This window comes from Podarcis pityusensis, assembly GCF_964106645.2.
Source record: "Podarcis pityusensis genome assembly, chromosome: 7".
Classification (NCBI taxonomy): domain Eukaryota; kingdom Metazoa; phylum Chordata; class Lepidosauria; order Squamata; family Lacertidae; genus Podarcis; species Podarcis pityusensis.
In genome coordinates, this window is record NC_138031.1 from 66,538,907 (window position 1) to 66,610,995 (window position 72,089).

Consider the following 72,089-nt stretch of genomic DNA (forward strand, 5'->3'; position numbering starts at 1 on the left):
TGCAATGAGAAGTACAGTGGTACCTCAGGTTACATACGCTTCAGGTTACATACGCTTCAGGTTACAGACTCCCAGGGCTAACCCAGAAATAGTACCTCGGGTTGAGAACAGAAATCGTGCTCCGGCGGCACGGCAGCAGCAGGAAGCCTCATTAGCTAAAGTGGTGCTTCAGGTTAAGAACAGTTTCAGGTTATGAACGGACCTCCGGAATGAATTAAGTACTTAACCCGAGGTACCACTGTACGTACCTTATATTCTCACCATTGTAGATATAACAGCAGCAATTATGAGTTAAGGATAGAAGTGAGCATGTAGAAAGGAGCTGGTTTTCTTTGCATAAATCTAATAAACATTATTACTTATCAAATTGGCATTTCAGCTTACAGTACCTCCTAATAAAGAAATAATGGAGGCATAAAAAGCATTGTAAATGCTGAAGTTTTCACAGGTTATTGAATTTTACAAGGTGGAATCCCTGGGCTATTATGCATCCACTTAGTAAACAATAAATGGAGTGATTTGGCACAAAGTATTGACCAGAAATCTCAGCAGCTAGTTACTCTCAAAGCTCAAATGTTTATAGGACATTTTCACTATGCCTTTTACAATCCAGAATTCTTTATTTGGTTTGTGTATACATTTTGCGCTTTTCACTAAAAGCCAGCTTTTGTAAAGCGGTGACCAGATATACTTTCTGTATATGGGGGAGAGGCTTAGCTTTCAGTTGTTCCTGACTGTCAATGCATCTATACACACATACATGTGAACATTACACACCTGTGTTCCCACTAGTATCACTTTAGAGATAAACATCTGGAGATGATTGTGCCTCACTAGGGATGTCAGAAGGCATCATTTCCTGTTCTGCCTTGATTGCATCGCATGCAGCACTGCTTCCTTTCTGCTGCAGTTCGCCTCCTGCCCCAAAACTGCATTATTCGTCCCAAGGTTCACTGTGGCAAGATTATGTAATTTATGTAACTAATTAATTACACAGATTACACAAATTACGTAAATCACATTGTTTCCATTAAATTTCAATGCAGAAGAAATTCAGTACAAAGTGGGGGGAAGCAATCAATTATGTATTCTTTGTGGTCTGAAAGCAACAATAACAGTATACACCAAATTCAAACACTGGCCGGCAGGAAAATGCGCCCACCTAAGTGGCCGGCCAGAGGAATTCCCCAGCTGCCAGTCAACTGCCTAGGGTTGCTCCCCCAGGATTGGGGCCTACCACACCAGGCCACAACCACCACCCACCTCAGGACTGGGTGAGCAGCCATTAGTTGCCTCTTCTTTCAGAAAGGGTATCCAACTGGCTTTGATCATGATGTAGTGACCAAAGGGTAAGCAAACCTTCAGGGGGTCTGAATCCACCTTGGGTTCTTAGGAACCTTCGAAGATTTAGCAGAAGAAGAAGAAGCAGAAGAAGCAGAAGAAGCAGACCTTTTGGAAGAACACGGCTTCCTGCAAAGATCCCAAATACAGTGCTGCTTCGGATTACAGATGCTTCAGGTTACAGACTCCGCTAACCCAGAAATAGTAGAATCATAGAATCATAGAGTTGGAAGAGACCACAAGGGCCATCGAGTCCAACCCCCTGCCAAGCAGGAAACACCATCAGAGCACTCCTGACATACGGTTGTCAAGCCTCTGCTTAAAGACCTCCAAAGAAGGAGACTCCACCACACTCCTTGGCAGCAAATTCCACTGTCGAACAGCTCTTACTGTCAGGAAGTTCTTCCTAATGTTCAGGTGGAATCTTCTTTCTTGTAGTTTGGATCCATTGCTCCGTGTCCGCTTCTCTGGAGCAGCAGAAAACAACCTTTCTCCCTCCTCTATGTGACATCCTTTTATATATTTGAACATGGCTATCATATCACCCCTTAACCTCTTCTTCTCCAGGCTAAACATGCCCAGCTCCCTTAGCCGTTCCTCATAAGGCATCGTTTCCAGGCCTTTGACCATTTTGGTTGCCCTCCTCTGGACACGTTCCAGTTTGTCAGTGTCCTTCTTGAACTGTGGTGCCCAGAACTGGACACAGTACTCCAGGTGAGGTCTAACCAGAGCAGAATACAGTGGCACTATTACTTCCCTTGATCTAGATGCTATACTCCTATTGATGCAGCCCAGAATTGCATTGGCTTTTTTAGCTGCCGCGTCACACTGTTGGCTCATGTCAAGTTTGTGGTCAACCAAGACTCCTAGATCCTTTTCACATGTACTGCTCTCAAGCCAGGTGTCACCCATCTTGTATTTGTGCCTCTCATTTTTTTTTGCCCAAGTGCAATACTTTACATTTCTCCCTCTTAAAATTCATCTTGTTTGTTTTGGCCCAGTTCTCTAATCTGTCAAGGTCGTTTTGAAGTGTGATCTTGTCCTCTGGGGTGTTAGCCACCCCTCCCAGTTTGGTGTCATCTTCAAATTTGATCAGGATGCCCTTGAGTCCATCATCCAAGTCGTTGATAAAGATGTTGAATAAGACCGGGCCCAAGACAGAACCCTGTGGCACCCCACTAGTCACTCTTCTCCAGGATGAAGAGGAACCATTGATGAGCACCCTTTGGGTTCGGTCAGTCAGCCAGTTACAAATCCACTGTACCTCGGGTTAAGAACTTTGCTTCAGGATGAGAACAGAAATCACGCAGCGGCGGTGCGGCAGCAGCGGGAGGCCCCATTAACTAAAGTGGTGCTTCAGGTTAAGAACAGTTTCAGGTTAAGAATGGACCTCCAGAACGAATTAAGTTTGTAACCAGAGGTACCACTGTAAACAGAAGGAAGCAACAAACACAGCTGGGAGGCAAGGACAGGTAAGTTTGAAGGTTTTGGTGAAGTTTGAGAGAGATCTATTACCTCAAGCATTCACAGGGATGGGCCAATGGTCTACCTCAGGGACGTCCAACTCCCAAGAGACTGCCATCTACTGCTGGGGGGAAAGGGCAGTGATCTACCCTTTGGGGAGGGGTTTCAGGTCAAAACTGTTGAGCTTTCTTTAGGGAGGAAAGTTCTATTTTTGGGGAGTTCTGGCAAAAGTAAAGGGGGAATCTGCCTCATAGTAAAAACTCTGCTTTCTGTTTTTCTGTTCCAGCGATCAAGCGAAAATGGAGGACCCAGATGCTCTTAGGCAAAAGCAAAGGAAAAGGAGCCCGCGATCAGCAACGATCGACCGGAACCTCCCAGGGATCGACCAGTCAATTCCAATCAACCTGTTGGACGTCCCTGGTCTAATTCAATGTAGTTTGGTATTGACACACACTGACAGCAGCTCTCCAGAGATTCCAGGAATTGAATCTGGGGACTTTTGCATTCTCTGCTACTGAGCTGTAGCCCTTCCTGAGGATTAATGTCATTCATGAACTTGAAATCAATAGCACACTCCCTATTGCTTATTAACCGAAACATGGTGTGTGTGTTTTTTTTGCTTTTCAAATGCTTTCTATTATTTTCCCTATTAGCTTTGGACAAATAGAAGTAGAAATAAACTTAACAGTTGGGAAGCTCTTATCAGCTGGTTGAGCTCCCTAATGGAAAGCCTTGTATATTTAAATGTAAAAAAGAATCTGGTGTTTAATCATTTGACATTATGAGATAAGTTTATTACTATACATCTGTTCTGTGCTGGGCTGGATTATGTGTGTGTGTGTGTGTGTGTGTGTGTGTGTGTGTGAAGCCATAAAAAGTTTTCTAAGGTTAAATGTCAGAATTGTTAGGCTGTTTATCACCAATGAAACGAATACTTTTTGAACTCTTAATATTTCACATGAAATGCATCATTCGTATGATTAATGTCAGTGATATAAATAGTCACTGCAAAGTTTGTATCTCAAATTTATTCCATGTAAACATTTCCAAGCAGATAGTAAAAATCCCACAAGCAACTCATTAATTGGACCTAATTTGGAAATGTGCGTAGGGGTGGGAGTTTTCCTTTCGTAGCTCAGAGTTTCTACCTACAAAAAATCAAAAAACAAACGAACCAGTTTTATAACCTGTTCATTAATATCAAGTCTGGGCTTAATATTAATATTAAGCGTGCTGTTTCTTTAAGTCAGGGAGAGAAATTTTGGGGATGAGGTTGTCTCTTACCTTACTAGGTCACACTAGGAGGTCTGGCTGATGAGAAGCTCCGGAAACCTCATGCCACTTCCTGCCAACCACCCTTCCCAGAATGCCTTGGGAGCAATGCAATGTGATTTATTGCTCCCAGGGCATTTCTAGCCAGTGAGATGCTGTGGAGAGAGCCTTACACCACTGAGGCTTTTCTAAAAGTTAAACAACAACAACAACAACAACAACAACAACAGAGGGGGAACCCCCTGGAAACCTCATAAGCAGGGTAAATTTACCCCAACAACCTTTTGGGAGGGTTTTGTTTCTCACTCACTCAAGGAACAGCAGAAAAAGAAATTTTCAACACAGCTCTAGTTAACATTAAGGCTTTTCTTGGAAAACTGAAGTAATAACACAGTCCCATTTCCCGTCATGGAGTGAACCATGGCTCCTGCCCTCACAAGTGACAGTACTCATCAGTAGCAATTTGAACCCTGATTGCTCTTGCTACTCCATCACACTTAAGGTAGCTGCCTGCATTTAATTTATAAAGTACAGCATGTATGTCCATTTTATTGAATGTTCATTCATTGCACACATGTATACCATTCATTTTTTGTTTTTGAAATAAAGTTGAATCTGCTCCAAGAGGGGGAAGTAACCTTATGATGTCAGGGACACCAGTCAATCAGTACTATGCAGCAAAGAGATAGAACTGAGCCCTAGTCCTACCTTGAACGTGTAGAGGAAGCAGGCAATGATCCTGCTCCCTTCTCAGCATATCCTCTAAATGCATGAAGGTGAGAACAGGGTTCCCTTTGCCTCCTGACCTCAATCCCAAAGAGCCAGTTGTAGCTTTGAACAGATGTGGCAAGGGTGCTTCTACAGAGACCTAAATGCTCTGCTTATGTAGAAGCTGCATAGCTTGCTATACCTGAACATGCACAAAATGACAGGGAAATCTTTCTAAAGTTCCCAGTACTGTATTTGATTTAAGTCTAGCCCCATCACAGAAGCCCTGTGAAATCTTATCTCAAATATTTTTCTAAGAAGTCTCGCCTACTGGTCCAACAACATTGAATCATTTTAGACAAGGGTGAGGCTCAAGGTTTTGAAACTATCAGGTGGGGTCGTAGAACACTATTATGAGTGCAAGGGCACATTGAATGTTGGTGTTTTTTAATTTTTTTTTAAAGATATCAAATCATTAATACAACATGTGATTAATGATCTCCGTAGATGGCTTCTACCACGTGCTGAGGGGTGCTACTTATGGGGATCTTGACTCAGTGGCGTAGCGTGGGTTGTCAGCACCCGGGGCAAGGCAAGTAATTTGCACCCCCTAACCCGTGGATTTGCGCCCCCTAACCCTAACCCCCAGAAGTTGCGCCCGATGCGGCCGGGCCCCTCTGCACCCCCCACGCTACGCCACTGTCTTGACTGGCTGCCTATTAGCCACTGAACGAGTTTAAGGTTGTTCTTACATATGATGCATGGAAGCAAACTCTGAAAATTAAACAACTGTGAACCAGGTGACTTGAAAGACCATCTAAACCTCCACTTCCTGTGAAGGGCATAAATATCAGTAAATGGAACTCAGCTGGTTTTGCCATGGCCTGATGATTATCCGCTTGGAGTAACACAGACGTGGAATTTTTCACTGGTGGCACCAGTCTTGTGGAATGCCCTCCCTGCTGAAATATGAGAGATCCATTCTGTATTGGCATTCCGCCGGCTCTTCTTGAAAACACAACAGTTTAGGCAAGCATTCTCCAAACGTGCCCTTCTTGATTCAGCTGCCTTGATTGTTATGCCAGGAGCTGTAGTTTGCTCCTCCCAGAGCTACAATCCCCATCATCCTTAAAATACAACTTCCGGGATTATTGCGGGGTGGGGAGCCATGACTGTCAAGGCGGTATACATGTGCTTTAAATGGTTGGTGTGGATGTGACTACAGAACACCAGAAGAACCTAACTAGATCACATCAAAAGTTCATCCAATTCACCATTCTCTTCCCAACATCCTAGGCAGTCAGGCAATCTCTGAGAAAGCTGCAAGCAAGACGGATAGGCAAGCAACCTCTCTCAGTGTTGCCCCACCCCAGCAACTAAAATCTGAATCCTCTTTGTCCAGAAGTGTCATGTGTACATTCGGCACATACAAGGCTCTGAATCAGGGCAACTGTCTATCAGTGTTTAAAATGTCTGTAGGTATTATCTCTATGTATCAAAGGTTTGTGATGATCAAGATATGGGCATGTAAGGGCGTGCCAAAGGACGGCATAGCTCCTGTCTCTGTTTGCATTCCAGTTAAGCAACTATCTCCTATTTAATCAGTTTCTTCAGTTTAGAGAGTGCTCACAATGTTCCCTTAAGAGTTACATAATGTTGAAAGAAAACGATGCAAAGCTGAGCAGATGCTGGGATATAAATAGCAGAAAAATACTATTCAGGTGCCCAGCCAAGATGCCTCGAGGGACAGATTTTATGGGCCTCGCCACTTGCAAAATATAGATCCCTACCTTTTATAACCAAATGCATATAATTTAAAGAAACCAGATCAGCCTGCTCACAAGGCACTTGAGGGAAGACCAGCTGGCACAAGTTTAAGCCAGTCACTGTCCTCTTTTTATTTCATTTCCATTTCCCCCTGCTCTTTCAGGTGGGAGATCCAGTTCAAGAAGACTGCAAAATCTGCAGTGTTACAAACTCTGGGGGTTTGGATTTGTGTTATCTGCTGCTTTTGTCAGAGGCATCAATTGGGGTTTTTCTCTTTCTGTCAAACACTTGCTGTCAAACTCTGTGGGAACTCAGCAAGCAGCAACTGCAGGAAGGAGCATCTTGAAGAATCTAGATAAATGTTGCTGGGGTTCTGAAATTTCTCTGATGAAAACAGGGATGCTCTGAGGAAAAGCGGGACATTCCAGAATCAAATCAGAAAATGGCTTTTGTAAATCCAGGACTGTTCCTAGGAAATAGGGACACTTGGAGGGCGTGGAATGGTCTCCCAAGTGAGGCCTACCTGGTGCCAACACTGATACCTGTTCAGTGGCAGCTTAAACCTTTCCTCAACCTGATGGAATTTGAAAAGTTTTTAAACTTGATCTTAAGTCACCTAGAGAATACCCTGCCTTTGGTGACTAACAATGAATGAATGAATTATAAAGTGTTCTGAGAAAAAGGACAAAAACTGGAAGGTTCTTTCACAGGAGAAGTCTTCTGAGAACTTGGAGGGCAGGCTCAACACAGCAGTAATGACTAGTATCTCACAATTACAGCTGAGGTGCTGGTGGGACATAGCTGCTCAGAAACTGAGCTACAAATCAGAATATTCCCTGTTCAAATCTTGCATCTGCCATGAAATCACTAGGTAATCTTGGCCAAGCAATTTTGAATGCCCCAAACCACTTTTTGAATGCCAAAAACTTCCTGCAAAAGCAACAAAAGGAAAGAGTTCAGCACAAAAGTGTATTTCCTCAAAATCTTGTCCAGATTAAACAACATACCAAATGGATGAATGCCCCAAGAATGACTTCACATACATAATCCACACAAAAACAGTGGCGTTGTATCTACTCTGATTCACTGGAAACACACAAGCAGTTTAAGTGATTAAACTGGATTGTGCAAGTGGATTATTCAAGTCTGTCGCTGATAGTTTGCATAACTTTGTAAATTTACAGGTAGTAAAGGTAAAGGGACCCCTGACCATTAGGTCCAGTCGTGGCTGACTCCAGGGTTGCGGCGCTCATCTTGCTTTATTGGCCGAGGGAGCTGGAGTACAGCTTCTGGGTCATGTGGCCAGCAGGACTAAGCCGCTTCTGGCGAACCAGAGCAGCACACGGAAACGCCATTTACCTTCCCACCAGAGTGGTACCTATTTATCTACTTGCACTTTGACGTGCTTTCAAACTGCTAGGTTGGCAGGAGTATTTACAGGTAGTACTCTGATACAGTACACAACTATATGACACCAGGAGACAATTTGCTCACACATGCATGCATGCGCACACACAAATCTTTTCCGTATTAGTACATGATGTGTCACAGTTTAGCCATTACGCAGCCAGAAGTCCATACTACACACAATTAAGGATGTGATTCAATTATCATAGCTATTCGACTCTCCTTTGGATCCTGTTCCCTCCAATTCAAAAGTCTTGGCTTTGTGGCTACTTTGTGGAAAACAAAGTGAGGAACTCCCTCACTCTCAGCCCTCATCCATGCTGTGGAGGTCCCCCAGCAGTGCCAAAGAGGCTATTAGCATGTTGTCTCTGAGTGCTATCTTCTTTTCCTCCTGAGCTGCTTGCAGCACCTGACAGTGGCCCTGCTGGGTTTCTTGTTTCTCTGCCAATCCCTTTGAGTCTATGTGGCTCCTCCCTACACACCTATCCATTCAGGGCTAAATGTTTTTGGGTTCGCTGGCTGTTCATGAGATCCTCCTTGCACAGGGAAAATTGGGTCATGCAATATTGGTAAAGTTCAGTTTTGAGTTTGCTTTTGGACAGCTTTTCACCATTCCTACCCACGATCCAATGGTCTGGCAGAGAATTATGTACAAATAGCAAAACAGATATTGACCAAGGCCAAGGCAGATGCACCAAATCCGTACATTGTGTTACTGAAGCACTGCAACACACCCATGGAGTAAGGATAATCTCCTGCTCAAATGCTAATGAACAGTAGCCTCAAATCCAGGATACCTGCAGAAGACTCCTTCCTGAAGCCAAGAGTAACAAAAGTAGGTAACACAAAGCTGGACCGACAGATATTCACTATGATTAATGACCCAAAGCACTAAGACCACTTCTCAGAAATTCAGATATATTGATGCAAAGCCAAGATGGGTGTTCTGAACCGCTGGCCTACCTGGCGGCAAGTCAGTATGTCAAGTCCCAAGTTCAACAGCAGCCAGGAAACATGGTCTGGGGTCAATCCACAAGTCCAGAGTCCAAACCTGAAGAGGACCTGGAACATCCACACCAAGGTCCATCAACATGGGCAGTTGAGCAGACACAACTCAGTTCTGCTTCCCTTTTATGCTTTGCATGCTGATTGCAACATCTGGGCACATATGAACAACTCTCAACTCAGGGTATAGAAGAAAACCCAACCCCCAAAATGGGGAGATGATGCCACATGGTAGGAGCAGTTATTTAACCCTGTTCTTACCTCCCCACTGGTCACATCTGGATATATTTTCATATAATGTTTCTTGGGGGAGTGTAATTATGCATTATCTTTTTTAAAAAAATAATAATTTATTAGTAGTTTTCAGAATTGTAAGAAGAAAAAACATTAAAAAACAACACTATAATAGACAAAAAGAAAAGAAAAAACACAAAAACAATACAATACAACAAAAAAATAAAAAGAAAAAAGAAAACAACACAAATCCCAAATTACATATCTAAAACTTCCATTTGCTTGTTTCCTTGACTTCCTCACACCTCCCTTTTTGTATTCTAGTTTAATTAGTTATTTCAGCAAATTCTTTCCATCTTTCTCAATTTTTGTTAAAAAAAATTATCCTAACCTAATTTAATCTAATAATTAACTCAACAAATCCTTTCCATCTTTCCCCATATTCTATTATTCACATTACCTTAATTAATTTAACCTTATCTTACCCTAAAACACATTAAAGCTTGAATCTTAGTTATCAAATATACATTACTCCTGATATCATTTCTGCTAAAGTCATATAGTTTCATTCCAACATTTTCCCTAATATTCATTAATTTTTAGCCAATTCCCCAAATAGAAAATTTTCTTTATAAATTTTCTTCCAATCTTCATCCAACGTCCCTTCTTCCTGGTCTCGGATCGTGTCAGTCCTTACTGTCCATTCCATCTAGTCCATCAACCTGGAAGCCTTATGTCCGAGGCCCTTAAGTCTCTTCCATGTCCCTTCTGCAATTCTTCTTCTTCTTGTTTATACTTGCCCTTTTCCTTGTCTTTTGTTGGTCTCTTTCTTAGTTTCTTTCCTTTCTCATTGAGGGGTAGGCCTCTGGGGGATTCCAAACCAAAATTGTCTCCATCTCCCTTCATCAAACCCACCCATTCCCCACAGTCCCACTCCCCACAATCCTCAATATAGTCCAAAAAGTATTTAAAAGCATATTCCAAGGTCTCTCCAACGTTGGGAACCTCCTCAACTCCAGACTCCCCCTGGCCCACACCAACTTCAATCTTCAATGACAGCGGCTCATACTCCTGTAGGGCCTCGGGACTCTCCATTTGTATTATTTGGGGTGCAACCGCATCCTCCTCCATTATCTTCTGCACTTGCCCAGTCAGTACAGATTCATGAGTTGGTCCCTGGATAATTTCTGTATCAATATTCCCTGTTTGCCCAGAATTATTAACTGCAACAGTCAAATCCATTTTCTCATTCATCAAGTCCATCTTCTCATGCATCTGTTCCAGCAGGGCACTTGTCTTGCATAAGGCAAGCACCCAGTCTTCTTTCCAACTCATCTTTAGTCAAGGTCAGAAAAGCCTGTTCCCACGGTCTTAATCTCACATCTGTTGAGCCCTCAAATGTACTGCAGCAACAATTTGACAAGCTCCCTCTAGAGGAGGCAATTTCTATTTGTATCCATTTTTTTTTTAGGCAAGTCCAACAAAGGAAAATTACTTTCGTTTTTCAGATATTTTTCAGATATTTTGTTTCTTTAGGATGCAAAAGGCAACATTGGAATCAGCTTGTTTCTCTTCTTTAGCTATCTGTCAAAATATTCCATTCACAGTCAATGAACCTCTCCAACAATTTCTGTCTCTGACACCCCGTTCCCAGGTTAGAGACGGTGGAAACTTATCCTTCTTCACTCCCTCTCCTGCTAGGGTTGAACAAAGTTCCCCCCCTTTTCTCCTGCTTCCAAGGGGGTTTCAGTAATTCTAAATGAAGGAAATTTAGACTTTTTTGACAGCTTTCCAGGCTTTAGCTTGCAAAGTTTTTGCTTTAGACTATATACAAAAAGCAGAAGGCAGACTTCCTGTTTTGAGCCTTCCCGCTTCGTTACCAAATTAAGAAATTTCTTGATCCAATTTTCCGTTTCTACTCACGGGTACTTGTTTTAAATCCAATTGTCCACAGGAAAAAGTCAGCGCTCTCCAGCAATGGCTGTGCGGCTTCACTCCGTGAAAGTAGCAGTCAGTTCGCAGCACCGCGCTTCTCACCCCACTTCGCTCCGGAGCCCCTAAATGGGATTCCCTGCGAGTAGGGGGGCGCTCCTGGTGCCCTGCCGAACCCCATGTTCCCAGGCTTCCTCCGCCTGGGATTTCTAGCGGGTCCCCACCTTCGCTGCGGCGGGAAGACCCAGTTTCCACGGAGCCCGTTCCTCCAGACGGAGGAACTCCGCCATTCACCGATGGCGCTGACCCGGAAGTTCCGTAATTATGCATTATCAACTCAACATCTGGCATGCGAACCATTTAAGAGAAATGGCAAGCTGAATCTGAGGTATGGCCAGGCTGACTCTGGCTGGAGGACTTAGACTACTCTGGGCAGCCTCCCGGACCTCATTGAGAAGTAAAGTTTGATTTACCACCAACTCAGGTTGTGGTCAAGTTCATACATAAACAGCAGAAGGCAACACACACTGTCCTTGCAACCCCCAATGCATTGAAGTGGGTTTGCTAGGAGCTGTGGTCTATAGGAATGTAGCTTACAAAAAGCATACATCAAATTCCACCATGACCCACCGTGACCTCTGCTAATGGCTTTTGCTGGCACCCTCATCACTTTTTGCTAAGAGTTGTTATGAGGCAAGCCTCCGCCCTCTTCTGAGTGGCAGAGTCAATTGATCTCCAAAAGGTCATGATCAAGCATTCTGAAAAAGAATGAATTTGTATTCTGTGTACATTTCCATGAAGGCCACGCTGCTAAGACTATATATGTAAACACAAGAACATTGGTACCCTTTTCCATTCACAGTGCTCATTTAAACTGGTGTTAATGGAGGGGGCAGACTGTTACTCAATAAAAGGGAAAGAAGTCTAGAAGAACACAAATATGGACATGAGAACACAAAAGCATATGGATGGTGTATCAATTAGGTCAAGGCAATGAGAGAAAACCCATTAGATTGTCCAATGGGAGTTAAGCAGAAGCAAAGGCAGCAGAAACAAAGTCCACGCTAGGTCTAAGGCTACCATCACTGAAACACTCTGTATATGTTACAACAATATGTTGTTGTTATTAATGCACACAGATTAGAGATGCCGGCCCGAGGATTTTAGAATGCAAATTTCCACAGCAGGGGGGAGATGGGGAGGAAGAAGAGGAAGATGAACAGAGGGGCCATTATATTGCATATAAGGTAAATATGGAAAATTCTGAATTGACCTTGGGGCACTTAACACTGTGCAACCGTTGTGCCAGTGTGCCTCTAGAACAGCTTTTATAGAAAAAGGTGGAAAGTACAGAGAATGTTTTCAATGGAAGGAATGCTGTCAACTTTTTCTTTTCTTTTTTACTCGTTTCTGCTGCAGTGTTTTGTAACAGCCCAATGGATGAATTGATTTCAGTAGACTGAATGGGTTTTTAAAAATAAAATAAAATCCAGGTTTAGATTGTAAACCACTCTGAGTTTACCGTACAAAGCAAAGTGAGATACAAGCTACTCAATAAGCAAACAAGCAAAACTCTTTATGGCGAGGAGATATGGACCTTCCAATATCTGCAGATTATGCCAATTAAACCAAGGCCACATTTTCTGGGGAAGTGGCAGCTCCTCAGGGGAAAATGAATAGGAATGAATAGGCTGCATTCCTCAATCACTTGCCAGTAAGTCCCATTGAACTGAATTGGATGTTTTTCTGTGTATACATGTACTGTTAATAATTTTACCAAGCAAGAGTTGCAGATTAATCAAATATTGACCAAATGTTGTGGGGGTCGGGGGGAGGAATGCTTAAAGAAATTAGAGTCATCTTCTCCATTTCCTGGAAAGCTTTCCTCCCAATAAAAGATAGCACCAGTCACCATTTTTCACACCGATATTAGCCATGCTACAGTCTCCCTGGTAACTTTCTTGAGTTAAATATTTGGCTCCCACCCTCAAGCATGTTGAAGCAGAAAAGGCATGAGTCAGTGACTGCACCACAGTGCCCAGGGCCAACTTTTATGGAGTAACATTAGCTTAGTCAAGGAGAGAGAGAAAGAGAGATGATTAAGGGGAAACTGGGTTTTATTGGACTAGGATTTGTCTTCTTTTAGTTTCAGTCAAAAATATAATTACTACAATTTATGCAGCACTATGTTGTAAGCTACACTAACAGACTAGGGGGAAAGCTCCATATTTGCATGTTAGTGTTATGCATTTTCAAGCTGCAGCAAATATTATTTAAGGGGCAAGGGATGTAGTGCCCTCCAGATTCAGTGGACTACAGTTTCCAATGTCCCTTACCATTGTTCATGCTGGCTACAGCATCCTGGCATTTGGTGGCCTACAACTTCTGGAAGGCATCATGTCTGCCTCCCTTGATATTTGCATATATTTGCATCAAAAGTAGTGTATTCATTACAGCCAAATTGCCTGACAAAACAAGACTTCCATGAAACATCTCCATTGTTTTGACATTATGTGCCAGTCTCTTGTTTCCATGGCTGCTTCCTCTTAGTCTTTGTCCTCACGGTGTTCTAGCTCAGGGTTTCCCAAACTTAAATCTCCAGCTGTTTTTGGACTACAACTTCTATCATCCCTAGATAGCAGGGCCTGAGGTCAGGGATCATGGGAATTGTAGTCCAAAAAACAACAACAACTGGAGAACCAAGTTTGGGTCATTTGCCCACATGACCATTTAATTTGATTGGCTGCAGTAACCCATTTGATTTTTATAATGGGCGCCTGCAGCGTCATTACATCAGATTACATCAGATGTGGCATTGTGATGCCATTGTCCCAAAGGATAACAATGGTTTGCCCTAGAGGAAATATGGCAACATGGCAGTGAGGGCAAATGAGACTGAAAGTGGTGAAGAGAAATAAGATAAGGGTCTGCAAGAAGGACAATTCCCAAAATGTGAAAGAGGAAGGTAATTTCAGCTCAACCCCAATACCTTCTCATGCAAACAAATACAAAGGGAACCAAATAATATGTCAGTAGTTACCATTCCCAGTAGTGTTGTATGGAAGTGAGAGCTGGACCATAACAAAGGCTGATCGCCAAAGAATTGATGCTTTTAAATTATGGTGCTGGAGGAGACTCTTGAGAGTCCCATGGACTGCAAGAAGATCAAACCTATCCATTCTGAAGGAAATCAGCCCTGAGTGCTCACTGGAAGGACAGATCCTGAAGCTGAGGCTCCAATACTTTGGCCACCTCATGGGAAGAGAAGACTCCCTGGAAAAGACCCTGATGTTGGGAAAGATGGAGGGCACAAGGAGAAGAGGAAGACAGAGGGCGAGATGGTTGGATAGTGTTCTCGAAGCTACCAGCATGAGTCTGACCAAACTGCGGGAGCCAGTGGAAGACAGGAGTGCCTGGCGTGCTCTGGTCCATGGGGTCACGAAGAGTTGGACACGACTAAACGACTAAACAACAACAACACCATTCGGCTTGGGGCAACTAGACACATTCTTCCTCAATGTGAGAGAGACTATTTGCTTTTCCTGCTCAGTTCCTGTTTTTCTGAGCTCAGCTTCTCTCCCCTTGAACATGCCCCTTAGACATGCCCACATTTTGTTGGATGCCAGGATTTGACGGTCTTAAACCACTGTCAACAACAAAGGTGCACACTTCCCCCAATATTCCTTTTCAGCTGAGGAGGTGCATTGTAAAATGTGAAGAAGCATGAATGTCAGAGGAAGCTGTGTTTCAGTTTGTGTAATGTCTCAGGAAGTGGGAATGAGGTGGGTTCCCGTTAAATTGCAAAACAAACAGAATTTCTCCCCCATCCCTGCCTAGAACCAAGAGGAAGATTCTGGCTGTTGAGAATCCTCGCTCCAGCCCCTTTTCTGGCCAGTATCTCCAGTGGTGCAGGAGGAAAATGACCAGTTTAAGCCCATCACTCCTGACACCAAGCATCTTGCACAAAGGTACAAGAGCTATGAGCAAGATCTCACTTTATGTTTACACCCAAGTGTTAAAATAAATAACTATGAAGCTGGCTGCCCTGCATCTGAAACTCTGCAGCATTTTAGGACAGAAGAACTAGCTGTTGTGGTTTTGGAGGATACCCCTGGAACACAGCAGTTCTAAGCAAGAAAGGTTAATCCCAATTACTAGATGGGGGGGTGAAGAGCAACCTTCATGGTAGCCCCAGGGTCATGCTGTCAAAAGACACATATGTGCAAAGTTGGGAATTTCCGCAGTTGCTTTGACTGCCATTGATGTCCATGTAAAACACCAGGGACAGGTCTATAATGAAATATGGTTGAATTTTGTTGTTGTTTAGTCGTTTAGTCGTGTCCGACTCTTCGTGACCCCATGGACCAGAGCACGCCAGGCATTTCTGTCTTCCACTGCCTCCCACAGTTTGGTCAGACTCATGCTGGTAGCTTCGAGAACACTATCCAACCATCTCGTCCTCTGTCGTCCCCTTCTCCTTGTGCCCTCCATCTTTCCCAACATCAGGGTCTTTTCCAGGGAGTCTTCTCTTCTCATGAGGTGGCCAAAGTATTGGAGCTTCAGCTTCACGATCTGTCCTTCCAGTGAGCACTCAGGGCTGATTTCCTTCAGAATGGATAGGTTTGTTCTTCTTGCAGTCCATGGGACTCTCAAGAATCTCCTTCAGCACCATAATTCAAAAGCATCAATTCTTCGGCGATCAGCCTTTGTTATGGTCCAGCTCTCACTTCCATACATCACTACTGGGAAAACCATAGCTTTTACTATACGGACCTTTGTTGGCAAGGTGATGTCTCTACTTTTTAAGATGCTGCCTAGGTTTGTCATTGCTTTTCTCCCAAGAAGCAGGCATCTTTTAATTTCGTGGCTGCTGTCACCATCTGCAGTGATCATGGAACCCAAGAAAGTAAAATCTCTCACTGCCTCCATTTCTTCCCCTTCTATTTGCCAGGAGGTGATGGGACCAGTGGCCATAATCTTCATTTTTTTGATGTTGAGCTTCAGACCATATTTTGTGCTCTCCTCTTTCACCCTCAATAAAAGGTTCTTTAATTCCTCCTCACTTTCTGCCATCAAGGTTGTGTCATCTGCATGTCTGAGGCTGTTGATATTTCTTCTGGCAATCTTAATTCCGGCTAGGGATTCATCCAGCCCAGCCTTTCGCATGATGAATTCTGCATATAAGTTAAATAAGCAGGGAGACAATATACAGCCTTGTCGTACTCCTTTCCCAGTTTTGAACCAATCAGTTGTTCCATATCCAGTTCTAACTGTAGCTTCTTGCCCCACGTAGAGATTTCTCAGGAGACAGATGAGGTGATCAGGCACTCCCATTTCTTTAAGAACTTGCCATAGTTTGCTGTGGTCGACACAGTCAAAGGCTTTTGCATAGTCAATGAAGCAGAAGCAGATGTCTTTCTGGAAGTCTCTAGCTTTCTCCATAATCCAGCGCATGTTTGTAATTTGGTCTCTGGTTCCTCTGCCTCTTCTAAATCCAGCTTGCACTTCTGGTTGAATATTGCACCACAAAGGGGATATATTTCAAATGGCAATTCTACCCATTCAAAGTAGTTTATGTTTGACTTAACAGATGTCTCTATAATCTACCCTTAGTTTACCTTACAATAGCCAAGATCAGGAGGTTGTTTTGCAAGCAATGTTGTGATTCACCTGCCAAACAATTCAATCCCTGCTACAACTGGGCGAACTGGTTATGTAAAATCTAAGAACCTGTATGCTCTGAATAGGGAGGATTTAAAGTGATGAAGCCTCTACTCTGCCTATTCATTTCCCCGTCAATCATTGACATATGTCACGGTGCCATTTTCTGTCACTAGACAGAAAAATATTAAGCAGGAAAGTGGCCGCAGCTGCTCTGGGAATCAAGGGCAGGCAAGTAAATTTAGAGACTCTATGAGAAATAATTTACAAAGTGTTTTTAAAACTGCCAAGTTAAAAATGCTTCATTTTACATGAATAAACTCTAAATTCACCGTCTTTGACGCTACTGGACACAATCCAATTTGAGTAAAACAGCTTAAGAGGAAGATTGCTACATTTTGAGACCATGATAATTTTATCCATGCAGAAGGTTCAAATATAAGATTCCCCTGCTAGCGTTTGGAAGCAGAGAATCCCATGTAGTTTTTCTGTCAGTGTTTGTAAAAAAAAGAGAAAAGGTTCTGACCTCCCTTTGTTGCCTCTCCTGGTCCTCGGACCCTTGTCGGCATAAAAGAGTCCATGAGAAGAGTATCCTTGCAGAGTACTTTCTGCTTTTATTCTTAAAAGTCTTTCTGCAAAAGCGACTGACCAACTGTACACACATCAACACTACCAGCTTTCATTCATTCATTAATTAACCAACCAACCAACCCACCACCAAACTAACATTTCTCACTCTATATATACAACCCGGTGTAGGCCGCTGACGCATGCTGACCCAGCTTTTTTAAGCATTAAAGAAACAGCGGCCATTTTAGCCGTGGCATTTTCAAATGTACCTATTAAGCAGACATTGTAGTTTACATGAGGATTGTTCACATAAGCTAGCCCTCCACACATATACAGCATGAGGGAGGGGGCAGCAGGACCGTGCCCTATGACCCCACTGCCCCCACACCTGGAAAGTCAGCTGACTGGGGGCCCTGCACAGATGGGTTTCCAACTGGGTGGAAACCCACATGTATTCAGTCAAACCTGTGTAGGCTACCCTGGCCAACGTTACACAGAGCACACAGTCACAGAAGGGCAAACACATCAGTGCCAGGCATAGTCTCGCTGTCCACCCCACCCTCTTCATCTGGGGTATATTCCTAGAAGGAGCTCTTGTGAACAACTCTACAGCAATCAAACGAGGGCTTTGGAAAGAGCAAGGGCTCTAATATTAACATCAAGTTTGTTCCTGTTCCTACAAGACATGTCTACCAGCTCCATCTGGTACACAGGCTGAGACCCTACCTGCCCGCAGACTGTCTCACCAGAGTGGTACACACTCTAGTTATCTCTCGCTTGGACTACTGCAATGGGCTACCTTTGAAGGTGACCCAGAAACTACAACCAATCCAGAACACGGCAGCTAGATGTGACTGGGAGCGGTCGCCGAGACCACATAACACCGGTCTTGAAAGACCTACATTGGCTCCCAGTACGTTTCCAAGCACAATTCAAAGTGTTGGTGTTGACCTTTAAAGCCCTAAACAGCCTCGGCCCAGTATACCTGAAGGAGCGTCTTCATTCCCATCATTCTGCCCGGAGGGTGAGGTCCAGCGCCGAGGGCCTTCTGGCAGTTCCCTCACTGCGAGAAGCAAAGCTACAGGGAACCAGGCAGAAGGCCTTCTTGGTAGTGGTGCCCACCCTGTGGAACGCCCTCCCATCAGATGTCAAGGAAATAAACAACTATCTGACTTTTAGGCAGCCCTGTTCAGGGAAGTTTTTAATGTGTGACATTTTAATGTATTTTGAATCTTTGTTGGAAGCTGCCCAGAGTGGCTGGGGAAACCCAGCCAGATGGGCGGGGTACAAATTATTTATTATTATTATTATTATTATTATTATTATTATTACCATTATCATCTGCTAAATGCTGACAGTGTATGTTCAGAATCTCCAAAGTGGAGATTTCTGTCTCGCTTTGGAGGGTAGGACTCGAACCAATGGTTTCAAGTTTCAAGAAAGGAGATTATGACTGAACATCAGGAAGAACTTTCTGACAGTCAGAGCTGTTCGCCAATGGAACAGGCTCCCTTGGAAGGTGGTGGACTCTTGTTCCCTGGAGGTTTTTAAATAGAAGTTCGATGGCCATCTGTCATGGATGTTTTAGCTGAGATTCCTGCATTGCAGGGCGGGTTGGACTAGCATCCAACTCTACAATTCTAGGATTCTGTGGTTTCATCTTCCAGACCAGAAGAGAATTTTTGCAGGATATGTCACCCAATTTGGAATGCAGCTCAAAATTAATATTCTGAACCAAATAATGACAACTGTGTACACACCTTTCAAAGAATGCAAAGAATGTCACAGCTCATCCTAGGGACACACTTTGGTAATATGACACTCTTAGGACAAAATTTGGTACCTCCTTAAAAATATTTATTATTTTCACAATAATTCCTTTTGGTACAGTTGCTTTTTAAAATGGATCTTCTCAGTAGGTAACCATACCCACGTACCTTCGGGACTGCCTCTCCTGGTATGCCCGGCGGAGGACCTTAAGGTTCACAAATGACAACACTTTGGAGGTCCCAAGTCGCAAGGTGGTTAGATTGGTCTCAAGTAGGGCCAGGCCTTTTTAGTACTCGCCCAGACTTGGTGGAACGCTCTGTCACAAGAGACTAGGGCCCTGCGGGATTTGACATCTTTCCGCAGGGCCTGCAAGACAGAGCTGTTCTGCCTGGCCTTTGGTTTGGACTCAGTCTGACCCTTATGTTTTCCCTCCCCTTACGGTTTTGATCCATGGGCTACTTTTAAAATGAGGCTGCATTTTAAATTGCATTTTAACCTGTATTTTAATCCCCCCCCCCATTATGTTTTTATTGTAATTTTACTGGTGTTAGCCGCCCTGAGCCTGGCTCTGGCCGGGGAAGGTGGGGTATGAATAAAAATTATTATTATTGTACAAATATAGGCTATTATTATTATTATTATTCACCCCCTCAGCTCAGCACCCTGTGCCATACCACCCTAAATCCGGCACTGTTTATCCTGAACTCTACACTCCTAAAACTTTGATTTCATCGTAATAGATGCTTAATCTACTTGGAATGTCTCAAACAGATGAAGGCCTGCAATTTCCTCTCCACAACTCCTATAGGTTCCTTGCAATCCCTCTGACAATATTTGTTCTGTCAAGAGTAATGCGCCCTCCATTGACAAAAGCGAATCTATTGGAATGGGGACAATAACCACCCTCTGTTCCAAAGGGTCTTTCTTTTCTATTCAGTTAAGGGTGTTTCAGAGCTTTTGGGAAACATGGCTTTAGTATTGTGACACAAAGAATATCGGTGTATGAAATTAATGAAATTCAATGTGCTCTTCTTGCCAAGGACTGTTATGTGGAATGGGTGTTCGTTCAATGCACTCCTCAGGGGGCCAAGGCCCAGGCTGGCATTTTCTAGCACGCTGCTGTCTAATGAGTACCAAATGAAAAGGAGCAAAAGGGCTGCATTCGAAGTGCAACATTGCTATTAAGTATACTAAAAGCTATTTTGCTGTGCATTGTGGGTCTGAAAGTCACTTCCTACCTTGACCATTAAAAGGAATTAAATGTATTTGGGGTCAAGCAACAGGCTGACTGTTGACAATCTTGGACTGCCTGCCCATTCAAAGCCTTCTTAATAAAGATATTCTCCCCGCCCTGCCCCAATTGTGCCAGTTTAGTTCAATTCCGATCACAACAAAGCAATAGTAAGGAACGAAGGAAAGCAAAAGCAAACGCTCTTGATGGATCTCTATCAAGGATGTTCCATCAGGCAATGGAATGGTAACATCAAGGTTGTATCTGTGATCTTTATCGCCCCCATATCCAATTCTTTCTCCATTAATGAAGCAATCGCCATCTCTTTCTTAATTCATGGGTGCAGCCATCTTTGCTATTGCATCGCAGGCTTCCCACACACAGTGATAATAGAAAGTGACAGTCTCTATACAGCAGGTATTTGCAGGTTGTAATTTTATGCTGGGAATGGAAAAAGTGGTGGACATTTTAGGAGAACAGAGAGCAAGACAGGAGCCATTTGCTGGAAAAAAGATTTCAGATAGCAATGCAGATAGCTACCCCTGAATTAAAATGTTAAGATGTCTACTCTTACCTGTGTAGATCTGAGAGCCTTTAAGGAAAGGCCATAGTTCAGTGGTAGAACACATAAATACTTTGTATGCAGAAAAAGGCTCTGGTCCCCAGCATCTCTACAGAGCAAGAGCCCTGTTGATCTCGTGGTTTGCATGGTCCAAGGGCTTACAAGACTGTTATGTACTGAGTTGAATAGGATCCAAAATGCAGCAGTCTGATTGGTCCTAGAACAATAGGATTCAGAATGCAGCAGTCTGATTGGTCCACAGGAGCCACCCAATCCAGCTCCAGGTGGAAGTGAATCCACAACCTGATTGGCCTACAGGAGAATTCCGGAATTAGCCAATCATGTGACGCTCATTGTGTAAATAATGTATATAAGGCAGACACTTTGGGGGGGACTTGCATTCCTCACTACTATGAGCTGAATAAAGAGCATGAAATCCACACTTGACTCCAAGTATATTTCAAAGACACCAGCTCTGAACAGGGGAACAGCCTGGTGGTACTCAGGAAACCACCAACATATTCAGGGATATTTGTCCCCATCCTTGCCATCTCTGATTCTGCCCTAAAGTGGCAAATAGAGTGTGATGGAAACTGCTTTGGAGATTCACCCTCAGAAGAGTGGAAGACTCTGCTCAGAGAAGCAGACCCAATAGGCAGCAAAGCAGGAGCACAGCAACAACAAGAAGAAATTTTTGAAGAATGGAAAAACAACGACTGGTGAAGAAATGGAAAATCAAGTACTGCATCATCTGTGCCAACTTGGCAACATTCTCCATGTGCAGAGGTCAGTCTTATGACAATGCTGCCAACATGTCAGGGCACTGTTGAGGAAATCAGAAGAAGCTTTTAGAATGGAACAAATACGCCATATTTAATAATAATAATAATAATAATTTTTATTTATACCCCGCCCTCCCCAGCCAAGGCCGGGCTCAGGGCGGCTAACAAGCAATAATAAAAACAAGTTGAATGAATACAACTTAAAAACAAGATTAAAACAAGATTATTTACACCATGTACGGCTTACTCTCTCAGTCTTGTTGGCCACAGTGCTCTTGATTGTTGTCCGGTGGCAATAAGGTGCTTTTTCTTTAACAGTTTGATTACTGTATACATTTTCCTCTGCTTCAACACACCAAAGGGTGGTTCTTACAACATAGTTGGGCACTGATTGTGTGTTGACATCTCTTTCTAATACTCTGTGGGAGGCAAATGAAGCTGGAGGAGGAGAAGGAGGAGAAGGAGAAGAAGAAGAAGAGGACAGACATTAAAGAGAGAGCTATGAGTGGAAGGGGCTGCCTTTCTCATCCTCTGGACCCCCTAGGAAACGCAACAAACCTGCTCTACCTGGAACTGGGTGTAAAGAGTGCAGATGAATGGGACACAGCAGTGGGCAGCCTGGAGAAGGAGCCTGCCCCTCAAAACCAAGTCTAGAGTGAGATAATAGAGTGATGATCTCTGTTTCCATTTTGAGACTTTTGTGCATGAGCTGAGAGTTTGTTGGACCCTGGGTGAGAACCTGGAGGCTGAGAGGGAGGGTGCCTCAGAAGGGAAATGCTTTGATATTGATTTATATATATATATATTAGTAATGTATGAATGTGTAACATTTTTATATTTTAGTAACTTTGTATAAATGTAACATGTTTCTTTGTAACTATGTATTTTTTCCAATGTTTTAAGTTGTCTGTTGTTGCTTCAGTTTTTAGTACACTGTTTAGAGATTTTTTAAAAATATATTAAGTGGTATAGAATTTTTTTTAATCCACACTCATTAAACGTGACCATAATATACAACAATACAAACAACCAAATAAAAGACTTCCTTTATCCTGTATCTGGCCTCCTTATTTACTTCTTATAAACTGAGGGTGGATTTGTGTATTGGGGGGATGGGGGTTTGTGTTATGTTTTAAATAAAATTCCAATAAAATTAAAATTAAAAAAGAAAGATTTTTTTAATTTTTATTTATTTATTTTTATTATTTATTTTTATTTATTTATTTAATTTGTTTGTTTGTTTGTTTGTTTGTTTTATTAATTTATTTAATCAGTTAAATAATGAATATCTTGTGGCAGCAAGTGCAATTCTTGAGTCCTACTCAGAGATTGTGGATGCATTAGAAACTACAGTGGTACCTCGGGTTAAGTACTTAATTCGTTCCGGAGGTCTCTTCTTAACCTGAAACTGTTCTTAACCTGAAGCACCACTTTAGCTAATGGGGCCTTCTGCTGCTGATGCGCTGCCGGAGCATGATTTCTGTTCTCATCCTGAAGCAAAGTTCTTAACCCAAGGTAATATTTCTGGGTTAGCGGAGTCTGTAACCTCAAGCGTATGTAACCCGAGGTACCACTGTATAGTGGAAGACCAATCACAGAAGGGAGGAACTATGTGAGAGGCAGAAAACACTACAGACAAGATGCAAGAACCAAAGTCTGTATTCATGTTGACCATGTGGAATGAAATTTTACACTTTTGCTGCACAAGTCAAGTTTTGTCAGGCTTCAGGGAATTGGCTTCCTCCCCCCCCCCCCCGGCAGTAGATAAGCAGAACAAAGGAAAAGGCGTAATCTTACAAGTTAGAAACTGTGAGAGAACAAATAACCCATCTCCTAGAATGGTGGTTCCCCCAATTAAGGATGCACCTTTTTCCATGTGAGGTAGACGCTCTGCCCTGATCTCTGGCCTTTCCATCATTACACACAACAGACTTTACACATATACTTGTCTTTATTCATAGTCTCAAGGTTCTAGACAGCCATCCCAGCCCTAAAGGTAAAGGTAAAGAGACTCCTGACCATTAGGTCCAGTTGTGATCGACTCTGGGGTTGCGGAGCTCATCTCACTTTATTGGCCAAGGGAGCTGGCGTACAGCTTCCGGGTCATGTGGCTAGCATGACTAAGCCGCTTCTGGCAAACCAGAGCAGCGCATGGAAACACCGTTTACCTTCCCACTGGAGCGGTACCTATTTATCTACTTGCACTTTGACATGCTTTCGAACTGCTAGGTGGGCAGGAGAAGGGACCAAGCAACGGGAGCTCATCTCGTCACGAGGATTCGAACTGCCGACCTTCTGATCGGCAAGTCCTAGGCTCTGTGGTTTAACCCACAGCGCCACCCACGTCCCTTACTAGGGATGAAACCTGGGCCTTCTGTGTCTAAAGTAGATGCTCGCAGTTACGCTGTGGTCTTTCTAAGAATTTCTGGTCACCCATTTCCGAGCTTGGTCATTTTGAACAACGTTTGACCCGCTCTTCTCAGAGGTCAAGTCCTGTGGCAAGCACCAAGAGCAGCCAGGAAACCTGCCAAGGGGCAGAGGCACGGATTAGAAGAGAAAATCAACTTTCCTGGTCGACCTGATTGACATGATTAATTGCCACCCACGTAAGTAGGTGTTGCTGCTGTTTATTTTAACGGCTCTGCCAGCAACAAGCATCTGGGATTCCTAAATGTTGCTCCATCGCCCCAGTCAGCCTGGAATCCAGCCCTGATTTTATCTCGTGTGTCACCACCAAAATCAAAAACAAAAAATAATCTTGTGTGTGAGAGAAGATAAAGCAATCCTAAAGGGTTTTATTGCAAGATAGGGTTCTGCCTTGTCTTGCAAGGAAATTGGTTTTGTGGCTGAATCGGAGGTTTGGCACTGCTCTCCTGGAAACATCTCCGACTCTCAAACCTCTTTTGCTTTCAGAGAGTTTTCACATGGAGCTTTTTATTTGGGGGGAAAAACACTCACCTTTTTCAGATCTCTCTTGATTGTGTCGTGTTCTAGATGCTATTAAAATTCTCGCAGCCGTTGTCACATACATGAAGATGTTTTTCAGCTTTTTTGGCAGATCTTTCCCTACAATCCCTAATAAAAATGCTTCAGGTTTTTTAACAAATGTTAAATGGAACATTTTCTTCAATTCGTTGTATATCATTTCCCAAACTTTTTTAATTACCTTACAATCCCACCACATATGATAAAATGTCCCCTCCTTTCCCTTACACTTCCAACATATATTTGAACTAGTTTTGTACATTTTCCCTAACTACACTGGTGTTGTGTATCATCTGTACATCATCTTCATGTAATTCTACTTCAATAGGGAACAATCTGTAAATTTTAAGTCAGTTTTCCATAATTTTTCCCAGCCTTCCATCATAATGTTGTGACTTACGTCTTGTGCAATTCTTGTTGGTGTGGGAATGAGAGATAACTTTTGCTGTTCACCATACAGTGAAATCCCAGTGGGCATGCAATATCCATCACAAAAGCCTGTGTCCACTCACTTTTTGTAAGCTGCAAAAATTCTGCTGGTGGACACCCATGTGTGCTGACAGCATCATTTTGGGGGGGGGGGGAGGGAAAGCACAAACTGCAACAAGGGTTCGACCCACACCTATGTGCTACTGTCCCATTCCATTCATAAAATGTAATGAATCACAGAAAGAAAAAGGTGTCTGCTTTAATTCGGAAATTATATTTTCTGTATTTCTGAACCTCCAGCATGCTCCACACTAGGGCTTTTCTACCATCGGGGATGGGGTCTCAGTTCCCACCCCCCTCATGGTAATAGGGTTGCAGCTTCGACCACTAGGTTTGTTAGGCCCAGGTCAAATGTACTCCTCCCCACCTTGACAATACCATCCTATGATGAACTTGCTCAAGCTGCAACACTGAGGCAAAGCTTAGCTTTGTTGTTCCTTTTAAAGCACACTTTAAGAAGCGCATTAAAAAAAAACCTTTGGCTCTCCGTCTGCTAACACTACAATGTTGTCTAGTTTCTTTTCTAGGAAAGGTTTGATTAACCTTGCTCCTTACTGCCTGCGCTATTCTTCCAGGAGCAATTGAGAGGGAAAGCGTTGTCTCCTACTAAGTTGCTCAGTTTCTGCCCCTTGTGTACCAAAAATAGTAACTTGTTTGACTTGCTCACACAAAGGAAAACTTCCTTGCATCCTGCTGTCAGCTTTCAAAGGCAGTTTAATTTCCCCCATGTCTCAAAGGACAGCTCTCCAAGTTCATGTGTCAAGTGATGGGGGTTACTTAGAGTTGGACTGACCTCTTCAAGGACCCCCAAGAAGCATAATGGGAGTCTTTGCCACTGGATGTCCGACTACCTGCTTCTTGTGGACTCAGGTTAGGATTCTGTAGTGAAAACCGAGGTAACCACTCTGTGGAATGAGCAGGAGGAGCCTAAGAATACAGGAGGGCTTGCTTTCTGTCTGCAGAAGTAAGTGAAGTACAGTGGCACCTCAGGTTACAGACACTTCAGATTACAGATTCCACTAACCCAGACATAGTACCTCGGGTTAAGAACTTTGCTTCAGGATGAGAACAGAAATCGTGCAGCAGAGGCACAGCAGCAGCAGGAGGCCCCATTAGCTAAAGTGGTGCTTCAGGTTAAGAACAGTTTCAGGTTAAGAATGGACCTCCAGAACGAATTAAGTTCTTAACCCGAGGTACCACTGTAACATATTGTTACAGGAGGGGGAACCCTCCCCCCAAAAACCCTAGAAATTAATAAATGGTAGGATTTTGATTATCTGGGATGTGAAAGGAGAAATACAAGCTACAGAGGAATTCCTGGACCAGCCTCTGCAAAAGGACCTAGCAAAACTAGGGCTATTAAGGAACAATAGAGGACCACAGAGGGACATTGGCAATGTAAGAGAACGGTGCTTCCCCCTTACCCTGAGGTGTGAACAGAGACTAGTTGCCAGGGTAGCTGGATGTCAAGTAACAAGAAAATAGAATTTTTTGGGCAAGGGGTTCTGGGAAGAAGAAGCAGGAAGAAGGCTGGAATCCATCTTGGGCAGGCTGGCTGAAGGCTGGCTGCACTGCTGTGGGGTACAAATCCCTCTTGAAATGACCATGCCGTAAGACCTGGACTCCTTCCATGCAGGTTGAAGGTGTAAATAGGTGAGTAAACCATATTTCTTAAAGCTACAACAGTCTCTGCCATGCCTCAGTTCTCCAAAGGAACACAGACCCTGGGTGAGTGCCTGGAACTCTTGCCACCTCTCGGCCAGGGTGGGGGGGAGGCACCCAACTTTTGTAGCAATATATTCCCATCTAAACAGCCACCTCCCCTGTTATACCATTAAATCCAGGGTCTAAAATTGCCCAGCTGCACCACTGTTTAATTCCAATTGCTTAGATTAGGAAAAGGGCTCAGTTTATTTTCTCAAGGAGAGCGCAACCCAAATGTTCACCTTCCCCCCTAATCCCGAAAGTTAATGATACTAACAATCAGATTCAACAGCACTAGCAAATTAACAATATGTCCTGATGACCTTCAATCACAGGTTTCAAGTCTAAAGATTAAATGACTCAGATTTTAATCCAAACCGTGTCTTACGAAACCATGTTCAGCACTGATAGGCATCTTAGAAATACCCTTTGCAGAGTTCTTGCATCTTTCAGCAACAGAGGCTTGGCCTCTTTATGGGAGAAGTTACAGCAGCTCAGTGGCAGGGTTAGGTTAAAAATCAGGAACTCTCAGGTTTATTCCTCCAGTATCCATTTTAAAAATAAAATAAAATAAATGAGTCAGGTAGCAAGGGACGGGGAAGACCTCTGTCCAAGGCTATGGAGAGTGAATCCCAGTCAGAGCAGGCAATATTGTGCATTGGCAATGGAGGTGATGATAGGCAGTGACTTGAAGCTTGCTGAGATTGAATGCTGAAGGAAGCGGAGCTTGAAGTCAGCACCAATCAGCTGATGGAATGCCAGGCAATTGACAGGTGGGTGGGGTCCTAGGTATAGAAATAGTCCACCATCAGCAGGGGAACCTGGGATCCAGCCCACCAGCCAGATCCACTATCTCACACCATGTGGCTTTATTGGCCCCGCCTCCATAAGCCACAGGCCACAGGCCACTCCACTATGTCCAGGAACCGCCACTGCTGCACGGGGGTAGTTCTGCTCATGAAATAGATCTTCCCTTTCCTCTCCTCACCCCCCTATCCGTCTGTGCACCCTGAAAATCTGAAAGGTCCCCCAATCCTCTGGAGCAGATTTTGAGACATGAGTGTACGTCAGTTCTGTTTGTGCAATGGTAGGTACACCATGCAATCCACAGTTTATCAAGTTTCTTCAGAGTAGGCCAATAGCTCAAAATATTCACACAGAACCTAGGACTTCATTGTCATCTGCCGTCTTAACGCCTCTAAACCACTTTATGCCACTGGAATCTCAACTCGCTGTCATATCCAGATGTGTTATTTTGGCTTGCTTTCCTTTTTGATTAGCATTGTACGAAGTAATCCATTGAGCCAAGTCAGCAGTTGGCAGCTGGTCTATTGGCTAAACATGTGAAGTGATATAGTTATGAGACACGGCATATACCTAACTTCCGTTGCATAAGACGTAATAATTTGTTCCTCCGCCTATATGTGATTAAGAATATTAAGTACTTAGTAGACATACACTTGCTATTGTATTCTGGATAATAAAATCTGCCTCTAGTGCAAAGCAGAAAAACCAGTCTATCCAGAATCAGGTAGCTGAGTTTTCAACCAGCGCCTAAAAAACGTAAGGTGATTTTGGATGCCTTAGCCACTGAGCTGCATAGAAAAAGAGGTATTGCACTAGAGTAGCATTGCTTTGCTCTCGACAGTTGCAACAATTCTGCATCCCCTTTGGACTTTCACTGGCTTTGGCTCAGCCAGCTGAGCCCAGTGGGACAAGTTACACTGTCTTATCTTCAACTGTGCTGGGGCTGGGGATTTAACACCGTCTGTGTGGGGACTCAGCTGGCTGAGCTGAAGATCAGCTACATCCTAAAATACTCATCCCAATGGCTCTTGAGTGAAGATCCAGTTTCAGGAGAGCTTGCCCTATCTGTAATTGCTTTCACTCTGTCTTGTAGATCATCAGAGTATCATCACCGTGCATCTTTTTCATCATCTTGGTGGCAGGGCCGGATTTAGTTTTGATGAGGCCCTAAGCTACTGAAGGTAATGGGGCCCTTTATATGTCTAGCTGTCTTTTGTCAACAACAAATTGTCACTGGTTTTTGTGTTGAGTATATGCTATATGGTAATTTATGGATCTAATTGGTATCTAAAGCCATTTGCACATAACAAAATATGTATTTTATCAAAGTAATTGTTGAACTGAAATACAATTAAGAATAAGTGATATTTGAGGGAGCAGGCTAGCAGGTGGGGCCCATTACTTACAGCATAGGAGCCTACACAACACAAAACACATGCTTTATGTAGGTTTTATTTTATTTGTTTTATACCTTATATTTTGGAAATGTACACCCAGGGGTTTTTTTCCTTTAATTTTTTTTTTGGGGCCCTCCCAAGAGAGTGAGGCCCTAAATTATAGCTTGTACCTAAATCCGGCACTCAAGGAAAATGACAGTCTCTGTCCCCAAAGCACTTATAATCCAATGCAGTGCAAGAGAAGGCAAAGGAAGGAAGGAAGGAAGGAAGGAAGGAAGGAAGGAAGGAAGGAAGGAAGGAAGGAAGGAAGGAAATGCAAGATGCTATGTGCACTTGTATTAGTGGATGAGGCTGGAGGGTTAAGCCGAAGGCTTCTCAACATGCCTCACTGTCACTGTAACTCTATGTAAACAGCAGTCCCATTTATCCACACACGTTGGGTGTTCCCCACTGGCCATTTAGATAAAACGAGCTTATGTTTCCAAAAACACAATCATAATTGTCAGTTCAAATAGCTAGATGACAAGCTTAACGCAACAATTAAGCATGAAGACTTAGAAAGACTTTGCTGTAGCGTTTGAGCAAGTCAACAGCATGCCTGCCGATTGCACAAAATAACTCAGCCCTAGAACTTGCCCACTGGGTAAAAGTGGCCTCTAGCCACATGGTTCAATGATGGCAAATACAGAATGCTTCTAGACAGCTGACAACTCTCTCTCTCTCTCCCACTTGTTTTCACTATTGTGAATCATGCCCAATTACATGAAAGCCAAATTCAGTACTGAGTGCCAAATTAGTCACTTGATTAGAAAATGTGATGTTGTAGAAGAGTGTTTGCTCTGTCTGGATCTACTGGGAACAACAAATAGGAAAGCAGACTGTGAAATGGTGCAAAATTACTGATTATACTTGGGTAGCCCCATCTTACAGGGATACGGGTGGCGCTGTGGTCTAAACCACTGAGCCTCTTGGGCTTGCTGATCAGAAGGTCAGCGGTTTGAATCCCTGCGATGGAATGAGCTCCCGTTCCTCTGTCCCAGCTCCTGGCAACCTAGCAGTTCGAAAGCATGCCAGTGAAAGTAGATAAATAGGTACTGCTGTGGAAGGAAGGTAAATGGCATTTCCATTTGCTCTGGCTTCCATCACGGTGTCCCGTTGCACCAGAAGCGGTTTAGTCATGCTGGCCACATGACTGGAAAGCTGTCTGTGGACAAACACCGGCTCCCTCAGCCTGAAAGCGAGATGGGCGCCACAACCCCATAGTCACCTTTGACTGGACTTAACTGTCCAGGGGTCCTTTACCTTACCTTCTTACCTTAGCCCAACTTCAGGATGGCAGTGTGGCAGAGTGACTCCAGGCTACCATAAATAAATCTGCTATTCCCACTACTTTATGAGTTAATCTTAGGAATAATAATTAATAATAATAATAATAATAATAATAATAATAATAATAATAATAATTTATTTATACCCCACCCATCTGGCTGGGTTTCCCCAGCCACTCAGGGTGGCTCCCAACAGAATATTAAAAACACGATAGAACAACAAACATGAAAAACTTACCAAAACAGGGCTGCCTTCAGATGTCTTCTAAAAGTGAGATAGTTGTTTATTTCCTTGACATCTGATGGGAGGGCATTCCACAGGGCGGGCACCACTACCAAGAAGGCCCTCTGCCTGGTTCCCTGTAATCTCACTTCTCGCAGTGAGGGAACCGCCAGAAGGTCCTTGGCACTAGATCTCAGTGTCCAGGCTGAATGATGGGGGTGGAGATGCTCCTTCAGGTATACAGGACAGAGGCCATTTAGGGCTTTAAAGGTCAGCACCAACACTTTGAATTGTGCTCGGAAATGTGCTGGTAGCCAATGTAGGTCTTTCAAGACTGGTGTTATGTGGTCTTGGCGGCCACTCCCAGTCACCAGTCCAGCTGCTGCATTCTGGATTAGTTGTAGTTTCTGGGTCACCTTCAAAGGTAGCCCCACGTAGAGCGCATTGCAGTTGTCCAAGCAGGAGATAACTAGAGCATGTACCACTCTGGAGAGACAGTCTGCGGGCAGGTAGGGTCTCAGCCTGCATACCAGATGGAGCTGGTAGAGAGCTGCCCTGGACACAGAATTGACCTGCACCTCCATGGACTCCCAGACTGCACACCTGGTCTTTCAGGGGCACAGTTACCCCATTCAGGACCAGGGAGTCCCCCACACCTGCCTGCCCCCTGTCCCCCCAAAACTACTTCTGTCTTGTCAGGATTCAACCTCAATCTGTTAACCGCCATCCATCCTCCAGCAATGAAGGCTAAGGGAGTTCATTCCTGCCAACCCTTCATGACTCAAGGAGGTAGGTGAAGAACAGCCCACAAACATCACAGCAAACCACGGCAATGCAGCTGGCTCCAGACAGCATTAGCCCCTGCCTTACCTCCTGACTCAGCTTGTGGTATCAAAAGAGGGATTCAGGGCCAAACTAGAAGGGGTAGGAACTTAGATTAGGTCAGTGGTGTGTTAATCCCGCACCCACTCAGCAAACAGGAAGCGTTTCACAGCCACTGAGAATCCTCAGTTCTAATTGGCCAATTTAGCACTCCCCATCTTAACAGCTTTCTCCCTAAATATTTTTTAGACTTCTGCAAACCTTGGAGTTTTCCCCAAGCCTGGCGATACCACCCTCTTGTGTATGGATGCAGACTTTTGGTTACCCAAACAACAGCAACACACGATACGATACAATAATCTTTGTTGTCATTGTCTCATACAGAACAATGAAACTGAAAAAATCTACATCAGACATTCAAAAACCAACAAGCCTGCTATCGCAGCTATCCCAGGCTGGTTAGGCCCCTAAAAACTCTGATACCCCATAATTAAATACAATATACTCCCATAGAGACTACCTTACACTGCGTTTAAAACGAAAATAGCATTTGGATAGAAACTGTTTCTCAGTCCTAGTCTTTATAACCCTGCACCTTCTTCCAGAAGGCAGAAGCTGAAAGAGATCATTTCTGGGGGGCGCACTGTCCTGCACTATCTCTGCAGCTTTCTTATGACACAGCGCGGACATCGGGAAAAGGGAAAATGATACCCACTAAAAAACAATGTAGCAAATACTATGGCCCATTTAGATGGATGCCTTCATGTGCAAACAATTCATATGGTGTCACTCAGGCATTTGTGGAAAAACAAATGCGTTTTCCAGAGCCCTTGTGCACAAGTTGTTCCACTGCCAAAAGAATGAGAAAGAGCTGGTTTCCCCACCTCTTCTCCACCTTCTTTGCACATTGCAATGATCTTCAACCATCCTGCCCATCAAGGTGAACCCAAATTTTACATAGTTATTATCCTTGTTTCAGCGGCTGCTGGCTAGCGTCCAAGTTGCCCCTGCAATCACTCATTCTGTAAAACTATGCCAGAAATACAGAGAAGAAGCCATAAAACTCCAGGTTCTTTGACTCCTCGCTGTCCATTGTCTGCAGAACAGGCTTGGGGTGAGGCAGGGGGAACCTTGCATTCTTTTACCTTTAAAAAAAAAAAAAGGTTGTGTACTGGGAGCTGTCTACAGATCATCTTTGAAAATTATTGGCAGTTTTTGTACCGCCATTCTCAAATGGCTGAAAAACAAAATAAACCTTTGACCTTTTCTGACAAACCTGCCTTTGGAGGAGGCAGTTGTTTATTTAGAGAAGCTTACCAGATAATGGAAAGCAAGGGGAGAGAGAGAAAGAGAGAGAGAGAGAGAGAGAGAGAGAGGAGCACTGGCAAATTGACTAGGTTGCTTTGAGCAGGCTAACCAAAAATAGAAAAATTGGAGGGTTGTTTAAAAAGAAAGAAAAAAGTGTGTGCTATTTTACAACACAGCACCCATTTATTTCCCACTGACCCTTCTTTTGCTATGGTACATTTTCTGAAGACGAGGTTAGGTAAAGGGGGGGGGGAGAGATTCTGTTTGCGCAAGGTTTATGTAAACTTCCTGTAGAAGCGAAGAGGCTCCCGTATTGGAGGTTATAAGAAAACACCTGCCCATCAATACGACATCACCTGGACAAAGGCTTCCTTGCACCTTTCACAGTAAGAAAGGCCTACCCATTACTTCTGATTATCAGCCACACCTGAATGAACCAACACAGCTCTGGTCAACAAAAGGTGACTCCGCCACTCCGCCACCCCAAAGCAAGAACCACAACATGGGTCACATTCCTATCTGCTCTGACTTCCTGAAGTAGCTTCAATAGAACATCCAACATGTTTTATTGGTGGGAAGAGGTTTCCCCTCCACCACCTTTTCAGTCCAACAATCATTTTGCAAGACAGGATGTTGTTTGCCATTCAGGTAACCTTTTCGGAATAAAGAGCAACAACTCAGGGCAGACTTTGCCCTCCCAAGCAGCCAACACAGGTGGCGTGGCCCAATTCAAACAACCATAATAAAATATAAAGTGATGAACCAATAAAAAAAGTATTGAACCAAAAGACACAGCGGGATGGGGTGGGGACTGACTGTTTTTTTGTCCTGAGGGCTATATTTAGGGTTGCCAAGCCTCTGAGGGCTGCATGTCCATAACTGTCAACTTTTCCCATTTCTTGCAAGGAATCCTATTCGGAATAAGGGAATTTCCCCTAAAAAAAAAAGGGAAACGTTGACAGCTATGTGCATGTCTGCAGTGGTTGTGGCCAAACTCAGACCCTCCAAGTGTCCTTATTTTCCAGGGACAGTCCCAGATTTACAAAAGCTCTCCCGGTTTCTGATTTGATCCCAGAATGTCCCACCTTTCCTTAGGGTGTCTCTATTTTCATTAGAGAAATGTTGGAGGGTGTGGAGTTATATATTTATTCAGTGAACCGCCCTGAGACCCCCGAGTATAGGGCGGTATATAAATAGTAAAAATAAGAAGACGACGGGGATGTGGAGTGGAAAGTAAAATTGAGAACAACTAGCAACTAAGACTCTAGAAGGAAGGGACACACACAAAACTCAAACTACTTCATTTGTGTTTAAAGAGGAAGTCATGCCAGCAAATCTACATTGATAGGGGTTCCCACCCATTAGATTACTCTCATTCTAAAAGAATTCCAGAATATTTATTCAGCAGCAAGCAAAATGCACCAATTTCAAGATAACACGTGGCAAGATAATGGCAGGTCACGGAATCAAGTGGGAGAGAATGAGTTTTTATACATGCGTCTGTGCATGGGAAATTCTAGTTAAATAATCCAGGGTGGAGATGGGGGAGGGGGGGCGAGCTGATAAGGAAGCTGGAGAAGTCACATGGCAGTTTCACTGAGAAAGAAAATAAGGGGAAATTGGGTAAAGTGGCCACTCACACCTTGCCAAAAGAGAATAATAAAAAGAAGTCAAAGGAAAACATGGATTTGCACGTACTAATCTATATACAGTGGTACCTCTAGTTAGGAACTTAATTCATTCCAGAGGTCCGTTCTTAACCTGAAACTGTTCTTAACTAGAGGCGTGCTTTCGCTAATGGGGCCTCTTGCTGCCGCTGCGCCGCCAGCACACGATTTCCATTTTCATCCTGGGGCAAAGTTCTCAACTTGAGGGAACTCTCCCAGGTTAGCGGAGTTTGTAACCTGAAGTGTTTGTAAGCTGAGGTGTTTGTGACTCGAAGTCCCACTGTATAAGAAATGGTGCAGATTCCTATCTTACTTCTTTGTCCCTTCGGAGCTCCGTTGTGTCTCTTAAGTGGAAAGCCACTTCGCGAAACTCTCCTCGCACCCTTTCAAAGTAAGGTGTTTTTTTTCAAGTTCTTTGCGACTGCACATACATGCCTTGTGTGAATATTTTTCTGAGTCATAATACCAACTGCGTTGGGACATTCAGTGCATATTATACCTTCATTATATGCAGAGTTGTGTTTGTTTTGATTAGATTCTATTCTCTGTATTCCTTCATTGTTGGGTGCTAAATGCTGAAGGGCAACTTTAAGGTCACTGCTCTCTCTTGTTCTTTATCTTCAATGAACTAGGCAGGTCTTCAACTGGGGGACTCCAGAGAGAGGACTGTCTTTTGAAAAGTAGGATACATGACCACCCTAAAATTGGGGCATGCATGATAGTATTTTCCCAATCCGATTACATAGACCAGAGGTTTTCAACCTTTCTGAGCCCACAGCCTCCTTGACCAATTGTTTTCTTTCTGCGGCTCTCCTGTGGGGCTCAGGAGCCCAGTTATGTCACCCCTTGCTTGCATAGCTGGCAGCCTATCACCCTTTTGCGAACACCTTCCCTCGTGGAGTATTTTTTCAGCCTCTTCTCCTTGAGAGAGCCAGCATGGTGTAGTGGTTAAGAGCAGTGGACTCGTAATCTGGTAAACTGAGTTTGCTTCCCCGCTCCTCCACATGCAGCTGCTGGTTGACCTTGGGCTAGTCATACTTCTCTGAAGTCTCTCAGCCCCACTCACCTCACAGAGTGTTTGTTGTGGGGGAGGAAGGGAAAGGAGAATGTGAGCCGCTTTGAGACTCCTTTGGGTAGTGATAAAGCGGGATATCAAATCCAAACTCTTCTTCTTCTTGGGAATCCTCCGCTGCTGCTGCTGCCCTTGGTCTCTGAACTACCCACCCCCTGCCCCAAAGAGAGGTGCCTCCTCACACTGCCCCACAGGGGCCTGGGACTTGTCTGTCTACTTCCAACAGCAAGGGTTGGCGGACTGGCTGGCTGGGCTCCCTGGCCCCCTTGCTTGCTTACTCCGAGGCCGCCTCAGCTCCTGGCAACCAGCACCCCCTGGCCAGCCCCAGAGGCACCAATTCACCAGGGGAGCTTGTAGCCAGGGCTGCTACAACAACAGCCATGCAAGCCTTGGGGAGGCAGAAATGTGAGAAGGCATCAGAGGAGGGAGGGAAGGAAAGAAGGACAGAGGTCAGTATTGCCCATAGCACCCCTGACATCATTCAAGGCACCCCAGGATGCCACGACACACAGGTTGAAAACCACTGCCCTAATCCTTTGAAAACTGAAAAATAGATTTTGGTGTTTTCCCTGCAGTGTGTTGTATAGCTAATTAATTTAGGGGTTATGGGTGGGCTATTGTTATGAGTTTGAGGATGCCAAACCCCTCTAATTAATCCCTGGATCCAGCAAGTGTTAGAATTTAATCAAGGCTTGGGGTGTTAAATTGGGTGTCAGACCCCCTTTAGTCCCTGCATCCTACAAGTGTTGAAATCAAATCAAGCCAAGGTAGCTTTTATGGGTCAAAGTTGAGGATTTTTTTCTTCCTGCTTCCATCTGAATTACTTATTATCCCGGCTCATGTGTAATGGCAGCAACAAGAAATGTTAAGGTCTGCATCGTATATACATTTGCAGCATAAAGGTTCATGAAAACAGTTTGAACGCTTTCCCACCTCCCTCTTTAAGGTCCACATTATTACTAGATAAATATACATTGTTCATTCCAGGACATTCTTTTTTCCACTCTACTCTACCTATTCACCAGGTTAATGCATTAACTTAACTGCTGCTTATTGATGATCCCCACCCCCAAGGTAAAGTAATGGGGCCTGTATGACCATATCCTTGACTCTAATTGAAAGCCTCAGTTAAAAAAAATAAAAATAAAAGGCACTTATATATGTTGCAGTCCTAGTTTCATAGCAGTAAAATAAATAAACCAACAATTTCATCTCAAAAAGCGGAATATCATTGAAAAACATTGGATGCAGCACAAACCTTTTCTGCAAAAGAAAACAAAGCAAAACAAAAAAAAGCCCTCCGATATCTAAAGTGGGATTTAGTGAAAGGGAGGTAGATAAAGACTTTTTGTTCAAAAATGAAGTTTCTAATTTTAAATGGGTGAGAAAACTACAGTTCCTTTATTTTATTTTATTTTGGTTCGGGCAAATTCAATAGGATGGCAGTCAACAGAAAGCTGCAGTGGCAGAAAAATCTCTGCACTCTCTGGTGAAGCATCTTTCCTCACGGAGGACTGGGATTACTCTTTGCAAAACCCCTGATAGAAAACTTCAAAACTCTACATGCATCTTTCCTACCAAGGGAAAGGTCCCTGTAGGCCTTCTTACGTCTCAGACTCCCGTAGGAGAAGATGCTCTGCTGGGAACTGGGAGTCCCCATCGCTGCCTCTGCCTACCCTATTCGCATCTTATAGTAAGTTGTGGTTTGTTTTTTTCCTTGGGGCAGGGAATTGCCTTTCCTTAATTGGGGCACTGCTGAATTCTCTGCTCTGAGACTCTGCTTTCACTTTTTGTAATACAGTGGTACCTCAGGTTAAGTACTTAATTCGTTCCAGAGGTCCGTACTTAACCTGAAACTGTTCTTAACCTGAAGCACCACTTTAGCTAATGGGGCCTCCTGCTGCTGCTGCGCCGCCGGAGCACGAATTCTGTTCTCATCCTGAAGCAAAGTTCTTAACCTGAAGCACTATTTCTGGGTTAGCGGAGTCTGTAACATGAAGCGTATGTAACCTGAAGCGTATGTAACCTGAGGTACCACTGTACAGTCTTACCTTGGGTTACAGACGCTTCAGGTTGCGTTTTTTCAGGTTATGGACTGCTGAAACCTGGAGGTACCGGAACGGGTTACTTCCAGGTTTCAGCAGTCACGCATGTACAGAAATGCTGAATTGCTCTTTGTGCATGCACAGAAGCGCTGAATTGCAATCCGCGTGTGCACAGAGGTGCAGATGCAGGTTGTGAATGCTGCGGGTTGCGAACGTGCATCCCACACGGATCACATTTGCAACCCGAGTGTCCACTGTATCGTACAGGTGGTATCCTGTTTGCAACAAAATGCAGCCATGTGGAATGCTCCTGTTCACTTCTCCAAGGCTACGTTATTTCATTTCCCCTTCCAGTTGGTCAGCATTCCACGGCCACTGAGCATGCTCAGTCCTCATTAAAGAAAAAGAAAAATCTGCAAGACTTTTAATCTCTAACTTGTGCATGGGTGGTGCCCTTTTGACTGTATAAGCAATAGCACTCCCGTCTGAACACTGAAAACAAAGGGAATAAAATCATTCGTGCTTGTAGTGAAAACTAAGAAGGAGAGTCTGCTAATGAATGAGTGAACCAAAAGCTGTCTATAAGGAGTTCCCAGCAGCCAAGGTCTTTTCAACGCCTTTCTGCCTGTTTGCCAAAGTCCTTTCCTCCTGCTTCTATGCATGCACTTTTCCCATCCCATGTTTGATTTTCCTTGCTCCACTAGATTCCTTGTCAAAATTCCAAAAGCCTGCAAAATCTGAAATGCTTCGAAGAACAAGCAGTCCTTGTGAAAGTTTGCTTCAATCAAGATAATCTGTACAGTTGCAACTTTTGCAACATCGTAAGTTACCTCATCACAGGGATGGTGTTAAGTACATGAAGAGAAGGTGCCTGAGCTTTGCTTTCATTCCTCAAAATCGGATTATGGCCTTATCTTTGTAGAGTTCAGAACTAGTTTTTCCTGGCACATATTAACATGGCGGTTGCAATCAGCTAGATTTGCAATCGCTCCTGCAATCGTTCTGGCACTAATCTTACTCTTAACTTCCATAGTCTTTTAAAAACTAATTTTCTGGTAAGGAGCAACCATTGAGAAAAATATGAAAAAACCACTATGTTTATATTATATTTCTAACTGATAAAATATAACTGTTACATAAAGAGGGGTGGAATGATGTGGTCCTGTGCATGCCTTCTCAGAAGTAAACCCCATTGGATTTAATGGAACTTACTCCCAGGTAAGTGGGAATTGGATTGCACCCTAAGGCCCTGTGGGTGCAATTCCATACTCACTTTCCAGTGAATGAACCTTACTGAAATCAATGGGACTTGTGGATGCACTGCATTGTAAATCAAAAAAAGATCATATGTCCTTCTATATACAACCCAATAACAAAAGCAAAGAAAAATCCATGAAAACTTTCCTGCCGTTTCAGATTAAAGAAGAAAAAGTACACTCAAGCAATGTAACAAATATGGATCAAAGTGATGCCTACGTGGCCATAACACCTTAATAAATATGTATCAGAGAATATGTATTGCTTCAGTATTATTTTTGTTACAGGACTCCCTGAAGATATAGTCACAGCACAATTCTGTGCATGCACAATCAGAAGTAAAGTCTACTGTGTTCAGGGGTGTCATGTTTTTTTATCGTCTTCCAAAGCAACTCCTCTATTCCGAACTTAAAAATGGAAAGCTGGTGGTCAACAAAAGAGGTTTAAAGACTGTCTCAAAGGCAATTTTTAAAAAATGTAGTAAAAACACCAACAATTGGGAAACACTTGCCTGAGAGCACTCCAATTGGAGAACAGCCTTCACCAAAGGTGTCATGGGCTTTGAAGACACTCAAACTCAGGACACAATTCTCTTTCTTCGGATAAGTGAGTCATTCCTCATATACTAAGCTGGAGTCTGTAGGATGCTGTAAATTATTTTATGATTACTTGCTTAATAGGGCAAGTTGACACACACAATTTTTTGGGTCATATGCTTGCTCTTTTATATAATCATACATTTGCATTGTGGGCATATTTTATGTAACGTGGATAAATCTTACAATGCGTAATTTCCTCCTAAGATACATGAACAGATGAAAAGGGTACAAATGATATTTTATGATCTGCAAGTTGGTGGCTGTGGTGGGGGTAGTGGTGGGACAAAAACTAGACATGGAAGAGTCCTATTTCTGTTCAGAAAATATTGAGAAGAAGTGGATTTTTCAGCCCAAAGTCCTGCTGGTTTTTTTATCCTGGAACCTGTCCCAAATTGACCAAAATCACATAGGATCTGGTGGAGCCCAACAATTTGCAAGACACCTGCCCCCCCCGATAATGTTGACATGTCTTGCATAGAGAAAGGTGTGTCACCTTTTTGCACACACAGCACAACCTGTCTCATTGGATTGGGCTCCAGTGCTGATGAAACTCACTTGAATGCTGCATGGGCAACAAGTTTCTGCATATGTGCAATATGGCCTACAACAAAGGAGAGTGATTTATTGACATTGCAGTTTGTGCTGAGCATGTATCAGCCTGGCACAGTGGCAGGATTCTGCTAGGCTCACACAGAAGGCACCTCTGCTTGCATAATGCAGTCCATATTTTAATAATAAAAAATAAAAATACAAAAGCAAAATCCCAGATCACTCACTTCCCCCCTCCAGGATGGATCAATGTAGTTAAGTTTGCCAAAATCCAATCTGTGATTTTGGTAGTTGCCATTCTTCAGGGTTATCAGTAAAGTATATTATAAAAGGATGCCATCTCTCAACAAAATCAACTACATCATTTGTATTATTCAATGTGTGCAATCTCTTTGTTAGTTTTTCTGATACAGCAATTGACCATACATTTTGTTTCCAACAAGAGATACACAGATGTTCCAATCCATTCCAATTCTGTGTCACTAGTAGGCATGCTGCTACTAAAAAAAAAGTAAATGTTTCTTTATTTTCTGGTCAGATTGCCCTTCTTTAAAAATAGTTAACAATCCCAAACTTAGGGTACATTCCTAAGTTTGAATGTCTAAATGGTATACTAAATGTCATCATCAATGCATGATTCTGAAGTTGGAAATGGACTAAATAGTATGGCATATGTTAAAATACTATTACCAGAGTCAGTTGCTGAGGAAATACTTAACCAGTTTCAACACTGCTATATGCCCTGGGTGAGCCTTACCAATTACGGCCAAACCTCGATTCCCAAGTGGCTCCATTTTCAACCGTTTTGGCTCCCAAATGCTGAAAACCCGGAAGTAAATGCTCCAGTTTTTGAACGTTTTTCGGAAGTTGAACATCTGACATGGCTTCCTCTTGAGTGCAGGAAGTTCTGGCAACCAATCGGAAGCCACTGCCTTGGTTGTCAAGCATAATCCGTTCCAGAAGCCTGTTCGGCTTCCGAAACATTCGACAACTGAGATTTGCCTGTACTTTTAAAGTATTGTTGCATGCCACCCCAATCTCTGAGCGGTGCGAGATTCCAGGAGTTCCAGGCGCTAACCGGGGGTCTGTGTTTCCTTTTTGAAATGAGGCACAGTGGAGTTTTGGGTGTCTTTATGATATGTGGTTTGTTTACACATATATACAACCTGAGCCTATGTATGATGGAGGGGCTCAGAACACTGACATTCCAAGAGGGTCTTGCCTCTCCCATAGCTGCAGCCTTGGATTCAAACAGACACCAGACTCCCTGCAGCTTGCTGAAATTTACAGGCTGCAATCTCTCCCCCCCCCCCCGCCCCAGAGTTTCAGCCAACTCTGAAACTCTACTTTTAAACTCTGCTTTGTTTTCCAAGCTAAACGCTGACTTTCCTCATATCTCCTTCCCTTCCCTTTGTCTTTCTTAATGACTTGTCTCCTAAGCAGTTTTCTGACATGGGATGCTGGCCTGGCTTATATTTTAATACTGGCTAAATCCAGTGTCTGGCATCCAGTTTTAACACTCCAAGCACTGATTAAATTCTAACATTTTTGGAGCACATAGAGAAGAAATGCCATGGCGCATCTGCAGCAGCACAGCAGTACATCTTCATCAGCCCCAGAAGCAACACAACATGTCTCTCCCATATCAGTCTCTACAGTCAGACCAGGTGTTGCAACTTTCCAACAGTTTGATGTTACCCTCAAAAGTGCTCTCCTTCGCTGTCTCCAGAGACAGATGTCAACCAACTGAATCCAGGGATTTTAGGGTAACTAGCACCCATGAACTCATTATGCTTTATTTTGCAATAAAATTGGTTTATTACCCAGAAAGAAGGATGCTAATTTAGGGTTACCAGATGTCCCCAGTTCCCAGGGACAGTTCCCTGATTTGCAAATCTGTCCCCGGACAAATTCCATCCCTGGAATGTCCCCAGATTTGCAAATCTGTCCCCAGGAAACGTGGCAGCGGCAGCCTCAGCAGCCCGGAGCCAGTCTGGTAGCACAGTTGGCTCTGGCTGGCTTGAAGAGCTGCTCGCTGCCGCCACCACTGCCGAAGGTGAACTGGGGACATCATACATAGGCTCAGGTTGTATAAATGTGTAAATAAACCACATATCATAAAGACACCCAAACCTCCGCTGTGCCTCATTTCAAAAAGGAAACACAGACCCTGGGTAAGTGCCTGGAACTCCTGGAATCTTGCACCGCTCAGAGAGTGGGGTGGCATGCAACAATATTTCAAAGGTATAGGCAAACCTGGTACAGATCGCCTGCCCCCTTTCCCCTTTGTTTTGATAGATGGGGGGAGGCTCAGGAGTTGCGGGCGGGTGGCCGTTGCCCAGGAGGGGTGCAAGGCACATGGTTACTCTGCCAGGCAAGGTGCAAAGCCCTTCTTTTGCACCCTGTGAAACATAAATGTGCAGTTTTTTTAAAAAAACTGGGCAATGGCGCCAGCCAGGACTCCCAAGCCCCCGATCTGTCAAAACAAAGGGAGAAGGGGGCAGGAGATCGGGAAAGGCTTGGGAGTCATGGGCAGGCGGCATGCCGTTGCCCAGTTTTTTAAAAACTGACATTTATGTTTCACAGGGTGCAAAATAAAGGCTTTGCACCTTTATACAATATGCATGTGTGCTTGGGCCCAGGGTCTTTTGCCTCACCATCCCCACTACTGACTCCCTGTTGCTACTGAGCTTCCAAAAAAAAAAAAGGGTCCCCGCATTCATTGAAAAAAATCTGGTAACCATATGCTAATTGCAGCACAATTTGAGACCGTTGGATTAAAATTTACCAACCTCCTTTACAATACACTGTAAAAGAGTTGCTAAATTGTAACTCACTGTTGTGTTGTAATTATTGCAATACTTTATGACTAATAAAATCTGGCAATTTTGTATATTACTGTATGGAGTGTCTTTAAGGAGCTCCCAGTGTTTCCCATCGAATTAAATCAAGTCATAGGAGGAAACTGTATTAGGTATTTATTTGGCTAGACAGTCATGTGGAAATTTTCCTCTATTATACTGGAGGTTATGCTCTTAAAAATAATTCGGTGGCTGATCTGTTACAACACACAAAGACAAACCCAAGCAAGGCTTTCTTGTAAACATTTGTGTCAAACCACTCACCTTTTCTGTATATTTTTTTCTGTTTGAAATGCTTGTCTTCAGTAGTATGATAACACAGCCAGATCAGATGGACTATAGGATGAGGTGATGTTGTACTCCCAAGATGCCTGACTAGATGGGATAACCAGTATGAATAATCCAGGAAGGAGGAAGAAACACAGGCAGGAAAGAATTCATACAGAATGTGACACCAGGGCGGAAAATGGTAGAAAAACAAAAACAAAACAAAAGGATAGAAATAGCTAAACATCCCTGTATTAAGGGCTTTCAGGGAAAATGCTCACTGTCACAGAATCACCTCAAAGCAGAAATTTGTGAATATTCTCAGCAGCACTAATGTAGATTTTTATTGCTACAACAACTCTGTAAAATAGGTCATTGTTCTTGCACAATTGGGATTCTTGGATTATGCCGGACAAGAGTGTAAACAGAGGCTAAACATGGAGCTTGGCACACTTCCCATTCGCACCTTGCAAACTGTCCGTGCCGATGCAAAAAGTCCTCCTCTGCCTCTTTCTCTTGCTGGTAGCAGAGCGAACACAGCGGTGAGAAGCAACTGCAAACAGTGTGGGTAATAATTCAGAGCAGACACAAGGCAGTCCTTATCTTCTCTTGCCTTTAATCATGTAGAATAACACCATAAATTCAGACCTGGCGAGAACTGACACATTCTCCCTCTCGCATAGCGTCCCAGAGTCAGACTGAAACACTTAGCGTCAAACCACTCCCTTAAGTGTTTCTAACCACGCCTCAGGAAAGAGACGTCACCAGAACTCTTTAACTCTGTGAGTTCTGAAACCAATAACACCCCCTCTCGTTACGAATCCTGAGGGAAACTGTGAACCCCTATTTACAGACCTTTTTGAGTTCAACTCACCTCCCATTGCCTTTTGCCTCCCACTGGCATCTATCCCAGGCAATTGTTGAATCCCTTCCACACTCCCAGAATCACACTGTGCGAAACCAACCCACGCACTGGTGACCTGAAACCTCTCCGGTGGAACCCCCTTTGTGGTCCGAGTTGACCGCCGGAGCACAACCTCGGGCGCTCCTCCTGACCCACTGGGGTCAGCAAGTGTGTCTCCAGCAAGCTCAGAAGACTCCCCCTCTGACTTGCTGCGTCTTCAGGCCTCCTGCACTTGGCTAACAGGAGATGAAGGCTCACTCTTGGGTTCTCTCTTAACCTGTGGAGAAACCCACCCCTGTGCTTGACCATCATCAGCAACCTGGTCTTCAGCAACAGGCTCCGCCTCTGCCTCTCCTTCCTCCCTTTCTTCCTCCCTTTCCTCCCCCTCAGAATCGGACAAGCATTCTGAGAGAAAATCAGAACCAACCCTAGGCTGTGACCAACCACCCTGCTCAAAGAACTCAGCATGCTTGCTGACCAGCAGCTTGGTCTGATCACCCTCTGGGTATGCAAACTTCCACCCATTTGTTGCAGGATCATACCCACAGAAGATCATGTCCTGGTACCTAGGACCACCCTCCTTCCGTTGCGCTGTTGGTATCGGCACTGAAGCCCTGGAACCAAACGAACGGAAGAAATGCACCTGTGGCTTCCTCTTGTGCAACAGAAAAAACGGTGTGTCACCTACATCGTGATTGTAGGACCTGTTAAAAACAAAGCTGGCAAATTTCCAAGCCTCACTCCAAAAGCCCTGAGGCAGCCCAGAGTCACACAGTAAAACCCTGACAGCTTCAGCCAGTGCTTCACTCCTGTGCTCTGCCACGCCTCTCTCTTGAGGAGACTTTGCACCCGTCACCTGGTGACGAATTCCCTTTTCCTTGAAGAACTCCTTCAGAGCAGACCCAGTGAATTGTGACCCACGGTCGCTCCTGAACCCTTGCACCTTGGTGGAGAACCTTAGTTCCACCTCCGCAACCCAATCCTGGATGAGTTGCGCCACCTCCCTCTGCGATCTGAGAGAGAAACACCATAAATTCTGAGAAAAATCATCTGCCATTGTCAGCAGATACCTGGCCCCACCCAGACTCTCACACTTCATTGGCCCTGTAAGGTCTGTGTGAACCAACTCAAAAGGTTTTGTGGTTACCCTCTTTACCCCGGGAAACCTGCACCTTTGAACCTTGCTGCATGCCCTGCACACTAGGGATCCCTCACATGGCGTGATTTTACAACCTTTGGTGCAGCCTGGCAACCTCTTAACATCTTCCGAACAAGCATGAGACATTCTCTTGTGCCATATATGAACACATGAATCATGGCTGGGAACACTAGCACACTGCGCCTGTGCTTTCCCTGCATTCCCACCACCCTCCAGAGGTGTTTCCAGAACAAAGAGATTGTTCTTGCTTTCCACGTTGACAAGTTGTCTCCCCCCTCTGAAAATGGAACAGGTATCATTTTCAAAACAAATTTTGTACCCCTGCTTCGCAAGAGCAGGTATCGATAACAAGCAACACTTCATCCCTGGTACAATGAAGCACTCCAGCTCCGCCTGCAAAACAGAAACATATACATTTGCAGCATTAGAAACTTTCTTTTTTGTCCCGTCAGCTAATGTAAGTCATTCCAGCTGAAACAGCCCTGCAATTCCGCAGCCTCCCAGCAGATGGCGTTATCAGGTGATGACTCGCTCCTGAGTCCAACACCCACTTCACAGCTGTGTCCCTGCTGGCATTGCTCTGTAGCGTTGCCATGCCAACAAACGTCTGGCTGCACCTGTCCTTGGCAGCGTCCGTAACCGCAACATCCTGTGTTGCTCTGAAGACTGGACTTATCTCAGAGTTCCCAGACAACTCTGCAGCCATTATCTCCCTCTGCAGCAGATGGCTGGCCTTGAAGCCTTTAGCTCTGTCCTGTTTCCCAGGCTTCGACTCACGACGCAAACAACTCTTGGCAGCCTTTGGAAAAAGAGGCTTCTCTGAGCTTTTACTGCTCACCGCCCCCCCCCCACTGCTCACAGGGCTCCCAGGACACTTTCCTGCACCCCCAGTGATGGGTAAAGGGCCCCCAGCAGCTTGCCTCTCTCCAAGCTCCTCACGCAGACATGTTGCATCACCCACGCAGCTTTTAGACTCTGCTAAACCAGCAGCAACAGCAGCAGTGGCAATAGTCCCTTCGCCCCCCTCAGGGGTCCCACAGCCTTTCCCAGCTGTGCACCGGCTTTCACGAAGGTGATCCGTGCTCTCTTGCCTTTCCTGTCCTGATGCAGCCATCTCCCGGCCCTTGCTTCCGCCCCCAGCTTTACACGCTTCCTGGAGAGCTACCCAAGCGACCTCAGGCTTCCTTGCATCCAGAACAATAGGCCTCAAATCAGCACTCACGTTCTCAGCCAAAAACGCCAGAACACGCTCCTCAGCTTCACGTTGGCTTGCAACCGCCCCAGCTGACGTAGACATCGGCGTGACTGTTTCCCAGAGCTTAGCTCCGACTAGGGACAACTCTGCTAAATAACTCCACTCCAACCACGTTTTAATGGTTAACTTCGCACATGGCAGCTTAAGCTCAAAGCCATGTTCCTGGGACTGAGCCATCTCCTCCTCCGGGGGCTAAGCTTACTCACGTCTCGGCAGTAGCTTCCTCCGCCTCCCGGCTCCGGCAGATCGGCTTCTCCTCCCAGCGAGCTCGTTCCAGCTTCAGAGACACAGCTCCAGAGCTCCAGCTGGCCCCAGCAACCGTCCTGCTGGCTTCCCCCACACGTGGGACGTTCCTGCAATGCTTCAAAGCGTTGGCAAGCATCCATAACCTCTTGGATTATGCCGGACAAGAGTGTAAACAGAGGCTAAACATGGAGCCTGGCACACTTCCCATTCGCACCTTGCAAACTGTCCGTGCCGATGCAAAAAGTCCTCCTCTGCCTCTTTCTCTTGCCGGTAGCAGAGCGAACACAGCGGTGAGAAGCAACTGCAAACAGTGTGGGTAATAATTCAGAGCAGACACAAGGCATTCCTTATCTTCTCTTGCCTTTAATCATGTAGAATAACACCATAAATTCAGACCTGGCGAGAACTGACACATTCTCCCTCTCGCATAGCGTCCCAGAGGCAGACTGAAACACTTAGCGTCAAACCACTCCCTTAAGTGTTTCTAACCACGCCTCAGGAAAGAGACGTCACCAGAACTCTTTAACTCTGTGAGTTCTGAAACCAATAACAGGGATGATCTGCAGGAGACCGTTTAATAAGCTGAGGTGAGCTTTGATCAGGAAATTTCACAGTCTCACTATGGGATCATACCAACACTCAACTTAAGTTTGCAAATTTAGGCAAGTCAAAGAGGCTTATTCATGTGATCAGCACTATTGCTGGTCCTATGCTGCCCCTGGTAGCATCTAGATCTTCTTCCCATATGAGTGATGCTGCCTAAATTTAAAATTGGCTGATTTGTAAGTTGAACCTGTTAGGTTGAAAATGCCCCGATGTGCACTGAACCCAGTTTTCTGTCTGATGAACTTTAATATTTTAATAATTCAGGCCAAGTTTGATTATGAGTTAATTTCTAGCTTCTGCGTGTGGGCAATGTGCATGACTAAACATCCAAATTCTGCTATCTTTGTGCATGCTCAGATGTTGACCCAAGAATGATTTTCCTCTAACCCCTTTGTTAGCTGTCAGGAGTCCAGGTTCCTGGCTTGATAACACAGTAAGCGTAGGGAATTTAAAAGGAGGATTTATTGCAAAAACAAACAGCGCCAGATGGCTCTAACAAAGCCACCAACATTATCATTCAAGATGACCCTTCTGAAGGCTTCTTCCGGTTCCTACAGAAGATATTGAACCATCGCCCCTTACGTCTCTTGTTTTGCTTCCTGTCCAGCAGCCCTCCCATTCGACAACTCTTCAGGTTTATTGGATCAGCTCCAACCTCTTCCTGTTCCGAAAGACTGTCTCTGTGTCTGTCCACACCTGTTTGAGCTTCCTGAGAGCATTGGCTGTATTCCAGCCCACTCTCAGTTGTTCCCTTGGCAACAGGCCGTCCAAGGTCAGAAGGAGTCTGCTCTGGCCTCTGCTCAGCCTGCCTCAAATCTAAACCTCCCTGTTCCTTCCTGTATTCTGCAGCTGGCTGTAAAGTTCCACTTGGAGCTGGTTCATTCCTGACGTTAGTCTTGAGGAAACCAATCAATTTTAAAATTTGAAAACCTTCAAGTTTTGAAATCCTTCAAGATGACCCCTGTAATCCCTTCCAACTCTATGATTTAGTTTCTTCACATTTGAAGAAATAGTCAAACTGTAGGCACAGGACATGTGAAAACAGCTAAAGGAAGGAATGGAGTAGCACATGACATTATGATGCATCACATCATTATGCCACACTAGGCACAACATGTTCCAAAGATGCACTTTGTTGATGCACAAACATGGTATATGCTCTATAATTTGATGAGGTAATTGGTGAGCTAGCCTATCAGTAGTGATTGGACCAGATTCCAACCAGTATGTTGCCCCATCCTACCTATGTGGAGAGAAAATATGGACATTACCATGAACAGCATGAAGACAACAACAGAGGCAGAGGCAAACAAATGTTGCAAAGAAAAATACATCTTCAGTAACCCCCCATTTCCTAACACGGTAACAAACTGGAATCAAAATAGCCGGGGGGTGGGGGAGAGAATGTCTCATAAAAGGCAGCCTTGTTGACTGAGACCATTTTTCGGTTAAAACTTTAGTTGTTCAATCTCCCAAAAATTAACGGCAGAAGTCTTTTTTAAAAGAATAAAAGAAAAGGGGGTTTGGGCTAGTGGCAGGAAATATGCTGGCAGGAAAGGCCAGCTTCTCCTGCTGACTTCAGTGATGCTGATCTAATATTGCATTTTTATGTTGTGAACCTCCCTGAGATCTGCGGGTGAAGGAGGGTACGCAAATTGAATAAATAATTAAAATAATCATGTGCTTTTTGCCTTGTAAACTAAGGGGGGGAAATAGGCTGGGGGAAAATGGGTGGGAAAGCAGCTTTGGTTTTTCTTTAATTACCAGGCCAGTGAGGAAGGCCAATGAAATCAAGGGGATTCTTAAAGCATTCTACACTTGGTGCAGAATGTTGCAGTGAGATTTCTTTATGGTTTGTCCCACCTCACACATATTACACTGCTCCTAAAAGAGCTGCACTGGCTGCTCATAAACTGCTGGGCCAAGTCCAAGGGTCTGGTTATGAAGCTGTAAAGCCACGAACTACCTGGGACCAGCATTCCTGCAGGTTGTGCCACAATCTTGGTTAACAGCAACCCAGGCAGGGCCTTGCCTGTAGCAGCCCCTTCCATATGGAATCACCTACCCTTGTTGCTCTGACAGGTGCCAGTGCTGATGGTGTTTTGGCACTTGATCAAACCTATCCATTCTGAAAGAAATCAGCCCTCACTGGTAGGGCAGATCCTGAAGCTGACGCCACCTCATGAGAAGAGAAGACTCTCTGGAAAAAACTCTAATGTTGGGAAAGAATGAGGACACAAGGAGAAGGGGAGGACAGAGGACGAGACGGTTGGACAGTGTTATAGAAGTGACCAACATGAATTTGACGAAACTCCGGGAGGCAGTGGAAGATGGGAGTGCCTGGCGTGCTCTGGTCCATGGGGTCATGAAGAGTCGGACATGACTAATTGACTAAACAACAACAAACATACCTGTGCATTCAAACATTTTCTGGAGTTCAATGTTGGGAATTAAAGAAGGTTTTATTTATATTATCTGTTGTGTTTTATTTATATTACTGTGAATCTGCTGTTTGGTTGTTTTATCATTTTAATGTGTATAGCATCTTGTAATGCTATACAGCCTATAAAGAAATAAAGGTGTGTGTGTGTGTGTGTGTGTGTGTGTGTGAAATACCAGTTGAACTTATCTGCTCCTCATTTTCTTACTGAATAAGTTTTATCTTTATTAATCCTAGCTGAGAAGCTATCTGTCAGTCACAAAGATTTATTATTTAACATAACCCTGCAAATGCATACTCTAAAAGTCATGAACATAAAGCAATTATAGTGTCAAGTCAGCTGTAATATTCTTTTTAAACCTCTAATATTTGACATTTGTCAGAATAAAGAGGCGCTGACTGGAAACATCAAGGACTGCAATGGTCTTCTTCAAAGTTATTTAAAAGAGGGCTAGAAATTTAAGAGTTGGAAATGTATTACTATTTTCCCACAGACTACTGCTGAAACAAATGACATAGCTGAAGTTGAATACATAAATGAAAAATGATTTCGGTAGCTCAGATCTGAATGCTTTGATGGTACCAGACTTTTCTCATATTAAGCTTTCAAACGTAATGGTTAAGGAAATCAAGAAAGGTGGCAGAATGAAGCAGCCTAACGACTGTGCTAAAAACAGTGTATTGAATAAATGTGTATGATTGATTAAAGAAATATAAAGCAATCAAGGGAATGATGTAAAAATGGGGGGGGAGTATGAAATATTTCCACATCCAAAATATTCCTGTTACTCTGTTCCACATGTGACACCAACTATGAATAACAGACTAAATTGGTTTCAATAATCACTTTGTTGTACCAAAGAAATGTAGTTATGGGAAGGGGCTGAAAGGATCTCACCCTCACTAAATTTTTAGAATTTTTAAAGAATGATTGATAAGGTATGAAATCCAAGCAACTGATTTTAATTTGAACAAAACTCCTTGGATATGTGCTTTCTGAATGATAAGATCTGATTAGTTCCCGACAGCAACATTTTGGTTTGGAATCACGGCATCCGGGCTCTGATCCTTGGGACATGACTGGGCAACCCAGTCAAATGAGTGGGGTATTATTATTATTATTATTATTAGTGAAGTGGTACAGTTTAAGAAGAAGGCAATGTTAACATCTGGCAAACTTTGGTGTGACCCTATAGGGAGATACAGATAATTTACAATGGGATTCTAGTCTCTTTCAGGGGGGGAAAATCTTCTTTCTTCATAGAATGAATTAAAACTAATCACAGCCAATTCAATCTGTCGTCGTCATCATCATCATCATCATCATCAATTGATTCTCCCATGCCCTAGAGTATCTCATAATGCATTACACTTTTAAAGCATACCAGATAAGTTTTCTGCTGTGTGTGCACCTAAAAAGCAAGGTGTGGCTATAACAAACATTTTGAAAATATCTGTATCACACAGGTATGCTCCTCAAAGAACCAGGATTGGTTGTGGTTTCATGTTTGATGTACACTCAGAGATAAACCTGGGTTTGTTCCAGTGCCCTCTGTGAAATGGCCCTTTGAGGCATTTTTGCATCCCTCCTTTTAGTCCCATTTCACATCTTCTAACACAGGTATGTGCGTCTGTGAGCAAAAGGGAAAACAAGGTTGCCATGCTGAGAAAAGCATTGTGTGCCCTGGCCTATCATAGTTTTGCGAAAACTGCCTGCACCCTTTAACTTCACTTTGCTTTTACAGGTAGCACTTTCGAAATCCATCAAAATGACACAGATCGATGAGGACTGAAGCATGTGTCTCTTCCCATCGTTACAAGACTAAAATCCAAATTCTTTACCTGTAAAATCTTGATTTCAGCTCATAGTCAAAACACCTTCCCTTAATGTTAATCTAACTCACACATACCGTAAAGGCAATGAGTATATAGAAGTAGATCTGCATTGCCCATTGTTTGAATTCTTTGGGCTCATTTAGTTGTGGGCAAGTTTGGTTATTTAACAAAGTTTTCAACATTCCCCTCCAAGTAGATGGGCATGTTTCAGGACAACCCACACCCCTTCGGTTAACCGCCCTCACATTCTTAGACTAGCTGTCATACTAAAAGCAAAACAAACACAGTCTCCGAATCAAGAGCAATCTTATAAACTGACTGTGGGTCACTAGCAATTAAACGCTTGGCATTTCAAATACGTAACAAAGATTTCAGGATGGCTTACATTGCGGTGTTGGGTGTCAGGAGCTCTGAGTATGCTTCTACTGCCATTGTTTTGCTTAATGAAAAAGAAACATAGTTCAGCTTTATAAATATCCAGTGTCAGCAGTGGAAAACCTTATTCACCCACATTCCCTTCTAGACGATATTTCAGGGGCCAGTGGTGAGGGAGACCAGAGGCAAAATGGATGAAGCTCCCCATTCCTTCTCTATGGGTTTGAGCCTGGGTTAGCATAATAAAATCATACAGTTGGAAGGGACCGTGGGGGTCAAACCCACAACCATGAGATTAAGCGTCTTGTGCTCTACCAACCAGGAGCTAATCCAGAAGACAAGCAATGGATTGTATTTTGGTAGACAATACATGGTCAGGAACAAAGCAAGCAGACAAGAAGGGTAGGAACTCACTGGAGAAAGGATGAGACCAAAGAACCAATGAGATCTGTTGAGGGCAAATTGAAACACCATTGGCACCTAATAAAACTGCTCCATCAACAGGGTCCATCTTACATGTTTGCTAACAGGCCTTCTGACCATCTCTACTGGTAGCACCCAACAGGTAACAGACTGAAGGCACTAGTAGCTCTTATTTCTGGCCCCAGTGGCAGAGACAGTAAAGCTGTGGGATCTGGTGGCTTCCTTTTCTGAATCCTGCAGTGTCATATAATTGACCAGAATTAGTCAATGGCTAATTCTTACTTAGTGAAGTGTGTTTGGGGAACCAGAGTAGGCAGAGTGAGAGCATCAGGACAGATGTAAAGAATGTCACACATCTGATCCATTAGATATCTATGCATCCTCATTCCTAAACAGTCATCATTAAAGACAAATACAAGGTGAAAGTAAGAGAATAATTCCAGTTCACAACTTTTCAAGACTAACAGGAACTGGCATCCAAAGGACCCAATCTCCCTTTTCCCCATTGCTAATTCAGAGATCAGTGCAATGTGTGTGTCCCAGTTAGATGATTGACAGCTCAAGCTGGAGACAGCACTACATGATAAACACACATATTACACATCCACCTCTCCTATTAGTGTTGAGCAGTGAAATTTCAGGATCTCTTGGCTCTCAGTTTTTTGCCCATTCAGCTAAGCCATGAGCCATTTCGAATCCCCGTGACAGGGTGAGCTCCCGTTGCTCAGTCCCAGCTCCTGCCAACCTAGCAGTTCGAAAGCACGTCAAAGTGCAAGTAGATAAATAGGTACCGCTCTGGCGGGAAGGTAAACGGCGTTTCCGTGTGCTGCTCTGGTTCACCAGAAGCAGCTTAGTCATGCTGGCCACATGACCTGGAAGTTGTACACTGGCTCCCTCGGCCAATAAAGCAAGATGAGTGCCGCAACCCCAGAGTCGGCCACGACTGGACCTAATGGTCAGGGGTCCCTTTACCTTTACTATTCTACGTTTTAAGCTTGTTTTATTTTATTTGTGTAAAATTCAGTCCTGGGCTAGGAAAACAGTGGGATATACATAAATATAATAGTAATAATAACAATATTTTAACTTTCCCCCCCCTGCTTGACTCCACAACCCAAATTGATGAAGTCAAGGTAGGGGGAAGAATTGCTTGGGAAACCAGATTAGGTTTTATATGATTTCTTTTTTCTTCTAAAATTCACCTCAGCATTCTCCTCAGCTTATTTTTGCATCAAATAGTCACTAGATATTCACTGCATATAGTGCTATTTTTCTAGAAAAACAGGTGCCAGAACTCACTGGCACCTCCCTTGTTCTCTTCTAATGGCAATGGTGCCCACCTGAGAGGTGCTGGAACTGAGTTCCAGCGAGTTCTGGCTGAACAAAGTCTTGACTGCATGTTTCCAAATGTGTATGGAATATTTTGATATATTTTGACATATTGTGAATATTTTGGTGTCTTCATTCGATATATGATATTATTTTTGTTCCTAATATCTTATGGTGAACAGTACTTGGTGGATAACGTTCGATTTTGGCAGTTCAATGGCATTTAGTTCTTGTCGATACTGGCCAGTTTATAAAATTTCATATTTGATACCTGCCCAAAAGGAGCCAGTGTGATATAGTGGTAAGTCCTATGCTTCAGGTTGGTTTCTTCATCATTTAAAGCATTATTTGAATATTTACATGCTTAAAAGATCGTTTGGTTCCTTTTAAAAGAAAAATCGATTTCCAAAAAGATTCGTATTGCACCAATTAAAATGCTAAAAAGTAGTGAACAGCTTTTTCTGCATTTTTTAAAATAAAAAGAACAGAACCAACTTTTCTAAAGTTGAAACAAAAAACTGCTCCAGATAAGCAGAGAAAGCAGGTGTGTGTGCTGTGTCATTGGGTGCTAGTCAATCCGTGTTGTTTACAACTAGCTTTTTCTGGAAACAGGCAGAGCATGATTCTCTGACGTTCGATCCTGAGAAAAGTATGCACATCTAATTGCAATGCATAGCTAATTGTTGTTTAGTGAGGAGTGTTTGCGGAACCAGAATAGCTCAATTTGGAGGACAAGGATAGGTTTAAAAAACCTAATGTACTTGACCTATGAGCTACAAATTCTCATCCCCAGGCATTCACAGCTAAACATGAGCATAGTCACACACCTTCTAAATACATATAATGCACTTTCAGAAGAGAGAAACTCCTGTTAGAAGGTGTGGTTGGTATCCCAAGAACAGGACCAGAGTTACGATAAATCCAAAGCCTGTGGACTGGATGTACAAGTCAGAAAGGAAACATTCTGTATGTTCAAGGTATGGATGGATGAGGCTCTTGTATTAGTGACTACAGACTGCAGCCACAAAGTTATGGAATCAAATGACTCCATGCAATGAATTATCCCTGCGTGCTTGTATTTTTACTTCTTTGGTAAAGAAAATCATGCCTAAGCCTTGGTTTCTATTCAAACAAGAAGCCCAGCACTCATTCCGCATGCTGTCTTACTAACAGCTTAAAGGCAAAAGTATGATACTATATAGTGATTGCAAAGCTGGAATTCTGAAATGTTGTTAGCTCCAGAGATATCCACAATTTCACTTCTCATGGGTGTTGCTGCAAGTGTTTTAAAAATATCTCCAAACTGGTTCTGTGGTAACTGCGATGCTATCAAAATGAATTTCACCTTAGGGGTTTTTTGCAGAGTAAAAGAAAGAAAGTTTTAGTCTGCACGAATGTGACCTGGAGGAGGATTTTACAAGCAAACAAGCTGAATGGCAGAAAGAAGAAAAGAAAAAGAAAAGAAAAAGCAGGAAGGTGTGAAGATAAGGAAACAAAAACCTCATGACACATTTTTGGGTAGCTCCATTCTTAAGAAGCTCATTGTCAATATTAGCCTTTTAAAGAGAAAAAGAAGAAAAAGCCACCAAGAAAACTTCAATCAGGTGATTTCTTTATGTCAACAATTACAGGTACATCGATTCTGAAAAAGGCAACCCCCCCCCCCAGTGCAAGTATTTACAAGCCTGCCATGGATTTGTTTTTGTAAAGAAAAGTTCTATTTACAAATGTGCATTGCCCTGGCACCACAATTGGAATGTACTTACCTGGAAGGTAAAGGTAAAGGGACCCCTGACTGTTAAGTCCAGTTGCGGATGACTCTGGGGTTGCGGCGCTCATCTCACTTTATTGGCCCAGGGAGCCGGCATACAGCTTCCGGGTCATGTGGCCAGCATGACTAAGCCACTTCTGGCAAACCAGAGCAGCGCACAGAAACGTCATTTACCTTCCCGCTGGAGCGGTACCTATTTATCTACTTGCACTTTGATGTGCTTTCGAACTGCTAGGTTGGCAGGAGCTGGGACCTCAATGGGAGCTCACCCTGTTGCGGGGATTCAAACCCCCGACCTTCTGATCGGCAAGCCCTAGGCTCTCTGGTTTAGACCACAGCGCCACCCGCGTCCCTCTACCTGGAAGGTAGCTCCACTGAAATCCATAGGACTTAAAAGCACATTCATGTAACACATTCCTCAATCCTAAAATAGAAAAAGTTTCCTGGAAAATCATTTATAACAAGTTGGGGGGGAAATGTTGAACATAACCTTTGTTTTAAAGCCAGAAGCTTTCCTTTTATGTATCATAGGGAAAGAGGTACTCAAAGATCAGAAAACAATATTTATGTAATCTACCATGGCTGCCTGAATGTTATATGCCCAAAGCTGGAAAGAAGCAGTTCCAACAAAGGACAATTGGCAACTAAAATTGATGGGATACGCAGAGATGGCAAAACTTACCGGAAGAACAAGAGACCTTTTTTTAACAGAATGGGGATAATTTGTTGAATATATGAAGACAAATTGTAAACAATTTAAAACGTTAGCAGGATTGACATAGGACTCAGCTATACAACTGCAAATAGAACATTTCAACTGTGTTTTAAGCGCAATGTACAATGTGACACTAGATGGCGATGGAGAGCCTTATGGAAAATTCAATGTATTTTTTAAAAAAACACTTTAAAAAAGCATTTTCAGAACAGTTTTTATATGTGTGTAGAATCCACCATAAACACGAGCAGTAAGAAATAACTTAAAGGATTCCATATTTAAATTTAAGTTTGCCTCATCTTTTACCATTACAGTGGTATCTCGGGTTACAAACGCTTGGGTTACAAACACTTCGGGTTACAAACTCCGCCAAACCGGAAGTAGTACCTCGGGTTGCAGACTTTGCCCCAGGATGAGAACGGAAAATTACGTGCTGCTGGCGCAGCGGCAGCAGGAGGCCCCATTAGTGAAAGGACGCCTCAGTTTAAGAATGGTTTCGGGTTAAGAACGGACCTCCAGAACAAATTCAGTTCATAACCCGAGGTACCACTGTATCTATTTATTAATTAACCATAAATATCATAAATAATTACACAGGGGATATCATTCCTTTACAGGGGAGGCTAGCGTAGGGTCCTGGATTGCCACCGTTGAATGGTAAGGGAGGAATGGCAGTGGGGGTAGATATTATCAGCGAAGGGTTTTGAGATGTGGTGATGCTCAAACCCCTTCCAATCTATGCCCCATCCCAAGGGACGGAGGGTGAGCAGGGATTACCCACCCCCGTCATTGGTGCTGTGCAATGCCAGGTCCATAGGCAATAAAACCGCCACCTTGCAAGACTTCTTTATCTTGCAGGGGGTTGACCTGGCTTGCATGATGGAGACCTGGGTGTGCGAAGGCGAAGTAGTCACCTTGCATGAGATGACACCCCCAGGTTTCTCTGTCTTCCATCAATTGCAGACTGTGGGTCAGGGGGGAGAGGTAGCGTTGTTTATCCGGAAGGATTTCTCTTTCAGAGCTCTGCCAGCACCATCAGTCTCTGGCATTGAATGTGTTTTATGTATAAAAATTATTACAAACCTAAGAAAACATTATTATTTTTTAAAAGAAATGCCGTACTTTTCTGTGTACAACATGCCCCCATGTATAATATTTTTGGGGGGACTCTGATTTAAGAAAATGGGGGGAGATGGCACAGAGTTGTTGAGCTTTGGGGGGGGGGAGATGCCCAAGGTTTTCCACCTTTTGGGGGGGTTGCCCCACAGTTGTTCAGCTTCTTTGGAGGGGGATGCCGAAACACACTCACCTGACAGGCAAATGCTGAAAAACGCACACATCGCCAATGCAGACAGGCACCTGCCCACTCACCAACAGCACCTGGCAATCACACGCCCAATTGCCACAGCGGCAGCCAATCTACAGCAACCTCCTGTTAGCACCTGCAATCAATCGCCCACCCCCATCTGCACTATCCATGTATAAGAGGAGCCCTGATTTTGAACATTATTTTAGAGTAAAAAAAAAACCTCATCTTATACACGGAAAAGTACGGTAACTTAAAGGAAGTATAAAGGATAAACTTGTAAATAGGTTTGTATTGGTTATGCAGTAAGAATATGATATAAAATAAGAAACCGCAGGGAAGGGGGGGGGTCGCAGAAAAGGTAGGTGAAATTTGTTTAGACTTAATTTCTATTGAAACTTAAAATGCAAAAATTAAAAATTAAAAAAAGGATTGAGCAATGTGATATTATGGGATATGATGTTTGGCCTACAGTTCCTGGAAGAAGAATCAGAGATTCAGAAGATAGAGGAAGGTAACAATATGATGGTTTGATATCAAGATCTATGGATATGCTGTTGATTACCAGTGGGTGTTTCCCAGCACTGCTCTTGATCCATGCTGTTCTGAGCCTACCTATAATACCTGGAGGAACAAGTGGGATTTTTGTGTTGGACAAGTGATGGGTGGGGTGGGGTCTGTGAACATATGAGTTCATTAAAATTCCACAATGAGTTGCAGGGTAAATGCGTGGGCCTAAATATGCAGGGCTTTTGACAGGTAAATACTCGAATCCTTGATGCAAGATCAAACGGGTTTTTACCTGCCTTTCAGCCAAATAAATTCGTCAAGTACTTAACGCCCACCTACAAAAGCACTTGCAACTAAGTGAGCCTATTGCAAGCTGATCTGCACAGGCACAGAGGGTAGGTTTCAGAGGGACAATCTGTTTTTCTTCACTTGGAACTTCTCACATGTGTATGGGTGTGTGAGTGTTTATTTTTTTAAACTAATTTTGGCCTGGGTTTTTTTTGGTTATACTTTGGTTGTTGTTTTTTGTTGGTTTTTTTTAAAAAAAACAAAACATTATTGAGCGTCTTGACATTCCCTTTCAGTGCCATTTAGACATCTCTTGATGCCACCCATTTTAATTGCAGGTTTCAAAAGATTATCACCTGCAACGCTCTGTGTTTTTTGCCTGTTTTACAAACTCTCCCGGCCACAAGACTTCACTGAGATGATCAGGGAGACCTATGGAACAAATAAACAACCCTTAGTCTAATAATCCAACAGGGCTGCCCTTCTCCTTGTATCATGGAGCAAAAATTTCATGAAAGTGTCTATATCAGCCTTTCTCAACCTGTGGGTCCTCAGATGTTGTTGAACTACAACTCCCATCACCCCTAACTAGCAAGGCCAGAGCTCAGGGATGATGGGAGTTGTAGTCCAACAACATCTGGGGACCCACAGGCTGAGAACTGCTGGTCTATATCATAGTAGAAGAGGATGTCGATGCTGCAGCAGTAGATGAGAAATTTATCTTGCAAGATCATTTTCATCTAGCATGAAGCTCCTCAAACACATTTTTGGAATTAGGTTGATTGTAGCCATTGGCAGTTGTTTCTGTGTAAGTGGGTGGATACTACAGGGATTATTTTCCTGAAAAACTTGCCTTCCTAGTAAGCTGTTTTATGATGACTCAGCTTATTGATCCACTCTAGCTCAGATTCCTGTATTGCAGGGGTTGGACTAGATGACCCTCGGGTCCCTTCCAACTTTACAGTTCTATGATTACCTACGTCATGGCCAATATTCTTTGTCCCTTCATTCTTTGAATCTCGCTGGACCAGGAAATCCCCTTGCAGGGAACACCACTTTATTTCCAGTTTTTTGAGGCTCGTGGAAGTAAAAGAGATAGCATGATGATGATAACGTGTCTTCTTAATTGTTCAGAAGGCTCCCTTGTTCAGTAAGAAGACCTGAACTAGCCAAGCAAAGTTACCAAAAGCAGGACAGCCTTGACAGGTGAGATCACCTGAGTATGTGGTTAAACCCCACCTAGCAAAGGAAAGGTCAACCTGGGACATGTATGAAAGTTGGTTCTTCAAGGAATATTGCTGAGTTGTCCTGTATTAATCTGGCCATCTATTTTTATACATAAGTAAGTGTGTGCATTTTGGTAAGCTTTGCTATTTATTTATTTTTTAAATAATTTTTATTAAGTACAAATTAGAAAACATACATATTTACAACAAAAGAAAATACATATAACCAAGGAAAAAAATTAGAGAATACTTTGCCTCTTTTCATATTTACAGTTATTTATACCTCTATAAAATGCTATTCACAATAAAGGAGTGAAATGAAAGATAAGGTATCAGAAAAAGGAAAAAAGAACAACGAAAAAATAAAGAAGTAAAAGAAAAGGATCATAGGTGAAAAATTTTAAAAGTAGATAAGTATTCACTATACATAGCCATTTCCCATCTATATTTATATTAAATTGCTATTTACTGAGAAATCTCACCATTTTGAGAAATGACCCAAACAAGTCTTGTTGCGCAACTGTTTACTGGGGGTGTCTCAGGAATCTTCAGGTGGTCTCAACAATTCACCCTATTTCCCCCCCCCCTTCATTTGCTGAGGAATATTGACAGTCACCCATGCAAGCTCAGAAGTGTCCAGAATCATTTCACATTGCTGTACATGGGATTTTTCTTGCCTGGTTCTGTACATCTTTTCTTGAAAGTAGAAAATCCCACTGAGTTCATTGGGATTTAAAGTCCTAGAATTGTAGAGGTAGAAGGAGCCCTGAGGATCATTCAGTCCAACCCCCTGCAATGCAGGAATATGCAGCTGCCCCATATGGGACTCGAACCTGCAACCTTGGCATTATCAGCACCATGCTCTAACCAACTGAACTATCCAGGATTTACTCCCTAGTAAGCAGGTGTGGCGCTGTGGGTTAAACCACAGAGCTTAGGACTTGCCGATCAGAAGGTCAGCAGTTTGAATCCCCACGACAGGGTGAGCTCCCATTGCTCGGTCCCTGCTCCTGACAACCTTGCAGTTCAAAAGCACTTCAAAGTGCAAGTAGATAAATAGATACCGCTCCAGCAGGAAGGTAAACGGTGTTTCCATGCGCTGCTCTGGTTCGCCAGAAGCGGCTTAGTCATGCTGGCCACATGAGCCGGAAGCTGTACGCCGGCTCCCTCGGCCAATAAAGCGAGATGAGTGCCGCAACTCCAGAGTCGGCCACGACTGGACCTAATGGTCAGGGGTCCCTTTACCTTTACCTTTAAGCAGGTGTAGGATTGAAACCATGACATTAAGCCTGTCTATGATCTATGAAGCTCATAGAGCCATTGCATTTTAAACTCAGAAAAGCAGCAGAAGAAAAAACAGTGATCAATTCAAAGAGAAAGCTTGATGTGCTGTCCTAATAGAAACAGCAAGGGAGAAAAACACTCATAATTCAAATCCTGTACAGACAAGACAGGTTATGTTTATGAAGGGCTTGGGTGTGTACTATCAGCTACTACCAACTAGTCTTCAGCACAATGCCAATTCAATCAGAACAGACAGCCCTAATCCTTAGTCACCCAAACTGTATTTGGAGCAGAAAGATTCCAAAGTGGGCATCTTTACATATGCAAACAACGTTCGGTCAACACACAGCAATTCACCTATGCAAACAAGTCCAGGAATAACCAGCATGTGCATGAGATAATATGTTGTTTGATAATACAGTCACAAATTGCAGAAGCGACAGTTACACAAAGCAATGTACATAACTGAGGGGGGAAACCACAATAGGAGGTTGTCTGTCGGAGTATAAAAATTGAGCATAATTTGGTGGTTCTGATGTCTTCCAAACATCCATCCAGTGCTATTATTGTCTTCAAGCTCTCCCCCACAGAAAAATTACACAACAGAATTTGGTTGTGTATTTTGCTGAGTTTACTCCACTAGGCTGGATATAAACAAGATGTAATTCAGATCATCTGCCTGAACAGGAACCACATTAAAGTTTCTTTCCAGCTTCTTTGACTCTCCCTCTCTGTTATACCCATCCATGCTGGGTGAAGACATTTTGCTGCCGGAAGAAGAACTGTGCTAGGACCGACACTTTAAAAAGTATTGCTGCACCATTCAGGCATCAATTCCTACAATTGGTTGCCTCTGTATTCAAGGATACACCCAAAATTTCAGTTAACATCATTAAAGCGGACTAAAGTGCTCTGTCGTCTTAGTGCAACAAGTCCACGTTATTTAAAAAAAGAAACAGACTTTTTGCAGTTTTGAAAGCAATGGAGAAATGGCTTGAAAGCATGAGATAAACCTATTTTTAATAGGAAGTCGTATAAGCACCAAATAAGCAAATCAGGATGAATGTCTGGATGTGTTCTTTATATTGAAACTGGACTTGGGCTAGACAATCCTTCAAACAGAGAGTTGTCCTCTGTAAAGTAGAACACGTAACTGCTTTGGCACTTCACTTGACGTCACTTGTGAGAATGAACTCAAAATATTGAAAAAAAGAGAAAGTTACAGGGATAGAAAGATGTGTCAATTCCAGTCCTCTCATTTTCTCATTTTCCTAATCTTAAATTCAGTTATCTACATTTTCAGTTCAATTTCTTCAGCATTTTAGTGTGCTTTTCTCCTAATAAACACAGTTTTGTATGCAAGTTTCCCCCCTGAATATAATACATTTGTCTGTTATTTTGACCACTATATTCTTTTTATGCACCTTACCCCTAATCAATGCATCTTTCTAAACATCATTTACATTGCAAAATTCAGGCAAGCACTAATTTTAAAGGATGGCTGTGTTTTGGTTCTCAGATTTGTTTTCCAAAGAGTGCATTTGATCAATTAAGCTTTAAATGTGAAGTGAATCGAATTCCTCCCCACTGCCTGTTTTTATCAGACCTAAATTCTCAAACATGCAAAGTGATGTTGCAATTAGAACTTCACAGACACACACAGTTTCTAAACCTCTTCCTTACGATCTATTAGTATTATTATTATAGACCTTCCAAGTGTCCCTGTTTTCTGGATTTACAGAAGCCATCCCCGTTTCTGATTTGATCCCGGAATGTCCTGCTTTTCCTCCCTATTTTCATCAGTATGGTATGGAGCTATTCAACCCCCAAGTCATCTAAGGCAGTCCTGTATAGGGAAGTTGTTTGATGTTTTATTATGTCTTTATATACAGTGGCACCTCGGTTGTTGAACATAATCCATTCCAGAAGACTGTTCGATTCCGAAACGTTCGATAACCGAGGCACAATGGGTGGTCAGCAAATTCTATTGAGAAAATGGAGAAACGCACCTTGGAAGCCGTTTGACTTCCAAGGTGTGTTTGAAAATGGAAGCATTCACTTCTGGGTTTTCGGCGTTCGGGTTCCGAATCATTTGGCTTCCAAGACGCTCAAAAACCGAGGTTCCGCTGTATGTTGGAAGCCGCCCTGAGTGGCTTGGGTAACCTAGTCACATGGGTGGGGTATTATTATTATTATTATTATTATTATTATTATTATTGAATACGACATCCCTATTTTCATTGGAGAAATGTTGGAGGGTATGTTATTAGGCTCAGAGTAGCCTATGGAAATTTTCTAAGTCCCCCTGTACTAGGTGGGGGTCACTCCTGAGTAAGTGTAGATAGAACTGTAGCTATCCTTTGCATATTTACTTTGTCTCACTAACATTCAGTGAGTCCTACTCCTGTTTAGTATGTTTAGGAGCGCTGCCTTAATCATTCCACTGAAGGGGCCTTTTGCAATATTCCAAAGCCTGCCTCTGTCTGATGCCAGACACTTTCTTCACTGAGCTCCCCAACTCCTCAGGCTTCGGTGACTGTTTCTCACTTAGTCACCATACAGCTCAGCGAAGGAGTGGAATCAACTGGCGCAGGAGTGCAATCGGCTTTAGTATGTAAAGTACACACACTCCTTTCACTAAATAAACTTGGTGAAACATTTGCAGTGCAGCTGTGCGCCTAAGATGCTGCCTCCTCGGGGCACAAGTAATTGTATACCAACAAGAAGACACTTCTAATTTTCATTCCCAGTGCATGACTGTTGCTTGTCTTGGCATTGTATGAAAGGCCTTGCATCGGAGACAAAAACTCCCATTCTTTTTCTTCTGAAGGGAGACACCCGCTAACAAATGAGACCACTTTGTTCTTGACAAAGCCACTAATTTGCAATGACCCGGTAGCTTTCTCGATCGTGGTTCCAATCCTACCTTCAGCACGGAATCCAAAGAGTAGCAACAGAAGAGTGTTTTCCAGCCTCTGGGCAGCTCTGTTCTGCCCCAAATCCCCAGTGCTATTTTAATATCTGCATTAAGCCAACGGCAGAGCAAGCCGATCAGTCGCCTGGGGTGGCGCGCGTGCCCTGTGCCCAGGGACGGTGCCAGCTGGGGCAGAACCCTCCTCAGGGCCTCCAGAGTCTGCCTGCCTCCTTCCACTCAGCCGCCCTACAGCTGAGGGGGAGGCAGCAGGCAGACCGTTTGGGGCATCACGGAGCCTGTGGGCACCCAAGCCACCATGTCACTCCCAGGAGAGATGCGTGGCTTGGGTGTGCTGCAGTGAGTGCTGCCTGGCATTTTGTCACCCCCCCCCCAGTGGTGACATCCAGGGTGGACCACCTCCACCACACACCCCTTCTTCTGCCCCTGCATTAAGTCATTGGGAGCGGTCATGGGAGCAGTTCCAGGATAAGGTGCCATCGGTATGCTACTGATGCTCAGCTCTATTTCCCCATAACATCTGAATCGGGAGAGGCCACACCGTCGCTGGGCAATTGCCTTGGATGCAGTGGCAAGGTGGATGAGGAAAAACAAGCTGAGCTTGAATCTTGTGGGTGAATTATTCCCACGTCCAAGAAATGGGTCAGTTGCTTATCCTGGATGGGGCTGCCAGGGCTGGATTTAGGTTTGATGACGCCCTAAGCTACTGAAGGTAATGGGGCCCTTTATATGTCCAACTGTCTTTTGTCAGCAACAAATTGTCGCTGTTTTTTTGTGTTGAATATATGCTATATGGTAATTTATGTATCTATTAGGTATCTAAAGCCATTTGCACATAACAAAATATGTATTTTATCAAAGTAATTGTACAGTGGTACCTCAGGTTAAGTACTTAATTCGTTCTGGAGGTCTGTACTTAACCTGAAACTGTTCTTAACCTGAAGCACCACTTTAGCTAATGGGGCCTCCTGCTGCTGCTGCTGCGCCACTGCTGCACGATTTCTGATCTCATCCTGAAGCAAAGTTCTTAACCTGAAGCACCATTTCTGGGTTAGCAGAGTCTGTAACCTGAAGCGTATGTAACCTGAAGCGTATGTAACCCGAGGTACCACTGTATTATATTTTGGAAATGTACATCCAGGTTTTTTCCCTTTAATTATTTTTGGGGGCCCCAAGAGAGTGGGGCCCTAAGCTATAGCTTGTTTAGCTTATATGTAAATCCGGCACTGGGGGCTGCGCAACCTCTAAAGAAGCATGCCAGCAATTTGGGGGTGCTTCTGGGCCCAGCATTGTCACTGGAGGTTCAGGTAGCTTCAGTGGCTAAAAGTGCCTTTAACTGCAAGTGATTTGACAGCTATTGCCAGGTATTGCCAGGCTTCAGGGGAACAGCTCCCTCCCACAGTGGCAACAAAGAAGCAGATTTTTAAAAAGAAGAGTTCTTGCCAATTAGTTTATTCAATAATCACAGCAAGAGACAAAGGAATGTGGTCTCTCTTTAGAAATGGCGTTGCTCCAAGTAAAATCCCACGTCCCCCTTGAAACCAGTGAAACGGGGGTTTCACTGGAAATCGACAGGTTAAGAGAAAAAGATGTAAGCAGAGAAGGGAAACTGCCTAAGACTTTTTTTACTATGATAAAAAACTTCAACCTAATTGACATATGGAGACTGAGACATCCGCTGGAGAAGCAGTTTACGTTTTATTCCGAGCCAAATCAATCTCTATCAAGAATCGATCAAATTTGGGTCTCTAATGAGCTAACCCCAAGAATCCGACAGATTGAGATACAACCAAAAACAATATCAGACCACAGTCCAATAAAAATGGAGGTTAAAGGATACGAAGAAAGATCATTTAGATGGCGTCTTAACGATTATCTCATGGATGATCAAAAGCTTATTCAAGAGGCAAAGAAAAAACTGACAGATTACTTTATGGATAATATGAATAAGGGTACAAAAATGAGTATAGTTTGGGACGCAAGCAAAGCAGTAATAAGAGGATTCTTTATTCAACAGAATGCGATTAAGAACAAGAATAGGGAGAAAGGGAGGAAGGAAATTTTAAAACAAATAATGGACAATGAAAGAAAATTAATTAAGAATCCAAACAGCTTAAAAATAAAAGAGAATATTAAAGTCCTGCAGACACAATTCGCAATGATTATTAACAAAGAGGTGGAATGGAATATTAAAAGGCTTCGACAGAAAAACTTTGAATTTGCTAACAAATCTGGCAGATGGCTTGCGTGGCAAATTAGGAAAAGGAAGGAACAAAGTACAATTAATAAAATTATCCTAGATGGAGAAGAAGTTGAAAACCCTAAAGCTATCAGGAAAGGATTCCTGGATTTTTATAAACATTTATATAACAACAGAGAAAAGAACAACATGAAGAAAATAGAAAGATTTCTAAAGGAAAAAAGTGTGCAAAAGATCCCGACAGATAAGAAAGACCGACTGAATGCCCCAATTGTAAATGAGGAAATAATCGAAACAATAAAAGAACTGAAGAAAGGGAAGGCACCAGGACCAGATGGTTTAACATCCAGTTATTACAAAGAACTGAGGCACGCCCTAATAGTACCAATAAAGGAAGTTATGAATAACATACTGCAACAACAGGATATTCCCGGAACGTGGAAAGAGGCCTTTATCACACTCATTCCTAAGCAAGACTCTGATTTGACACAAGTAAAGAATTATAGGCCAATATCTCTGCTGAACACAGACTATAACATTTTTGCTGGAATACTAGCAAAAAGATTAAAGAAGATACTGCAGGAAGTAATACATGTAGACCAGGCAGGCTTCCTTCCGAGCAGACAGATGAAAGACAATGTTAGGAACATAATAAATATCCTGGAATATCTGTCTGTAAGGAATGAGAAGCAAGCTCTATTAATGTTTGTGGACGCAGAGAAGGCTTTTGATAATATATCGTGGGAATTTATGTTAAAAAATTTAGAAATGATGGAAGTTGGGAACGAATTTTATAACGGAATAAGGGCAATTTATTCGGAACAGAGAGCTAAATTGATTGTGAATAACATACACACTGAAGAATTTAAGATATCAAAAGGTACCAGACAGGGGTGTCCCCTCTCGCCGTTATTATTTATAATAGTCCTGGAAGTCCTTTTAGGTTCAGTAAGGAACAATGATAAAATAAAGGGGGTGACAGTCGGCAAAAATGAATACAAGATTAAAGCCTTTGCCGACGACATAGTAATAACGATTGAAGAACCCATAAGCAGTTTAAATGAGGTATTGGAGGAAATAGACCAGTTTGGTAAAGTGGCCGGATTTACGTTAAACAAAAAGAAAACAAAAATAATGGTCAAGAATATTGACCAGAGTCTAGTGGATGAATTGCAACGAGAATCAGGGATTGATGTGACCAAAAAGGTAAAATACCTGGGAATATGGCTGACCCCAAAAAATATCGATTTATATCAGAACAACTATATTCAAGTGTGGAAGGGAATTAAGAAAGATTTAGAAACCTGGGGTAGAATGAAACTGTCCTTTTGGGGCAGAATATCAACAATCAAAATGTGTGTGCTCCCAAAGATGATATTTTTGTTTCAAATGATCCCTATAATCAGGGGAATAAGTGTGTTTAAAGAGTGGCAAAGAACGCTTTCGAGATATATCTGGCAGGGCAAGAAGCCTAGAATACAATTTAAGTTATTGACAGATGCTAAGGAAAGAGGCGGTTTTGCCCTGCCAGACCTAAAACTATATTACGAGGCGTCTTGTCTTTGCTGGCTAAAGGAGTGGATAAAGTTAAATAACAACAAACTACTAGATCTAGAGGGTCACGATAATAGGTTTGGATGGCACGCCTATTTGTGGTTGGAGAAGAAGAAAGTCCATAAAGGTTTCACTAACCATGTTATTAGGGGTTCTTTAATAGAGGTCTGGGACAGGTACAAAAATATTTTGGAATTTAAAGTCCCGCACTGGTTGTCACCACTAGAGATAATGTCAGTAAAAAAGATTAATATGAGACCAAATTGGATAACATATGGCGAATTGGTAGTGAAAGAGGGGGAGAAATGGAAACTGAAGCCATATGAACAAGTTAAGGACCAGGTTTATGATTGGATGCACTACTTTCAGGTAAATGCAATGTTTAACAAAGATCTTAAAGAAAAAGGTTATATAGAAAAAGTGTCTAAATTTCAATCAGATATAATTGATAATGATGTTAAGATAATTTCGAAAATGTATAAATTACTTTTGGAATGGCAAACAAAGGACGAGGAGATTAAGTCGGTCATGATTAAGTGGGCCAGAGACTTTGGTTACAGTATACAATTAGAGGATTGGGAAAAGGTTTGGAACGAAAACATGAAATTTACTGCATGCACAGCACTAAAGGAAAATATAATGAAGATGGTGTACAGATGGTATATTACACCGGCAAAATTAGCAAAGATGTACAAGACATGCAATAGGTGCTGGAAATGCAAAGAAAAAGAGGGATCTCTCTTTCATATGTGGTGGGATTGCAGGAGGGTGAGGGGATTCTGGGAATTGATCTATTGTGAATTGAAAAAGATGTTTAAATACTCGTTTGTGAAGAAGCCAGAATCCTTCCTGCTAGGTATAACAGGAAGAGAGATAAAAAGACAGGACTACAAACTGTTCCAATACGCTGTTACAGCGGCAAGAATACTGATGGCCCAGAGGTGGAGACAGGAGGAAATGCCGACTTTGAACGAATGGAGGATGAAACTCATAGATTACGCAGAATTGGACAAAATGACTGGAAGAATAAGATATCAGAAAGATCAAAAATTCATCGAGGACTGGGGAAAGTTTGCGGCATATCTGGAATCTATATGTGATCAACAAACAACGCTAGTGGGGTTTAAAGAGACTTTGTAATACTATAAGGTATATTGTATGATAGAATTAGAGAGGTGTAAGATAATGGTAAACCAGCAATACTATATAGAAAATGCGGGAAAATAAGAAAAATGGATGATTGTGGGAGGTGCTGGTGGAGGTTGAAAAACTGTAAATTTGTAATCATGGTTGTAGCCAATATAAGCAAAAGGAAAATTGAATAAAAATTTGTTATTCGAAAAATCCCACGTCCCCCTTATTCTGCGTCACTCCTGCATTGACTAATCTGAGCTTTCTGTCTCTGAGCTCTCTGTTCTATTACTCTCAATGCCCGCCTGGTCCTGGGAGAGGGGGGGTCAGGAATGCTTTCCAAAGACACTGAGTCTGTCAGCTGTCTCTCTCCTCCCCCCCCCCCGGTGTTTCTTCTTCCTGCTGTTCCTCTTCCAATATTTCCAACTTTCCCCCTCTACAGTCTCTGAACTATGCCCTTCTGCAAACCACTGTTCTAAATCTATACTGTTCTCAGGAAGGTTCAGGAGAACGGGGGGGGGGGGGACCATTCCTCCTCAGTCCAGCCCCTGGCAGCTATACCTATTCCTGGACCAGGAGAACTTGGCCTCAGTCATTCATGCGCTTGTTACTTCAAGGCTGGATTACTGCAATGTGCTTTGTGTGGGGCTTCCCTCGCAGTTGATCCAGAAGCTGCAGTTAGTGCAGAATGCTGCAGCATGAGTACTGACAGGATGCCTCTATTTTTTGTTATTTGGTGCATATGGGCAGACATGATGCAGTAAGAAGAGTGTGTGCATCTGTTTCCCAGAGAAGACATGCATTCTTCAAATCAACTTTCAGATATGCCATTCTCCAGATAGAAATGGACAAATCTGTCAAGTTAGCTTTCTCTCAGTTCCCTTTTTTCCCCTTCCCAATTTTGGTTTCCCACATTTCTGCAACAGTTTCTGATTTTTTTAAAAGTCCTCAAAAACTTGGGTAGTTCCCCTAACAGAAACATTTTTGAATGCAAATTTGTTTTACACACATACAGGAAAACACACACATAATTCACCCTAATATAATGCATGCCATATATATTATTTTCATATACATTTAGGCACACTTTCCTCTGGTATATGCATTTTTCATACACATTACTTGACTGGAAAACTGCATTGCAAAATCTTAGCAGCAATAGCTCTGCATACATGTAATAAATGAAAATTGCTCGTGTGAGAGAATGCTGCAAAACCAAAAGGATATATTTCCATGATGTGTGTAGAATAGAATAGAATAGAATAGAATTTATTATTTATACCCCGTCCATCTGGCTGGGTTTCCCCAGCCACTCTGGGTGGCTTCCAACAAAGTATTAAAATACACTGGTCTAAAAAAATAAAATAAAATACAGTGGTCTGTTAAACATTAACAGCTTCCCTAAAGAGGGCTGCCTTCAGATGTCTTCTAAAAGTCTGGTAGTTATTTTTCTCTTTGACATCTGGTGGGAGGGCGTTCCACAGGGCGGGTGCCACTACTGAAAAGGCCCTCTGCCTGGTTCCCTGTAACTTGGCTTCTCACAGTGAGGGAACCGCCAGAAGGCCCTCAGCACTGGACCTCAGTGTCCAGGCAGAACGATGGGGGTGGAGACACTCCTTCAGGTATACTGGACCGAGGTGTAGGAGATAGTAAAATAAAATTTTAAAAAGTGTCAGAGCAAGGAAGACATAAAGCTGAAAAGGTGGCAGACTGAGGCTGACTTTCATGTTTAAGTGGAAATTTGCTTTCAAAATAATCCTGTAAGGCAAAACAGTGCCACATGATCTAGGTCTACTCTTAAAAAAAACAAAACCCATTTAATTTAATGGGGTTTGCTTCCTATTAAGTGCCTTACTTACTCCTTGCCTGTGTCCATTATTCACAGTGATCTAACTCCTATTGTGTAAGGAGTCCTCAGTAGCTTTAAATTAACATAAATGGGTAGGTTTGCTGAGTGACAACTCTATCTGTGCAAACAATCATCATTGTGTCATTTGCTATTCCATAGATCACTTTATTTGATAGTATGTACCCTGCTCTCGCTCTGTACACGCTGCAGAGAAGAGATGCTTGCACTAACAAAAATCATGCTTACTCAGATGTTACATTATATGGTATCAATGACGGTGATTTAATCAGTTTATATCCTGCACACACACCCGCCCCCCCGGGGTGGCTAACACATCAATGCAAAAAAAATTATTTTTAAGGCATTCTAAAAACAATCTTAAAAAAAGTGCTATTTTTCTAGAAAAAAAGGTGCCAGAACTCACCGTGAATGCCTCCTTGTCTTCTTTTATAATGGCAATGGCACCCATGTTCTGGCTGAAAAAAGTCCTGCCAAAAAACACTTTATAAACATTATCCCAGCCAGTGGTTTCGGGGAGAGAGGCACACCTCACCAGGGAGGGAATTCCATCAATGGGGAACCACCACTCAAAATGCTCTGAGGGGCAACAAGGCCTCACTTGCCACTTGTAGGGTCACAGATGGGTAATAATGGGAGAGGCACTCTTCAGTACTTGGTCCAAGATTTAGGACTTTATAATGCTAGGACAGTAAACCCATAAGCGGTTACATTCCAGGGAGCACGCCTAAACCCAAAATCTCATACAGTGGTACCTCGGGTTACATACGCTTCAGGTTACATACGCTTCAGGTTACAGACTCCGCTAACCCAGAAACAGTACCTCGGGTTAAGAACTTTGCTTCAGGATGAGAACAGAAATCACTCGGCGGTGGCGCAGCAGCAGCGGGAGGCCCCATTAGCTAAAGTGGTACCTAAGTTTAAGAACAGTTTCAGGTTAAGAATAGAACTCCGGAACGAATTAAGTACGTAACCAGAGGTACCACTGTATAGTCAAAACACATTGGGTACAATGGTGGGTGGGATTGGCAAAGTTTATTTTCCTGGACACCCACTCCCTTTCGCCCCCTTTTTATTTTTTGAAATGCCAAGTGAGGAAAGCTCAGTGCACACAAGGTTTACCCCAACTCACACAAGTAACTTCAGCTCCCACTTCCCTGATTCGCTCCAGAAGAACACCGTGGTCAATGACGTCAGAAGGCACTGAGAGATCAAGAAAACCAACAAGAGTCGCAGTCCAACTTTCTGTCTCCCAACAGAGGTAATCAATCTGGGCAACCAAGGCTCTTTTGGTACTTAAAACCAGGTCTCACACCAGATTGGCAAGGAGCTAGATCAGGCATGGCCAGACTTGGCCCTCCAGCTGTTTTAGGACTACAACTCCCATCATCCCTAGCTAACAGAACCAGTGGTCAGGGATGATGGGAACGGTAGTCCCAAAACAGCTGGAGGGCCAAGTTTGGCCATGCCTGAGCTAGATAATCTGCTTCCTCCACCCTCTCAATCACCTTGATCAGGAACGGAATATTAGAGTCTGGGCAATAGTTTTCTAAAACTTCTGGATCCAGGGACTGAACTTAAGAGTGAAAAAACAAGACACCAATATTAACAGGTGTGTCCATCCTTATATACAAGTTTAGAGCGCA